At 35.2% G+C, this 72,089-nt stretch overlaps 1 protein-coding gene across 2 annotated transcripts; it reads right to left on the bottom strand.

The window, feature by feature from the left end:
• Positions 1-13,735: 13,735 nt before the first annotated feature.
• On the bottom strand, positions 13,736-45,763 carry LOC101894235 (Chitin binding protein). 2 transcript variants are annotated; one of them, XM_005190973.4, is made up of 4 exons: positions 45,514-45,763; positions 25,637-26,053; positions 25,298-25,470; positions 13,736-14,555 (listed from the first exon to the last, which is right to left on the bottom strand). In XM_005190973.4, the coding sequence occupies exons 2-4, from the start codon at positions 26,014-26,016 to the stop codon at positions 13,978-13,980; spliced, it is 1,131 nt and encodes a 376-aa protein (XP_005191030.1). In that variant the 5' UTR covers positions 26,017-26,053; positions 45,514-45,763; the 3' UTR covers positions 13,736-13,977. The 2 variants fall into 2 exon arrangements, with proteins under 2 accessions (XP_005191030.1, XP_058978826.1); XM_059122843.1 differs by lacking the exon at positions 45,514-45,763 and adding an exon at positions 26,145-26,369.
• Between the last annotated feature and the right edge of the window lie 26,326 nt (positions 45,764-72,089).

The following is a 72,089-nucleotide window of genomic DNA, read 5'->3' as shown; positions in this document are numbered from 1 at the left end:
AAAAAAGATTTTTAGAGAAATATATTAATACAAATATTGCAAATTTAGAAGATAAAATTAAACTAAGAAAATGTCGAAATTATTTTACTAAAGCTGCAAATACATAAAGAGCTTGAAGTCATGGCTAGGCATATTAATGTCAAATTATAATGGAAAACGACGGCAGGATTTTAGTGCGGCTCTGTAATCCCTTTATGAAATGTCACAAAACATGCCTAGCCATGACTCCAAGCTTCTTATGTACTTAGCCCTTAACTGTTCTTTACATTCAGAATTTGGATTTAAATGCGCCATAAATAATGTATTTAAAATATTTGTATTTATAGAACAAAATTGGAATAAGAATTTAAACATAATATATGACGAAATAAAATAATAAAATTTAATGAAACAAAATATAATTTTATTTTTTAAAAATTTTATTAATGGAATAAAATGTTATGAATATAGAGAATATAAAGAAAATGGATGAAAGGGGTTTTTCTGTTGTACTGCCACACACATCTGAACCTAATTCAGGAATTAATAGATCTAAAATGTTTGGCTCAATCGGGATATTTCTTGTGAAAGATCATCTCATTAAGGGACAATTGTATGACAAACGAAAATGCTCTTCAATTGGACAGTCAGACTGTTTCCAACGATAGATGTCAACTTTGCAAAAATAACATCTAGTTATGTCTTCTACTCCAGTATAAAAAAGTCCTGTAGCTGCCATTGTTTTGGGATTTGGATATTGTAATGGCCAACTTTTGAACGTTTTCAAACGTTCTATTTCTCTATTAAGATGAACCCACATCTTTCTTTCTATAGCTTTAATCACAGACTGTGAGATATAAAATAACAATAAGTAGGCAATACATCAGAAAAAAAATTTATTGAATAATATATATATATATATATATATATATATATATATATATATATATATATATATATATATATATACATATATATATATATATATATATATATATATATATATACATGTTCATATCTTTAAGTCCACAATTCTTTCAAAATATATGTTTTTTTATTTATATTTTCTTATTTTAAGTCACAAAAACCATGGATCATCGTCATCTAAATCTCGCAAGGATTGTCCTTCTGTTAAATACGAATAATCCTTTTCATTAGATCCACTTCCTATAGGTGGTTGAGATAAGAGATCCCTCTTCCTTTAGGACATTCATAACATAGTATCTCTCCAGTTCTGATGCCTTCATCATCAGATATCTTTCAATTTCCTGATCATTCCATTCAGCATCCTTTTCAAAAGTGTTTCCAGTATGTCTTTCTGTGTCCATATTGTTTGCTTTCGGCTGTAATTTTTAGTTTGAATGATTTTCCATAACTGGTTCTCTATTTTATACCCCCATAAGACAAAAATATAATTTTTAGTGACTAAAATGTAAAGTTCCCAAAAAAGCAAAAACAAAAGTTGATTTTCTGTTTTAAATACTCATTTATTAATGTTTAATAGGGTGTATAGAAAAATGGTTTATTTTTTCTTAATTCCAATCTGTAGCCTGTATTTTCATCTTCGTCTCGCAATGGAAATCTTACTATGGAATAGATGCCACTCCCCAACTCTTTCACATCTCCTTCTCCCAGCGATAGAAACCTCGATGGCAAGTAAAGTATCACATCATCTAATTTAAGAACAATCCTTTCTCCATATTTAGTTTGCGTCCTGTATGCTCCACAGATTATATACTCCTCGTTCTCATTCATTTCCTTCACCCTTATAATTTTTTTAAAGCTGAAGGAGTTGAATACATTTATTAAATTGGTATTGGACATATTAACGTTAAGTTTATTTTCATACTATTTGTTGAACACATATTTTTTCACTATTTATACGAAATTATGTTCAAGAAAGTAGAGATTTACCCCCCTTATCACCCTTAATTTACACCCCAATATAAAATGAAAACAGGTTTTTGTTTGTTTTTAATTCAATATTGCTTTATTTTATTTTTTTATAACATTTTGCAAAAAAATCTTTTAATTCTTTATTTTCTATGCTATTTTCTAAATTCTTTACCATTTTTACTAACTCTATATAATTATTTTCTATGAATTCCTCAATTGTATTGCATAGGGGCACGAAAACATCTCCTAAATATTCAACAGAAGTTATAACAGGATTCTCGGGAAGATTATTTCGTATCGCCTCCACTTCATCCTCGGTGTCCGATAAAGTCGTTGATTCGGTGTCTTCGCTTGAACAGTCATCAGTATTCAGCTCTTCATCATCATTCTCCTCCCTTCTTGCTGGAATATCGTCATGTAGAATGGAGGAAACGTACTCGCAAAACGTGGCTTCTTCCTCCACATCTTCCATGAGAATGGGATGCACTCCTTCATACTTTGAATTTTTAATATTTTTTCCTTCCATTTTTTTGTTTTTAATTTTTGAAAGTTCTTTAGAAACTGAATGCATTTTTCAAGTTTTTTTTTTCTGCTTTTATATATTTTACATTCAGCCAAATATCATTGATAATGAAAGTGCATTCTTCTATAATCAATGATATTTTCTGAGCCTGCTCTAAAGCTTAATCTTAAAAAAGATTATGTTATTATGGGAAAGTTTGTAAACTTCATGATGACTTTCTCATCCGTCTAGAAATGCAACTAAATTATGACAACACATCAAACTACACTTCTTATGAATCTATACTCCTATTAAAAACATTACATAACCAAAAGAATCAATACCGCCACACACACAACATTTATTAAACATATTGGGCGTCAAATAGTCTATAGAACTAATTATATTTTTTTCTTTCCTAGTTTTCAACACTTCGAATTCAATATATTTTCTCTAATCGTATACTTCAAAGAAAAAACTTATGACTAATTAAACAAGTTTGTCCCCAATTCTATGCCCACTTTTTAATCTGAAAAAATACAAAGCATGCCTTCAACTTCTAGGCTGACAAAACATGTCAATAATCAATAATGCATCTGAAATATGACCAAAACGAAAAACAAAATATAAACAATGTTTCTGTTACAATTCACTTTCGTCACCGCATGTATGTTGTCGGACTTACATCTGGACAGATCGACACACAATTCTAATATAATTTGTACTGATAAGAGCATAATTGTCTAATGAAGAAGAGTGGTCTGTGGAACAGGGAGATTGTTTCAATGCTACGGAAGAGGGGACGGTATAGAGCAATGGGAAGATAGAAAAGTATGTGAAAGAGGGGGGGATAGTGGAGAACGATTCTGAATAGGGAGTTGGAGGACGGAGCAAAGAAAGGGGGGAAGGCGGACAGTGGGAGGCGGCACTGATTAGAAAGAAGGGGAATAGTGTAAGACGGTGCTGAATAGGGGGAAGGGGTGGGGGCAAGAAAAGGGAGACCATTACAGACCAAAACGAAAAAGTTTTTTCTTCACACTTACCAACAAATGACGGCGCGTGTAAGCAATAAAGTCTGGATGGACACACAAACATATGCCTAGACATACAGAAGCGGGTCAATAAACTGGACCAACTCGGCTTAAAAAATATGCCAATCTCGACTAAAAACTAGCCTAATCTCAACTCTAACAAGGCCAACCCTTACATTCTCCAACAATTGGCGACACGTGAAGCTAATAAAATCTAGATGGACACACAAACATATGCTTAGACATACAGAAGCGGGTCAATAAACTGGGACAACCCAGACTTTATCAAGGACAAACCTCTATAAGGTGAGAAAGGTGGCAAAGGTAATTACTTTTATGGACTCTGCTTCATCCTAAATACCCTACTACCGTTATATGTGGGCTATACGGAAACGTAGACCTATAAGACCAGCGGTTCTTGAGTTACGAGCGTTGTAACTAACACAGCTTTCGTCTATGTATGCAAGCATTGTATTACTGGCCGACAATGCATTACTGTACTACCGACACCGATGACCACTGGATATATATATATATATATATATATATATATATATATATATATATATATATATATATACAGTGGTCATCGGTGTCGGTAGTACAGTAATGTCGGTAACACAGTTCGATACAGTACTAACAACGATTTCACAGTACTACCAACGATTTCGGACGTTTCCAGTGGTCGATAACACAGTACCCAACAACTGGTAACTGCAGTTCCCGCGGGAACACAACGGACGCTGTTTAAAAGCAGCGGAAGCGAAAGAAGAAACGTGCTTCGCAAGAGGGCGACTCGCCCTATGAATCGTTGAAACTGGCGGCAAAAATCCACCAGCTCCTCGTTTTCGCTTCTTGTGAAGGATAAAAAACCTTGTCGGCGAAGTTGGCTGTCGTCAAGGCTCGGCAAGAAGAGACGGCTAGACAACTCAACGCTGAGTTCCAGCTCGTCTCTAGCTGCAAGCGTATTATTGCAGCATACGAAAAAAAATTCTCGGTTGAGGCCGGTGAGATCATGGAGAGCTCACCTACACAAAAAGATGATGTCTCAATGGAGGTCGACCTGCTCACGCCGCCAGTGAGGCAGCCTACGTACGCACCGCCAGTGGCGCTATTTCAGGTGTAAGTAAGCCGGGCTCCAAAACAGACAGTCAAGAAGCCCATCCTGCCTGGGAAGAAGAACGTCGACGTCGCTGGAAAACCGACCAAAGCAGCACAACGTAAGGTTAAAGGCCATACCCCGTACTCCGTAGTAATGGATGGCCTATCGGACACGTATGACACTACATTTGTCGAGGCAGGACTTAAGACCCTGAAACTTAACCTTGACATAAAACGTGTCACCAAACTGGGAGGAAATAAGTTCCTGATCCAATTGGTCCAATGATACCTGTAACTGAACCAGTTACAGGTAAGGTTACTATGCGGCCATCTGCACCCAAAGCTACAACTCGGGGCCAACAAGAACCCAAAGCTAATGTAACTTTTGGCCAGCAACAATCCTTAGGGCAAGTTGTTAGTGGGTTCACTCAGAGGACAATTTAACAGGATTTTGGCAGAAGAGCTTCCCAACTGTCAACTTCCTATAGATCGGAATGTTACTCATTCGGAAATCGATGCCACGAGCGAGGTTTTCCGAAACGCCATGGAGTCCAGCATTCCTAGAATTTTTTCTGATTACATCGTACAGGAAACCCTGAAAGGTATTCAACTCTCAGGGCGGAAATTCGCAACGCCTATAGAATTATCCAAGGCGCGATTGCGGAATACGAGTCAGTTCAATAGGTACGATACCCCAGCGAAATCCAGGTGAACGATCGTATGTTAGGGTTAAGGCTGCAGCCTTAGTCGCTATACCAAAATCCCAGACAACGATGGGGATTTCTTCTCCACAGAGAAGACCATCAGCTCTTTTATCATCGAATGTTTGGGACGCTCGCGTTAGAAAACCCCGTCTATTAAGTATTGCAGTAGCCGGTGTATCATCCCCTGTAAATATTGTTAATAGTTGATTAAGTAGGTTAAGTAGAATTAACATTAGATAGTAAGTAGATTTAATAATAGATACAATTACCTTTAAGAAATTAAAAATTAAAAAAAAGGTTAGGGACTCCAGTTTTTTAAACATCATTTTTTAGGAGAACATTATAAATATGAGCGTATTTGTCATTAAAATAATATAGAGAAGGGCTACAGCTTCACTGTAGCCTAATTTAAGTATTATATAATACAAATTGTTGAAGGATTTAAGGAGAATAAATTGAATTGAAATTCCAAAATTTCAGTGAGCAAGGAACTTATTTCATAAGCAGCCGTTCGTTTTATACACTCCTAATCATTTAGACACAACAAAGTATATAAATTCTAATCACGATATCTTCCGAAGGAATTGTGACCGAGTGCTGAAATTTAGTACACATGGTTTTGGGTCGGCATTTCGACGAATTTCTGCAAATTTTTCAATGGAATTGTCTGTATGTCGATATTTGAATATTGTTACGGGTTCATTAATCCATTATATATACATAAATCAAAGTTGGGAATTATTAATTATATTTAACAAATCTAAATTTATTCTAAAATTTTATGCTATTTCCGACATTTTTTGCTTTCATTCCAAAAAATTAAAAAAATTTAAAAACTATGGCGTTTGACTTTGTTGCAGTTTTTATACCCTCCAGTTCGTCATTCCGTTTTAACATATATATATAATCATTTTAGACATAACAATATATATATGACTGCAACAAAGTCAAACGCCATAGTTTTTAAATTTTTTTTTAATTTTTTGGAATGAAAGCAAAAATGTCGGAAATAGGATGAAATTTTAGAATAAATTTAGATTTGTTAAATATAATTAATAATTCCCATCTTTGATTTATGTATATATAATGGATTAATGAATAAACATTTTGACAATGAGATGTTGTCAAAGGTACAGTTTTGAACAACTTTTAAACTTTAAGAAACTTTAAAAGCAAAATATCAGACAATTTCGTTGAAAAGATTGGGAAAAACCGTCAGAATACAGAAAATAAGTTTATACTGGTATATGGGAGATATACCACTATCATTCAAAAAACGGCTTCCGGATAATTCCCTTAAAAAATGTGCCGAAAATCGTCAAAAAAAACCTAAAATGAGGAATACCGTTATATGGGGGCTACACCACAATGATGGTTTATATTAACTGTACTTTGCAAGTAAGTGTGCAAGGCAAGTAAGGGTAAGGAACCCGTAACAATATTCAAATATCGACATACAGACAATTCCATTGAAAAATTTGCAGAAATTCGTCGAAATGCCGACCCAAAACCATGTGTACTAAATTTCAGCACTCGGTCACAATTCCTTCGGAAGATATCGTGATTAGAATTTATATACTTTGTTGTGTCTAAATGATTAGGAGTGTATAAAACGAACGGCTGCTTATGAAATAAGTTCCTTGCTCACTGAAATTTTGGAATTTCAATTCAATTTATTCTCCTTAAATCCTTCAACAATTTGTATTATATAATACTTAAATTAGGCTACAGTGAAGCTGTAGCCCTTGTCTATACTATTTTAATGACAAATACGCTCATAATTATAATGTTCTCCTAAAAAATGATGTTTAAAAAACTGGAGTCCCTAACCTTTTTTTTAATTTTTAATATCTTAAAGGTAATTGTATCTATTATTAAGTCTACTTACTATCTAATGTTAATTCTACTTAACCTACTTAATCAACTATTAACAATATTTACAGAGGATGATACACCGGCTACTACACCGGCCTTAACCGAGAATTTTTTTTCGTATGCTGCAATAATACGCTTGCAGCTAGAGACGAGCTGGAACTCAGCATTGAGTTGTCTAGCCGTCTCTTCTTGCCGAGCCTTGACGACAGCCAACTTCGCCGACAAGGTTTTTTATCCTTCGCAAGAAGCGAAAACGAGGAGCTGGTGGATTTTTGCCGCCAGTTTCAACGATTCATAGGGCGAGTCGCCCTCTTGCGAAGCACGTTTCTTCTTTCGCTTCCGCTGCTTTTAAACAGCGTCCGTTGTGTTCTCTTTACTAGCCGAGACACAAACAATGCGCACGGCTGTGCCCGCGAGAACTGCAGTTACCAGTTGTTGGGTACTGTGTTACCGACCACTGGAAACGTCCGAAATCGTTGGTAGTACTGTGAAATCGTTGGTAGTACTGTATCGAATCGTTGGTAGTATTGTATCGACATTTCGAGTATGCAAGCATTGTATTACTGGCCGACAATGCATTACTGTAGTACCATATATAACGGTAGTAGGGTATTTAGGATGAAGCAGAGTCCATAAAATTAATTACCTTTGCCACCTTTCTGACCTTTTAGAGGTTTGTCCTTGATAAAGTCTGGGTTGTCCCAGTTTATTGACCCGCTTCTGTATGTCTAAGCATATGTTTGTGTGTCCATCTAGATTTTATTGGCTTCACGTGTCGGCAATTGTTGGAGAATGTAAGGGTTGGCCTTGTTAGAGTTGAGATTAGGCTAGTTTTTAGTCGAGATTGGCATATTTTTTAAGCCGAGTTGGTCCAGTTTATTGACCCGCTTCTGTATGTCTAGGCATATGTTTGTGTGTCCATCCAGACTTTATTGCTTACACGCGCCGTCATTTGTTGGTAAGTGTGAAGAAAAAAACTTTTTCGTTTTGGTCTGTAATGGTCTCCCTTTTCTTGCCCCCACCCCTTCTCCCTATTCAGCACCGTCTTCCACTATCCCCCTTTTTTCTAATCAATGCCGCCTCCCACTGTCCGCCTTCCCCCCTTTCTTTGCACCGTCCTCCAACTCCCTATTCAGAATCGTTCTCCACTATCCCCCCCCCCTCCTTCACATACTTTTCTATCTTCCCATTGCTCTATACCGTCCCCTCTTCCGTAGCATTGAAACAATCTCCCTGTTCCACAGACCACTCTTCTTCATTAGACAATTATGCTCTTATCAGTACAAATTATATTAGAATTGTGTGTCGATCTGTCCAGATGTAAGTCCGACAACATACATGCGGTGACGAAAGTGAATTGTAACAGAAACATTGTTTATATTTTGTTTTTCGTTTTGGTCATATTTCAGATGCATTATTGATTATTGACATGTTTTGTCAGCCTAGAAGTTGAAGGCATGCTTTGTATTTTTTCAGATTAAAAAGTGGGCATAGAATTGGGGACAAACTTGTTTAATTAGTCATAAGTTTTTTCTTTGAAGTTTACGATTAGAGAAAATATATTGAATTCATAGTGTTGAAAACTAGGAAAGAAAAAATATATTTAGTTCTATATATTTTGCTTTTAAAGTTTCTTAAAGTTTAAAAATTGTTCAAAACTGTACTGTAATATTCAAATATCGACATACAGACAATTCCATTGAAAAATTTGCAGAAATTCGTCGAAATGCCGACCCAAAACCATGTGTACTAAATTTCAGCACTCGGTCACAATTCCTTCGGAAGATATCGTGATTAGAATTTATATACTTTGTTGTGTCTAAATGATTAGGAGTGTATAAAACGAACGGCTGCTTATGAAATAAGTTCCTTGCTCACTGAAATTTTGGAATTTCAATTCAATTTATTCTCCTTAAATCCTTCAACAATTTGTATTATATAATACTTAAATTAGGCTACAGTGAAGCTGTAGCCCTTGTCTATACTATTTTAATGACAAATACGCTCATAATTATAATGTTCTCCTAAAAAATGATGTTTAAAAAACTGGAGTCCCTAACCTTTTTTTTAATTTTTAATATCTTAAAGGTAATTGTATCTATTATTAAGTCTACTTACTATCTAATGTTAATTCTACTTAACCTACTTAATCAACTATTAACAATATTTACAGAGGATGATACACCGGCTACTACACCGGCCTTAACCGAGAATTTTTTTTCGTATGCTGCAATAATACGCTTGCAGCTAGAGACGAGCTGGAACTCAGCATTGAGTTGTCTAGCCGTCTCTTCTTGCCGAGCCTTGACGACAGCCAACTTCGCCGACAAGGTTTTTTATCCTTCGCAAGAAGCGAAAACGAGGAGCTGGTGGATTTTTGCCGCCAGTTTCAACGATTCATAGGGCGAGTCGCCCTCTTGCGAAGCACGTTTCTTCTTTCGCTTCCGCTGCTTTTAAACAGCGTCCGTTGTGTTCTCTTTACTAGCCGAGACACAAACAATGCGCACGGCTGTGCCCGCGAGAACTGCAGTTACCAGTTGTTGGGTACTGTGTTACCGACCACTGGAAACGTCCGAAATCGTTGGTAGTACTGTGAAATCGTTGGTAGTACTGTATCGAATCGTTGGTAGTATTGTATCGACATTTCGAGTATGCAAGCATTGTATTACTGGCCGACAATGCATTACTGTAGTACCATATATAACGGTAGTAGGGTATTTAGGATGAAGCAGAGTCCATAAAATTAATTACCTTTGCCACCTTTCTGACCTTTTAGAGGTTTGTCCTTGATAAAGTCTGGGTTGTCCCAGTTTATTGACCCGCTTCTGTATGTCTAAGCATATGTTTGTGTGTCCATCTAGATTTTATTGGCTTCACGTGTCGGCAATTGTTGGAGAATGTAAGGGTTGGCCTTGTTAGAGTTGAGATTAGGCTAGTTTTTAGTCGAGATTGGCATATTTTTTAAGCCGAGTTGGTCCAGTTTATTGACCCGCTTCTGTATGTCTAGGCATATGTTTGTGTGTCCATCCAGACTTTATTGCTTACACGCGCCGTCATTTGTTGGTAAGTGTGAAGAAAAAAACTTTTTCGTTTTGGTCTGTAATGGTCTCCCTTTTCTTGCCCCCACCCCTTCTCCCTATTCAGCACCGTCTTCCACTATCCCCCTTTTTTCTAATCAATGCCGCCTCCCACTGTCCGCCTTCCCCCCTTTCTTTGCACCGTCCTCCAACTCCCTATTCAGAATCGTTCTCCACTATCCCCCCCCCCTCCTTCACATACTTTTCTATCTTCCCATTGCTCTATACCGTCCCCTCTTCCGTAGCATTGAAACAATCTCCCTGTTCCACAGACCACTCTTCTTCATTAGACAATTATGCTCTTATCAGTACAAATTATATTAGAATTGTGTGTCGATCTGTCCAGATGTAAGTCCGACAACATACATGCGGTGACGAAAGTGAATTGTAACAGAAACATTGTTTATATTTTGTTTTTCGTTTTGGTCATATTTCAGATGCATTATTGATTATTGACATGTTTTGTCAGCCTAGAAGTTGAAGGCATGCTTTGTATTTTTTCAGATTAAAAAGTGGGCATAGAATTGGGGACAAACTTGTTTAATTAGTCATAAGTTTTTTCTTTGAAGTTTACGATTAGAGAAAATATATTGAATTCATAGTGTTGAAAACTAGGAAAGAAAAAAATATATTTAGTTCTATATATTTTGCTTTTAAAGTTTCTTAAAGTTTAAAAATTGTTCAAAACTGTACCTTTGACAACATCTCATTGTCAAAATGTTTATTCATTAATCCATTATATATACATAAATCAAGGATGGGAATTATTAATTATATTTAACAAATCTAAATTTATTCTAAAATTTCATGCTATTTCCGACATTTTTTGCTTTCATTCCAAAAAATTAAAAAAATGTAAAAACTATGGCGTTTGACTTTGTTGCAGTTTTTATACCCTCCAGTTCGTCATTCCGTTTTAACTCATCGATATAATCATTTTAGACATAACAATATATATATATATATATATATATATATATATATATATATATATATATATATATATATATATATATATATTCTTGATCAGCGAAAAATTCTAAAACGATCTAGCCCTGTCAATCTGTTGTAATCTCGCTACATTCAAAACTAAATAATAGGAAGCTAAAATTTTGCACAAGTCAGTATTTTGTCAGCAAGCAGGTCAAGTTCGAAGATGGGCTATACCAGTCCACGATATCGTATAGCCCCCATATAACGGTATATCCCTATATTCGGTATTTTTATGCTTTTAGCTAAATTTTTCAATGGAATTGTCTAAAAATAAACACTACAAGTTATTTCCAAGCACTTTACTTCCTGGAAGATTTTATGATTTTAGCTATTTTAGCTATATTTTTCAAGTTTCGTATTTTAATATTGTAATGGCTTATGACAAAACTTGCATATGCAGGTCCACGTCTTCGTATAGACTCCCAATATAATGACTATATTCGGTACTTTTAAGATTTTAACAGAATTTTTGGTGAATATTATTTTTTGAAAATTTTCAAATTTCGGTCCGGCCGAACTTACTGCTTTTTTACTTGTTTTTATCTCACACTGTATAAGCAAGTACAAGTAAATAAGATATAAACTGAACCCGGTGTGCTTCGCTACCTCCTTCGATTTTATATGAATTAAACATTTTATATACAAATACTTGTTAGTTAAAAAAAATAAATAAAATAAAACAAATTCAAAAATTTTAAAAATTAAAAAAAAACGCGGTCTACCAAAGCGTGAAAATGCCAGGAACTGCTGACCATGAGAAAAGCAAAAACATGCCAAATTTTGTCCGCATACACGAAGGGTTTGTCCTTCAGATTTATTAATTTCATATCAAAACCAAAACGTACAGGAAACTGCAATCTTGTTTTTGCAAAATGGTCAGGCTTTATCCTTTTATTGTTGTTTTTATAAAAACAACGTTTGTTTATTAGTGGAGAACGATGGTAATCCTCATCAGTTCCATAGTTTGTTGTCTGGGATATTCTCCCCAGAAGTTATTTTAAAAATAACTTCTATTACAAAAAACATTTTTTACCCAAGTGACGAGATCGTAAGCTCAATTGAAGAGGAACCAAAGAATTAAATAAAACTAAAATATATTTGGAAAGCCTTCTAAATCTTACAACCGCACTTATAAACATTTACATCTTTCTGCACTTGTTATGCTTTCGTTCAACCTGAACGACGTAGCATAACAATGTAAGTTGGTTTTGTCTGTTACAACAAAAACCCCTTCGTCGACCGTGCCTTGTCTATTAATAGAACAGTGTTGGCTTGTTTATATATATATATATATATATATATATATATATGTGAAAATATATATGGGAGCTACATCCAAATCTGAGCCGATATATAATATAATTTGGCAAATTTATTCCAAATTTGGAGACTGTATCTGTAATCCATCAATGGCTATGTGTATATAAAATCTAAATTTTTTATCTTCGATTCTGATGCTATATCTCCAGTTCCAAGTGGAATTTCAAAAATATATTAGCCTATGTTACTTCTGTTCTGTCTGTTCAGTTGTTTTCAAGTCCATAAATTACAAACAAACATTTTCCTCTTTTATAGATATAGAAGAAAGATATACTAGCTGAACCGGACCGCTTTGCTAGCCCATAGTATTAGCGTTTAATGCATATTTTTAAGAACCTAATATAATTTGTAAACGTTTAGCTTTTCTCTTTAAAAAAGCCTACATTTTGATAAAAGAAATGTTAACTTGCAACTGTCGTCAATCTACAAATTTGGCGGTGTTTAAGCTTATTAATGTCTTCCTTGTTCTGTGGTTTATTGTTGTATTCTTTTCATATTATTTATCTTGAGTTCCCAATATTTATGGTGAATGAAGGAAATTTTGCATATACGCTTGTATTTATGTTTTCAATTTTTGGAGTTTTCGTCCTCAGAATCGATAGTAATTTCTAAATTGAAGTACTGGAAACATGACTTTAATTTAACTACCATAAATAAAGTGTCATCGGTTTATTAAAGTTAGGGACCCCATAAGGTTTGTAAAATCTAGTCCTTTAATACTGATTCCTCGTATAACCTGCCGATTTGAGGTCCTTTCAAGAACTCTAAAGCATTTTCGAGGTTATAAATCCTTTGTCAATAAAAATACAACAAAATCCACTCTATGATTTGATTTTGCATGTTTTTGTTAGAATTTGCACCAAATGAACTGTAATTTAACATTTAAAGTTTTCAGTATTGTGAAATCAATGCCGACATTAGACATTGTCTCAATTTTAAAATAAAGTTTGATATTTTAAATGTTTTGATGCTTTGAGAAGTATTTGAAAATTTTGGTATGACAACCATAAACTTTATTTTTTTACTTTATAAATATGGATTTAAATAAGTCGGTGTGGCCAGTTTCTCTGACCCCAAATAGCTACCTAGGGTCGAGGGAGAGTCATCAGTACTTTGGAACAGATATCTTCATTACTTTGACAAATATTAAGATTTTAGGTTAATCGAAAAAAATGAAAGTAAAAGTGGTAGTGGTAAACCTAACTCATGGTAGGACTAACCTTACAACTGATTCAATTACCAACGAACAACAATTGGTTTTTATATATAAATAAATACCGTATTTATTGAAATTTTATCACATTCTAATCATTTAAATAGAAAAAATACAACGAATTAAGTGCCAATACAATGAGAATTTAGTCTTAGTTTAGGAGGTAAACATGCAAACGATCTTTGTGCTGGATCGACAATTTCAGTCAACTTTATATGGATATGCGAATTTGAACCTTTCCGTTTCATGATAGATATGTAAGCATGTTTGTTCGTATATGTAAGTATTATGCAGCACTTGACTCGCCAATTGATGTATTCCTTTGTCGCTTTGTTCGGGGCGGTGGAACAGGAGCCGCCGTAAGGCCAGCCGTTAACTGTTCTTTTTGTACCGCCTTGAGAGAATCGCCGAATGTTGAATGCGGCATGATCGATTGTACGGCGGCGTGCTTTGGAGAAATTACAATAGGCGATTTCTTTTTGCACATGCGGCGATCGAAATAGTCCTTGCATTTAAGAATCACTGGATTATTTTGGCGATTCAAGTGCCAGATTGCAAATATGCACGCCGCCAAAAGTATAAGAATAAACACGACCAAAAGAGGAACGTAATTGAATTGTTCGGAGGATTCGTGTGGCGTAGATTCCGTGACTGTAGGTGGCACAGTGGGACGTTGAGTCGTATGTATGCTGGGCCGTATTGGTCGCAATGGGGTTTGAGTTCCGGTACCAATGGCAATATCGGAACAAGATCTAAATTCCTCCTGCTCGCCACAACCAACTGCTCCTGTACCATCGGGACAAATACCCCAGTTATTTCCAGCTACATAGCGCCACTGTAACACACATTGAGTGCAAGTAATATCTGAAAATAAAAAAAAATTTTTTAATTTAATCCTAAGTTCATCATTTTTATTAAATAGATTTATCGATATTTTGTATTATACAACCTTATCTACTTTTGTACCCTTCACCATAACATGGAGGGTATATTAAGTTTGTCATTCCGTTTGTAACACATCGAAATATACATTTAGGGCTCACAAAGTATATATATTCTTGATCAGCATAAAATTCTATGTCGATCTAGCGATGTCCGTCCGTCTGTGGAAATCACTTTACCTTCCGAATGAAATGAAGTAGGTTGATACAATTTTACTCAAATGAAAATCATATCTGCTGGACTTTTGGTATTGAAAATGGGCCATGTAGGTCCACGTTTGGTATAACCCCATATAATGGTACCTCAAATTTGCTATTTGAAATTCGTAATGGATATTACAGCCTAAGACAGAAAATTTCGATAGCCCCCACCTTCCTATATTCGGTATTTTGAAGATTTTTGCTTCATTATTCACTGACTTTTCGTATTCGTATTCGAATATCGTATTTGAATATTATAATAGCTTATAAATTAAATCTTAAAAACAAAGAATGTAGCCGTTATACATTCTTTGTTTTTAAGATTTTAACAGAATTTTTTAATGATTTTATTTATTTATCTATTTATTATTATCTTTTTATTTTTTTTTTGAAAATTGCCACATTCGTCCCAAGTTGTGGAGGGTATTCAAAGTTCGGCCCGGTCGAACTTACAGCTTTTTTACTTGTTTTTATCTAAATTAATCTATCTTTCTGATACCTTCCTTCAAACAATTCAGTTAGAAAATTTGGCTGAAATCTTTAAAATAGCGAATTTCGAGAGGTCCCGTTATATAGGGGCCTTTCAAAAATGAATACCTATGAAGAAAATATTAAGGTAAATCCCGAACTTTAACGTTAATACCGTTAATACTTTAAGCAATTCCGTTAGAAAATGTGGCTTAAAGCACCAAATTGTAAAAATTACCGTTATATGGGGTGTATAGAAAAACGTAGCCCAACATAGGCAATATATATATTAAACAATTCCATTAGAAACCTGACAGATAAAATATAAATATAAAATATAACTTCATTTTCTATGTCTTATTTTCTTTTCTTGATCCAAGATATATTTTTTTAAGGCATATTCATTAATAACAACAACAACAAAATTATCAATATCAGCATTTTAGATATAAAAAAAATACTGTCGATAATTCAAAGAAAGGAAATGAAGGTTATAAGAATAGCTGCCCTTCTGTCATAAGCCATTACAATATTAAAATGCGAAACTTGAAAAAAAAACTTTTGTGAATAATGTCGCTAAATCATCAAAATACCGAATGTCGGGAGGTACCGTTATATGGGAGCTATACCAAAGTGGACGTGGACCATGGCTCATTTTCCATTTCCACTTTTATAATAATATGTTTGCCAGTGCGTGTTACAATTGAAATACGAAACTTGAAAAAAATCCATGAATAATGTAGCTAACATAATCAAAATATCGAATATAGAGAGGTACTGATATATGGGGCTTGTACGAAGGTCTGGACCTGCAAAGACAATGTTCTGTCATAGTTCCCATTACGAACTCTAAATAGGAAATTTGAAACAACTCCGGTGAAGGATGTCGCTAAGATTATCAAAATACCGAATATAGGCTGTATGACCCATTACGAATTCTATGTACGCAATTTCAAACAACTCCGGTGAATAACGTCCCCAAAATCGATAAATATCTAATATCGGGGGGTTACGTTGTATGTGGGCTATACGATATCTTGAATCTATATAGACATTTCTCTTCTAGGGAGTAAAGTGCTTGAAAAGAACTTCTAATATGCATTTTTAGATAATCCCATTGAAAAAGTTTGCTAAAATCATCAAAATACTGAATATTGGGGATAAACGATATCATGGACCTATATAGACAATAATCTTCCAGGGGATGAAGTATTCAAAACGAAATCCTTATGAGGATTTTCAGACAATTTTATTGAAAAATTTGGCTACAATCATCAATATACCGAATATTGGGGGTACCGTTGTAAGGGGTTATACGATATCGTAGACCTATATAAACAATTCTCTTCCAGGGTGTAAAGTACTTAAAAGGAACACCTCGTGTTTATTTTCAGACAATTCCATTGAAAATGTGGCTAAAATCATCAAAATACCGAATATCAAAGGGTACGGTTGTATGGGGGCTATACGATATCGGTGACCTATATAAACAATTCTCTATCAGAGAATGAAGTACTCAGAATGGACTCCTTGTGTGGATTTTCAGACAATTTCATAGAAAAATGTGGCTAAAATTATTAAAATGCAGAATATCGGGGGGTACCGTTGTATGGGGGCTATAAGATATCGTGGACCGATATAGCCCATCATCGAACTTGACCTGCCTGCAGATAAAAGACTGATCTGTACAAAATTTTACCTTCCTATCTTTATTCGTTTTCACTCTAGCGTGATTACAACAGACGGACGGACAGGCAGGGCTAAATCGTCTTAGAATTTTAAGCTGATCAAGAATATATATACTTTGTTATGACTAAAATGATTATTTCGATGAGTTACAAATGGAATGACGAACTTAATATACCCTCCATACTATGTATGGTGGAGGGTATAATAATTCCAAGAAATCAATCAGAGGATACCTTCATATGAGGATTATACCAAAACGTATGTTTCTTCTTTCTAATAACTGAAACGACAATAATTGTTGAAATTAGATTGAAAAATATGGCTAAAATACAAAAATACTCGAAATCGGGGTATACCCTCATTGGGGGTCATACCAACACGTGGATCGGCATAGGCCATATTTTGTACAAATAATCCTAAGTTTAAGAAAAATTCGATTCCATTGATAAAATTTTCTCGGTTTTTTCCTGATTTTAGAAGTATTGCAATGATTTTTTAGCGATTTTAAAATACTAATTTTTAAACCTTTAACTTTGGTGTGACCGCGTTAAATTGTTTCGACATCATCTATTCAGTTTCTCCACCACATAATTCAGTATTACACTTCAATGTAACCCGCCTGCAATTTTCTTTCTCAAAAATCGAGACAATTCAATAAAAACTCGTTCGCACACGATAAACTATTGCATACTTTTTATTCACATCTTACCCTTTTCTGAAATTATATTATTCGTATAGTTCCACCAACCCAATAAATACATAAAGTATAAAAAACTGTTTTGTCCGTTGTCGCTTTATACTACTCAGAAATACTACACATTGTATTAGAATTCAAAAAGAAAAAAAACATTATAAATGTACTTCCACTGTTTCAGCCACAATTTTGAATTTTGGTATTTAAATTGGTTATTGGGTTCAAACACAATCATGGTATAATAAGAGGGCAATCCAGTGCAATCAAATTTTTCACAACTTTTCAAAAAAGACTTAATTCTTGCAAATGTCGCCTTTTCCAATTCCAAACATTCATATTTTTAGGAATTTTCACGATCTATCAGATTTGGTTAAAATTTTATAATTAAAATTAATAATTTCAAAACATTATAATTTTATTTTGGAATGACATTAAATTTTGCTATTCCTCGGTATTTAGCCACATTAGATTTATTTCCATTTTTGAAGACTGCTTGAGTAAATAAGGCAGTGACCAATATAGTGAGAGGCAAAACAAAAGCATCTGAGCAGAATGCAACAGAATGCAACTCCGAATCTTATCTGTTATTGCAGTTACATGTTTTGGCTATAACAGTCTTTTCAAAGGTTCGGCATCGTCGCACTTTAAATTCGGTGGAAAATCACTGGATTCGCGCTTCGAATTGACAAATTTGTAGAAAGTTGTTTTTTTTTAAGTTTAAAGTTGTTTTTGAGTTTGGTGAGAGCGAAAAGCATATTTTTTTCCCTGTAGAAAATGAAACATTAATTTTGATTGTGGGGTGGTGGCAACGGATCAATTCGTTTAATATAACACTCATCCAGTTGATTCACAAATTGAGGTCCAATAACTTATTATAGATGTTACGGATGCAATTTATTTTAAAAATAACAAAATAAAAAAGTGTATCATCATAAGATTTGTATATATTCGCATGCAAAATATTTTTATCTCCAGGTAAAAAATTCCACAAAATGTTTGGTATATTTAAATCGCCCAATATACAAATTACGCATACCAAATGGCTTTTAATGTATGGATATGGGTTTTTTTTAATTGATTGCTGTGATATTTTGCAAATTGATTTATGAGTGTCTCAGGGTACCGGTTAGTTAGATGTTCAAACATGGTAGAAGGTATTCAATTCATTCAATTCTATTAGACAGCTGATTCAATTCGATTGATAGCGGATTATTCTTCAATCTGCAAAAAATGTTGAAATCAGTAAAAACGCATTCTTTTTTCTGCAATCCCCACATAAGCGCACAAGAAGCCCCTTCTTATTTGAAATTGCATCAACAACAAGCCCCGAATTGTCAGTACAATTTAGGTGTCAGTACAATTTTCGTGACACAACCAGAGTGTTATCATTCCTTCATCAGATTTTATTTTACAACTTTTGTTTTAACAAGAAATTTAAGTAAAATTTATACGCTACAAGACTATGTGTTGGGGGTATTATAAGTTTGATTAGGCCAAAATTTATGTAACACCTCGAAATATTGGTTTCCTACATAGGAAAGTATATATGGATCTTCCTATCTAGCTATGTATGTCCGTCCGTTCGTCCGTCTGTTTATGTTAATTTGTAATCACTCTACAGGTCGCAATTATGACCCGATCCTCACGAAGAATAGAAGCCTATTGTTTTTGGAGATGATCGCATAATATTTAGGGGTTGAAATACACCAAAAACTTAAAAATTTCATGATTTTGCAGTTGCTCTACAGGTCGCAATTATAGACTATGGGGCTAGAGCTTAGGGCTGGGCAGAAGCCTTCCAATTTTGATGGTCATCGCGTAATATTTAGTGGGTAAAATAGACCATAGCATTTGCGTTAAATAAAAGTCACATTTTCCATTAAATCGCAAATATTTTTAATCCCGGCGTAATCACAGATAGGTCAATCCTGACCGTTATGTAGATGCCGGTAGTAAATTTATTAGATATATATAGCGAAATATATAAAATGTGTATATACAAAGGAAGGGGATGTTATTTAGAATGTTTATATCTCAAGAATGGCTGGACCGATTTTGACAAATTTTGTTAATTCAGAATTCCCTCTTGGCATAAAAGTATAAAATCCTAAAAAAATCGCATTAAAATATGTCAATAATGATGTAAATATAGTTTTTTAGTATTTTGTGACATTTTTTTATTATACCCTCCACCATAGTATGGAGGATATATTAAGTTTGTCATTCCGTTTGTAACACCTCGAAATATACATTTTAGACCGCACAAAGTATACATATTTTTGATCAGCATAAAATTCTATGTCGATTTAGCAATGTCCGTCCCTCTGTCCGTCTGTGGAAATCACTCTAGCTTCTGAACGAAATGAAGTAGGTTGATAAAATTTTACTCAAATGTGTATTAAGTCAAGGGACTTTTGGTATTGAAAACGGGCTATGTAGGCCCACGTCTTCGTATAGCCCATATATAACGGTACATACCGATATTATTGGTATTTTGAAGTTTTTGGCGATATTATGCATCGGAATTGTTTCAAATTTGGTATTTGAAATTCGTAATAGATACTACAGCATAAAACAGAAAAAGGGGCATTTAGGTCCACGTCTTCGTAAAACACCCATATAACAGTCCCTCCGATATTCGGTATTTTGATGATTTTAGCGACATTATTTATCGGAATTTAGCCCCCATATAAGCTACATTATAAACGGATTTTTTTTTCCAAATTTCGCATTTGAATATTGTAATAGCTTGTGACAAAAGTAGCCTATGCAGGTCCACGTAGTCGTATAGACCCTAATATACGGCTACATTTGGAATTTTTAAGATTTTAAGAGAATTTTTAACGCATTTTATTGTTTTGAAAATTGACAAATTTGTACCAAATGGTGGAGGGTATTTAAAGTTCGGCCGGGCTTTTTCACTTATTTTTCCATATTTTTTATCGCATGCGATTTTTTCAATTTGACTTATAATATTGAAGTGCATATTTTGGAGTATTTTTTCACCTTACAACACAGGTTGGGGTTATTATATAGAGATTGCAATTATCGTCCGATCCTCAGGAAAATTTTCACAAGGGTATGGTTTGGCTCTGAAGGGCTAGGCCTATATTTTTCAAAGATGTCCGCAATATATTTGGGGGTTAAAATGGATCAACAACTAAACATGTTCCTGAATTTGCAGCCGTTGTAAACGTCACAAAAAGAAACCATAGGTCACGAAATCTCACATGAAGTTGGAATTGTCCTAAATTCCAGCTTCAAAAGCGAAATTTTCCAAAATGGATTTGGACATAAGGTGGCTTTTAACATATTGTAGGGTTGTAGGGTATCACATGGCTGACCCCGCACGACTATAGCCTTTGCTTAGTTATTTTTATTTATAATATAATGTAAATACAAGTAAAACACATTTAATAAAACACCCCCCACCATTAGCTAAAGAAAACATTTTTATATTAAAGTATCTGGATTCAAACGTATTCCTCTTCAAACTACAAATAGTAGTAGGTCGGTTGGAAAAGCCGTTATATGGTAACCATACCAAAACGATAGACACATAGACATTTTTATACTACAAATATTTTATCTATGCGAGTCTTAAATACCACATATGAAATAATTCCGTTGCAAAATGTGACTAGGATTATAAGACTAACATTATATGAAAACAGCGGACCAATAAGGGCAATATTTTGACACCTGTTGTAGAACCCATTATGAACTACACACACCAAATTTCTATTGTTGTATCTTAATTAAACAAAAAATCTATCTCATTCTCTTCTCAAAGCAACTTATATTCCGAATGTTTATTGGAGACATCTATTACGGTACTCTTTTCGAAAAATTTTGACATTTTGTTGTCAATTTCGTAGCTTTATTTATTTCCATTTCTTAACAACGTGGACCCGATGTAATTCTGAGAAATCAACTGAATTTGTACATCTTTTTATACCCTCCAATATAATATGGAGAGTATATTAAATTTTTCATTTTGTTTGCAACTCCTAGAAATTCTTATGTCAAACCCAACAAAGTATATGTATCCTTGATCAGCATAAAATTCTATGTCGATTTAACGATGACCTTCCGTCTGTATGAATTGAAGTAGGTTTGATAACATGCTCAAATGTGTGTTTGGTCTGCAGGACTTTTGGTGTAGAAAATGGGCTATATAGGTCCACGTTTAGGTATAGCCCCCATATAACTGTACCTCCCTATATTCGGTATTTTGCTCATTTCAGCGACATTATTCACTCGAATTGTTTAAAATTTCGTATTTTAAGTTCCTAGTGTGTACTACAGCCTATGACAGAGATTTGTTTATGCAGGTTCAGGTCTTCGTATAGCCCCTGAATTTCGGTACCTCTCTATATTCGGTATTTTGATGACTTTAGCTGCATTAATCAACGGAATTGTTTCATATTTCGTATTTGAACTTTGTAACGGGTACTATAGTATGTGACAGAAAATTGCCTTTGCATGTCCACGCCTTCGTATAGAACCCAAAATAACAGAAACTCAAGTATTTTTATGATTTTAACAACATTTTTAACGGGTTATATGTTATACTAGCTGAACCCGGCATAACCCAATCTGAAACGATTTCAATAAAATTTGACACAATATACTTTTACACCAAATTCCGGATGACCATATTTCATTGGAATTGGAGATGCATACAAACCGTGTTTGGTGCATCCAATATGTGAAATCCGCCGATGATATATATGGTAGCTACATCCAAATCTTAACAGATTTCTAATTAATTTGAAAAATTTATTGTTGTAATATATATAAAATTCTATGTCGATTTATATATATATATATATATATATGGGAACTATATCCAACTCTGAGCCGATTTCAATATAATCAGACAAAATTTATTTTCTGATCAAATCCCGTCACATATCTCAAATTTAATTCGAATCGAACATACGTATCGTGTTTGGGGCATCAAATAAACGAAATCGGTCGAAAATATATATGGGATTTCAAAATAATTTTGCAAACAAATTTTTTAGACAAATTCCATCACACATGGTTTTGGTGCATCAAATAAACAAAATTGGTCGAAAATATATGTGGGAGCAATATCCAAATCTGAACCGATTTCAATATAATTAGGAAAATTTATTTTCTTTATAAATCTCGTCGCTCATTCCAAATTGCATTAAAATAGAACATGCATATTATGTTTGGCGCATCAAATAAACGAAATCGGTCGAAAATAGATTTGGGAGCTATATTTAAATCTGAACCGATTTCAATATAACTAAGAAAACAAATTTGTTAGACAAATTCCATTACACGTTCCAAATTTCATTGAAATTGGGGATACATAGGGAGTTTGGTGCATCAAATACTTGAAATCGGACGAAAATATATATGGGAGCTATATCGAAATCTGAATAGATTTCAATATAATTTAGCAAATTCTTTTTCGTTCCAAATTCCGTTCCACATACAAAATTTGGAGACTGCATCTGTAATCGATCAATAGATATGTGCACAGAAAATTAATTTTTTGGAAGGTACCTCCGATTCTGATGCTATATCTCCAGTTCTAAGTAGAATTTCATAAATTTATAGACTATGTTACTTTCAGGCGATGTTGTAGTATACTTGGAATTTTTCAGGAAAATCTGTTTAGCGGTTTTCGAGTCTATAAATTACAAACAATCATACAAACATTTTTTATTTATTAATTAATTGATTTTTTCTTTTTTTGAAAATAAAACAATTCGTTCCAAATGGTGTTGGAGGGAGGGTTCGGCCCGGCCGAACTTACTGCTTTTTAACTTGTTCATACTTATTTCGACAAATTCTGGTAAATTGTGATATCAGGAAGAAAAAACAATCCTTTCAAAAAATTATGAATATAGGGTCACGTTTTCGTTTACCCTCATATTCCCTGATTCCAGCTAAGGGGTAGAAAATCTCTGGTAGAACATTTTCAATGTAGGTAAAGTTTTGGAGTAGCGGTTACATATAGGTACATTCTGCCTTTACATATTTCGTGGGTATTGACCACATTTTCCAGTCGATTTGGCTAAAAAATTGTATTTAGGCTACTTTGGGGTAGAGAAACACGTTACCCCAATGTAACGCAATCTTTAATGTTTTTAACTGATTGGCGGGCAAACAGACAGACATTGGTTAATCGTCATTGAGTTTAACTATGATCCAAAACATATGTGTAAAAGAGTAATGAGCTTTGACTATTCTGAAATCATTTTGCTCTACAACTGATATATACTTTTTATCCAACTCTCAAATTAAAGTCTACGACTGAAACATAGGATCAGTTTTTTTTTTTTTAAACGCTGTAAATCAACCAGTACCTGAACATGTATTGACGTTTTCGCCCTAGGTTTTTATTTATATTTAGTCGAGTTATGATTTCTAATATAAATTGTTTCACTTATATGAGCTAGATCTGTGAATTATTATGCTTTAAAATTATGCACTAAAGACTAAAACTATTATAAAAACATTTTTTTATATATCTAAATAACTTTTAAACAAAAAATGCACCCTTTTGATTTTTTGTTAGAGCGTTATAATTCTAAAATTCGATTTTTTGTACGTCCGTGTTATTTATATCTATCAAATACAAACGTTCTAAAAATTGATATTTTTTAAATTCACCCAATTACAACAATTAAATTTGTGGTACCATTCATTTTTATTTTTAACACAAAAAAAGGAATGGTTCAAATGTCAATCATGGCACAATTACAATCATACGATTACAATTTCTTCTTAAATATCAGTGTACGGCTAGAAAGAAATTTAGATTTCATTCCAACCAAATATTTTGTCATTTACACGCCATTTAGAGTGTACAAAAGGAAGAAAATAATCTAAAACAGAAGACTAACATATTAGACTCATAAATCATGTAATGTTTGATTATGAATGGTTGAATTTTTTATTTTTTGTTTTTCTATAATTCTCGTAGGAGATTGCCTCCCCGAATTTTCGAATTGGCCTTTATTTCGTTACAGGAAATTATCAGCGTTAGAAATCTATGAACGCGAACCGATTAAAAATAGCAAGTTTAATTTTTTGAAAATATGATAAAGAAATCTTTGTTGTAAAGCAAAAATAAATGTTCATTTTCTTAAATGAAATGAAATATATAACCAACATACTACGACAATATTACCCATATTCTATTTCAATCGAATCCAGAAATAAAATGTGAAACACATGTTTAGGTAAGCCCCCATTCAATATCCAACTTTTAACATATAACGATTCCTCCCGACTTTAAGTAGCTTAAATGTATCACACGAATCTCCCAAACACACTAGTTATAATTTTCCATTTCAGGTCCTCAATGTGTATAAAGTTTTCTGGCAGAGAAAGACTAATATAGATTCCCTATACCGATTCCATCCCATTTGATGTGTTTTAAAGGTCCTAGTGGCATTCTCCTGATAAGACGGATGTAATTGGATAGTTTTAAATCTTAATAGATAGATCACATTCTCTCAATACTGATGCATTATTAAAGGTCCTAGCCACATTTTCTATCTATATAAGTCATCGGATTTGAAATATAACTCAGATTACCCTTATTCAGTCTTATTTGAATTTACCTGGAAGTTGTGCCTTTATTTCATATATCCTACTGCCATTCCTAGGATAGAATCTGGTTTCCAAATCTCCAGGTGCGGGTTGTGCTGGAGATCCTGCCAATATTGTTAGAAGGTTACGATCTAAACAGTCTTGTTTCGCTTTGGGCTCTGGACAAAGTCTAAACTCAAAATATCTATAGCAGTAAAAAAAAAGAAAAAATATTCAGAATTAAATGTACGTTCACAAACAAATCTTTTTCCGGGTCAACCCTGATAAATAAGAATATAGAAAACATACTTTAAACAAGGTCAACCCGGGTAAACGCTCTATTGTACACACATAATTTCTTTTGTACAAACCCCATATGACTCGCCGTCAGTTCAACACGAATAGTCATTTCAGCTCCGGGTGAATATCGACGAACTATTACACCCTGCCCCCATTGACCTCCGTGCTCATGGGGCCGTGGCAATGGCATATCCCATGCATCGCCACATTCGCCACACTTCCCACCGTTACGTTTCCATTGACGCGTAAAGCCTCCACAGTACAGTTCGTGATCGTTATAGTCGGGCGGTGTGTTGAAACCGTAACGCCATGCAGATGCTCGACTTGGCGGTTCAATCAAACGACCATGGCCATTGCAGCCAGTGGTATTTATAACAACGATTGCGAAGAGAATAATAAAACGCCACATTACTTTGAATCGGTCATTATGAGTTCCAGCAAATGTCATCATTCCTTGAAGCGTGGCCGTCCTTCAAGCATCTGTGAGACTAAAAAAAAAACACTTATTTAATTTCATCAATCTGCAACATGATTTCTGTAGAAATAGTTTTATATAATATTTGAATGGCCTTTTCTCACAAATCAGGTGCCATGTTTGGCAGTTGCAATGACATTTTTGTACAGATTGAGATTGGCCTTAGCGATGCTTCTCCACTTGCTTCCCTTTATGTTTTCTTTTCTTGACGTTTACAATCGGTATTGTGGGTGGGAGTTTCCCAGAATTGTTTTCGACATTTTCACTTTTTCTAAAATTCGAAGAGAATATCGCTTTTCGGTACTTTCAACAAATTTCCCAACTCCTTAATTTGAAAAGACAACTGACAGTTAACAAATATAAAAGATAACGTCAGCTTGATTAAAACAGGAAAAGCGAAAGGAATAACGACTTCAGAACCTGTTAATGCACTTGATTTTCTTCTTGATTAAATATTTAAAAATAACCGAATTGCTTGAGATTGCATATTAAAATCCAATGCGAGAGTTTCTTAATAATAATATAATAATTTTAATGTGATTCAGCCTTTTGCCGATTTAGCTCATCCGTCAGGTGGGCATTTTTTTTAAGTTAAAATTTTCAATTATTTAATTCAGGCTTTTACCGATTTTTCTTCCTAATCTCAAAGTGTGAGGGGAAATTAATAAGCATTATTGTTTGCACACATTTCTTCAAAATTCAAAAATAATTAAATGCAAATTCATGTTTTCAACACAAAAACAATCGCAATCAACTTTCAATACATTAAACAACCCTAAAGCCTGTCGTCAAATAATTATGCAATTGCCTTGCCATAAAAATATTATAATTCTCTGAGGCTCAATAAGCGACAAGTCCATACGTAAATATTTACGTTTGTTTGTTGTTCACAAATTATGAAATGCGTATTCCACAGCCAATTGGATATCAAAAACACACAAAGTTCTTCACTTGTGGACTTTCAATGCATTGCCTAACCGTCACGTCATTGTCATTTTAATGAACAAATTTGCGTGGTGCACATTAAGTATGTTACACTGTAGGTATATCTCTTATAACGCTGTCGTGTGTAAATTATTGTTCGACTGCATTTCGTATTTAACGTTCTACTTTGAATGTTTCATTTAATCTCACTCCCCAAACAGTTTGTAAACCAAATTGAACAGTTGTTACTGGATGTTGTTCTATAAATCAAAAGTTCAGCACATTAGAGAGAATAAAGATAGTAATTTTGACAATCAATCACTGAAAGTTTGCACAATCTTACTGGAAAATTAGTTTAACGGACCTTTTTGACGTTTGAATGACTGATTTTGGTCAGCTGTCTTGTATTCGATTCTACAATTTGTTTATATCAAGGACTAGCTGGCCCAGTCCGCTTTTCAGGCCCGGGCTTATGGTTTTTAATGCTTATTTTTTAAACATAATAATTCACAGATCTGGAAAGTGTCATAATTTTTATTATAAATAATGACTTGACTAAATAGAACTAAATACCCATGGTATAAATTTTAATAAAAGTTCACGTTCGTGTCGATTTAATGTGTTTAAAAAAAAAAACTGATCCTGACACCTGAGCCACAGGCTTTAATTTGAGAGTTAGAAACCTAAATATTCTTTTCAAATGAGCTGTAATTTGGAGTTTTCATTGTTTAGAAAGTCGTGATGAGTGCCATTTAGTTTTGTCCACCTTATAATTAAGAGCAGAATGAATAGTCAGAGTTAATTATTTTTTTTTTCTCCAATGCCATAACACATCACATTGAGCGTTAAAGTCCACAAAACGTCTAGGTTTTTGTATGTCCGTTTGTCCGCCAATCGGTAAACATCACTATCGGTAGATCTGGGAGGTACTGTTATATCTGTAAGATGGTACTCTACTCCCAAATACACGATTTTAGCCAATAGGTAAAATCAAGAGGTACCTTTATATGGGCGCCACTTCGAAATTTTAGGAAAAATTTTCTCTCATACTCCTTCACAAGCCAAATAAGTGTCAAGTCAATTGAAGAATGTGACCAAGACCCCGGAAATAACGAAATCGTGGGATACCTTCATATGAAGGTTATACCAAAACGTGGGGGTACATTAGCTTTGTCATTCCGTTTGTAACTCCTCGAAATATTCATAATAGAACCCACAAAGTAATATACTCCGGATCAGCGTCAAATTCTAAGACGATCTGGCGATGTCTGTCCGTCTGTCTGTTGTAATCACGCGGTCTTTCGAACAAATTGAGATAGAAGGCTAAAACTTTGCATACATGCAAAAATATACATCAGCATAAAATTCTATGACAATTTAGCGATGTCCGTCCGTCTGTCCGTCTGTGGAAATCATTCTAGCTTCCGAACGAATTGAAGTAGATTGTTAAAATTTTGCTCAAATATATGTTATGTAGGACATTTGGTATTGAAAATGAGCCATGTATGTTCTCGTTTTGGTATAGACCCCATATAACGGTACCTCCGGATATTCGGTATTTTGATGATTTTAGCGACATTATTCACCGAAATTGTTTCAAATTGGTATTTGAAATTCGTAATGGGTACTATAGCTTAAAATAGAAAATTGTCTGTGCAGGTCCACGTCTTCGTATAGCCCCTGAATATCGGTACCTCCCGATATTCGGTATTTCGATGATTTTAGCGGCATTATTCACCGGAATTCTTTTAAATTTGGTATTTGATGTTCGTAATGGATGCTACAGCCTATGACAGGAGGTTGTCTCTGCAGGTCCACGTCTTCGTATATCCCCCATATAACGGTACCTCCCTATATACGGTATTTCGATGATTTTAGCTACATTACCGGCGAAGCGCTTGCTTGAGGTTATCGACACTTTGGTATTTTTTAGTGCCAACCTGGCTTTCCAAAATACTCCAATAGTCCAACGGATTGCTATCCCGAGATTTTGGTGGCCATTGTGCGCTGGAAATGAAGCAAGGAACCTTATTTGTAACCATGAGTCCTGTTGGAATGTCCAAGGTCTGCGGCCAAAAAGTTTGCGTGCAGTCTGAAGTTAGTTGCAGTTTTTTTTATCACACCCTGTATACGTATAAAAGTATTTAATGTGGAAAGCGTGCATTCGCTTTCAGTTAAATCAGGTCGTTTTGTACTATAATGCATATCTCAAAACAGCAGGTCTCATACACGATATGAAAACTCTGGTCCAATAATATTCACGTCACAACCTGTGGTCACAACAGTTTGGCTTATTGGCTAACTTAAACAAAATAATGAAAACAAAACAAACAAGGAAGTTCAAGAATATGCGATATGCGTTGTCCCCCATTGTTAATGCGGAAAGTCACGAGTCTTGAATAATAAATTGTGCCGAACCCACTAGACATACAACAACTGTACAATATAAATTGTGTCGGAATGTAAACATTGGGACTTAATAAGAATCTAAAACGGAAAACATGACTCCTGACCCCTAAAAGTTTTGTAGTGTATAACATGTATATGTCGTGTACAAAGTGTATAACATATCTTCTGATAGTAACTCTGACATTACAACCCATATAGGTATGCTTCTTTACTTGCAACTACCTCTATCTTATACTACCTTGTCTTTTTTATACCCTCCACCATACATAGTATGGAGGGTATATTAAGTTCGTCATTCCGTTTGTAACTCATCGAAATAATAATTTTAGACCCAACACAGTATATATATTCTTGATCAGCGTAAAATTCTAAGACGATTTAGACCTTTCCGTCCGTCTGTCCGTCTGTTTTAATTACGCTACAGGCTAAATGAATTAAGATAGAAAGCTAACATTTTGCCCAGATCTCTTTTTTTTGTCTGCAGGCAGGTCAAGTTCGAAGATGGGCTATATCGGTCCACGATATCGTATAGCCCCCATATAACGTTACCCCCGACATCCGGTATTTTGATGATTTTAGCCACATTTTTCAATGAAATTGTATGAAAATTCACACAAGCAGTTCTCTAAGAGCACTTTATCTCTTGGCAGAGAACTATCTATATAGGTCCACGATATCGTATATCCCCCATGTATCGGTACCCCCCGATATTCGGTATTTTGATGATTTTAGCTACATTTTCTAATAGAATAGTCTGAAAATCCACACGAGGAGTTCTTTGTGGGCACTTTACCCATTGAAAGAGAATTCTTTATATAGGTCCACAATATAGTATATCCCCCATGTATCGGTACCCCCCGATATTCGGTATTTTGATGATTTTAGCTACATTTTCTAATAGAATAGTCTGAAAATCCACACGAGGAGTTCTTTGTTGGCACTTTACCCATTGAAAGAGAATTCTTTATATAGGTCCACAATATAGTATATCCCCCATGTATCGGTACCCCCCGATATTCGGTATTTTGATGATTTTAGCTACATTTTCTAATAGAATAGTCTGAAAATCCACACGAGGAGTTCTTTGTGGACACTTTACCCCCTGAAAGAGAATTCTCTATATAGGTCCACGATATCGTATATCCCCCATATAACGGAACCCCCCGATATTCGGTATTTTGATGATTTTATCCGCATTTTTCGACGGAATTGTCTAAAATTCTACACAAGGGGTTCCTTGTGAGCACTTTACTCCCTGAAAGGGAATTGTCTAAATAGGTCCAAAATATCGTATAAGCCCCATATAACGGTATTCCCCGATATTCGGGATTTTGATGATTTTAGCCACATTTTCCAATGGAATGTTCTGAAAATCGGCACTAGGAGTTCCTTGTGAGTACTTTATTCATTGAAAGAGAATTATCTATATAGGTCTACGATATCATATATTCCACATATAACAGATGATTTAAGCCACATTTTTCAACGGAATTGTCTGAAATTCTACACAAGGGGTAGATTTTAACAGAATGTTTAATTGATTTAATTTTTATTTTTTGAAAATGTCCTAATTCGTTCCAAATGGTCGGGCCGGGCCGGGCCGGGCCGGGCCGAACTTTGAATACCCTCCACCATTTGGAACGAATTAGGACATTTTCAAAAAATAAAAATTATATATATATCTATATATATAAAAGAAAGTTGTGTTAGTTACTACGCTTATAACTTGAGAACCGCTGGACTAATTTTAACGATTCATACAAATTCGGAATTGTCTCCTCTCCGAAAAGGATAATATCCAAAAAAATCGCGTAAAAATGTGTTATATTAACATTTTCATTTTGACTTTTGAAATGTACAATAGTAATGTTTTATTTTGCATAATTTTTTTCCATTTTGACTTACTTTTTTCTAATGTACATTTGTAGTGTTTTTTTATTTTTTTTTTTTTTGAATTCAAATATTAATACCAATTTATTTAATTGACTTGATTTCTTGAGAAATGAAATTGATGGCGAGTTACATGGAAGTGTAGTACCGAATTATGTGGTGGCGAAACGGAATAGATGATGTCGAAATAATTTAATGGAATCGAATTTTAAAATAGAAGTACATTCTATTGACAAACTATATAAGGATCTTTAAACAGTTTCTGTAAAAAATCAGCGAACAAGTTGAAGATTTTTTCAATGTGTTATTCTCCTTTTGTCACTTTTTTTTTTAAATTTGTATTATCTAATTGAATTCAGTAAATTTTTTGTGAACAAAATAAAGAATAATTTTTCACTATATACAATTTTTCACCAAAAAATTAAATAAGTGGGAAATACGATGTTAACTGACATCTACCTTTCAACTCCAGGGCCGACATCGTGGTTCAGCTGGAAGATGCGAACACATTTGAACAAACGAAAATTACCGAAAAACCCTAATGGGGCTCATTTCAAAGCGTGGAACTACTTCTTTCCTGTCACAATAATCCGTCCAATGTACAATCAGAAAAATACCAAATATAAAGGGTGGAAAATAGTAGAGCGAATGGGACTCTTAGTAAGAAAAGAATTTCTATCCTTGCAGAAATTCTTCCCAAACATTCGAGATACCTTTAATCGCTTTTGCAGGTCATGATATCGATCATAACTCACGGATAAGGGTACAACCCGATTCCATATTTATATAACCATCGTATGATTTAAGTTTTTTTTGGCGTCTTGGTCACTTTTTTAATATTTTGGACATTATTTGGCATATTTGTTTCTAAGGAGGTAGAAAACCTCTTCGCATAAAGTTTGAAATTTTCAGAGTGGGGCCCATTTTGGTCTTGACCATATTCATTAATTGATTTGGCTAAAAATTGTATTTATGCTACCCTGGGGTAGGGAACCATCATACAGATAATTGCCACACAGGAATTTATTTAAATAAAGTCCCCACAATGGAGTATCTCCAAGTCCACTTTCACATCTAATGTGTGGTCAGAAAAGAAAATTTTGTTTTCTATTGAATTTGTAACCCCCAAGAGAATATTGGTTGGGCCACATTTTGATATAACCCTTATATAAATGTATCCTTGATTTCAGCTGTGACCGTGGTCTTGGCCACGTTTTTCAACTAATTTGGCCATTATTTGCTGTATTTAGGCTACTTTGTGAGTAGAGAACCATCTTACAGAAAAATTTCAACATACGTAAATATTTTGGTACAGTCCCCAAGCCCGCCGATCTATAGTGATGTTTACCGATTGGCGGACAACAACGCGGGTATTGTTTAATCGTCATTGAATTTTACTATGAACAAGAACATAGACTTTTTGAGGACTCTAATGCGCAATTTGAGGTGATATGGTAATGGGTGTAAAAGCCTAAATAACTTTGACTATTCAGAAATTATTTTGCCCTCCTTCCATACTTATTTATTTCTATTTAGTCGAATCAATATTTATATTAAAATTTGTTCACTTTTATGAGGTAGATTTGTGAAATATTATGCTATGTAAAATTTGCATTAAAGACTAAAACTACGGGCCGGCAACGCGGACCGGGCCAGCTAGTATATATATATATATATATATATATATATATATATATATATATATATATATATTCACCATTCCTCACCATTTGGAAGGAATTTTAATAATTTTAATAATTTCGCTTAAATGAGAACCGTTAAATAAGGGGGCTACACGAAGACGAAGACCTGCATAGTCAATAGCTGTCATAGGTTGTAGTACCCAATACGAACTTCAAATACGATAATTGAAACAATTTCTGTGGACTGACATGGACCATTTACGAACTTAACCTTGCAACAGACAGACGGATCGTCCAGAATATTTATACATCGTTGGGTCTATCCAAAAGATGAGCTCTGAGGGAAAGAATTTTTATACAGAACAGATTTTCCTGAAAATTCCATGTATACTACAACATCGCCTGAAAGTAACATAGGCTATATAAATTTTCGAAATTCTACTTGGAACTGGAGATATAGCATCAGAATCAGAGGTACCTCACAAATATTTATATTTCATATGCACAAATCTATTGATCAATTACAGATACAGTCTTCAAATTGGAACAAAAATAAATTTGCTAAATTATATTGAAATCGGTTCAGATTTCGATAGAGCTCCCATATATTTAATATAAAATAATAAAATTTTAAATGTGTGACGGGATTTTATCAGAAAGAGAATGTGCCAAATTATATTGCAATCGGTTCAGATTTGTATATAGTTTCCATATATATTTTCGGCCGATTTTACATATTTCATACACCAAACACGATACGTATGTCCAATTCCAATGAAATTAGGCATGAGTGACTAAATTTGGTACAAAATTAAATTTGTCGTATTATATTCAAATCTGTTCAGATTTAGATATAATTCCCATAGATATTTTCGACCGATTTCGTTTATTTTATGCACCAAGCACGATATGTATGTTCGATTCCAATGAAATTCAGAATGAATGGCGGAATTTGGTTACAATAATAAATTTGTCAAATTAATTAGAACTCTGTTAAGATTTGGATATAGCTCCCATATATATTCTCGGCCGATCTAACATATTTGATGCACTGTATGATTTACCTCCACTTTCAATGAAATATGGAAGGTCTGGCGGAATTTTGTGTAAAAGTAAATTTTGACAAATTATATTGAAATCTTTTCAGATTGGGATATAATTTTATTAAGAAGCATTGACCCACAATGTCCTTGCAATAACATTAGTCTAACAGTAAAAAACTTCACAACAATTTAATACGATTAGTAGGGGGAAGTACGCTGCTACATCGAATTCACTAATTGCAACAGAAATACCACTCGACTTCAATTTAGCAAATTTATTTTTGTTCCAAATTCCAAGAGGAATAACAAAAATTTATATAGCCTATGTTACTTTCAGGCGATGTTGTAGTATACTTGGAAATTTGCAGGAAAATCTGTTCAGCGGTTTTCGAGTCCATAAATTACAAACACACAAACACAACAACTCTACAATATAAAGAAGAAATGGAAAACATGACTCCTAACCCCTAATATATATATATATATATATATATATATATCTGATTGTACCTCCACTTTCATATATATGTCCTGGAATTCTAAGTCAATTTAACGATGTCCGTCTGCTTAAATCAATCCACATTATTTGTCGCAGAGCTTTGAAATTTGACAAATTTGTAGCAGTTTGTGTTTGATCTGTTCCCTGGTACAATAAGGAGGTAGAACAGCTTAGTAAATCTGCAGAAATACAGCCCTGATGCTGTCAGAATTATTGAAAAATAATAGTCCACAAGTTGTTTTCATTTATTTCATATTTTTTGTTCATTTTTAAAATGAGTAAAATAGAGTGAAGTATGAAATGCCTAAGTGTTCTCTCGAAAATATGATCCTAAGTTTTCAACCTTTCAATTCCATGGCAGATCTGATTAATATTATTAATGCGCGCCCCGCAATTTTAGTTCTTTCAATCATTGATTTCGAAAAAAATGTATTTTTATTTTTCAAAACAACAAATACATGCACAAAATTGGCGGAAGCCGGGCACACTTAAAAAATGTAATCAGCTGCTAGCTCTACCTTACCTTTTTATTGTACCATGGTCTATTCCTAAACCGCAGGAATGTAAAAAAGTTTACTACGATAACCTTTTTCCTTTAAGGTTTTACATCCTGTGGCATATCATAGTCTATATAGGTCCACGTTCTCCTGTAGTCTCCATGATATTAAGTATTTTTACGATTTAGCCCACATTTTCTATCGGTTTTATATCATATTCGTTGTTTGTAGTTCATAATGGGCTCTACAACCGATGTAGCAGGGGTTCCACCCACTGTATTGTATTTTAAAATTTTAACTGCATACTTCAATCAATCTCACTGGCATTTGCAGATTGAATGTAAACATGTTGTAGATTCAAGTTATTTTATAAAGTTACTGAAGATTCCCATTGGACTACGATTTAGAAAATGTTCATGACGGATCCGAAATTCTGTCCAATTTTAAAAGTGAGCTGCTACCATCATCAATAACTATATTATATTATGTAAGTTAAACGGAACTAGTTCTGTGTCATTAGAAACAATAGTGTGTAAGTTGAAATTAATGTGTCCCATTTCCGTGTATAAGAAACCACGATCTCACATGAACAAAGATACATCTACACAGCTTTACTTTAATATTACAACCGCAGTGGATGACTTTAAAAGCATTGCAGGGACATGCAAGGAAGTGGGGCTGAGAAATTTTTGGTACATTTCTTATGGGAAAGTTAATTTTTTCCTAGTTTTCAAAATTCACACCAAAAAACAACATCAACACCACAAAACACCACCCCCCCCCCCCCCCCCCCTACACCACACAAACCTGAATTTGAAAATTGAAAATTACTCACTTCACGCATGAGTGTATGTATGTGAATATATACATTGATGACTCATAAAATGATTCCCAATTAATAAAAGCTTTAACTAAAATCAGGTTAAATCAATTGTTGTTCTTGTCAACAAATAAGCAAGCCGAGTTTGTCTGAATCGTTAAAATCAGATCAGTGGTTGTTGAGTTATAAGCGTATTAACTAACACAACTTTCTTTTATATATTATTGCAGATAAGTTAATCTAAACACATTACGTGTTTTTTTTTGAAATTAAAAAAAAAAAAAAAAAAAAAACATTACGAAGCAAATAGGAATTTTATACCCTACACCACAAGGGGGTCAGGGTATTATGTCTTTGTGCATTTGTTTGTAACAGGCAAAAGGAAACGAGATAGACCCATAGTTCCTTTTGATGATCTGCATAGAATCACATTTTGAGTCGATTTATGCATGTCCGTCCGTCTGTCCATGTATTTTTGCAAACAAAGTTCGCATTTATTGCCCTATCCAGATGAAATTTTGCACAAATCATTTATTTGGCCCAAGGACAATTTTTAGATATATCGGTCAAAATTTAGATATAGCTCCCATATATCTTCGTCCGATTTGCCTTTTATTGTGCACCAAACGTGTAACATCAGTACAAATAGTATGGAATTTTCCACGTACGATCAGGACCTGAAAATAATTATGCCATATTTGATCGAAATCGGTTCAGATATAGCTATAGCTCCCATATATATTGTTCATCCGATTTGCTATTTTTGTCCTCCACAGCCGTAATATGCACTTTGTAACGACAATATTTGAGGAAATATATCAAATACAGTTCAGAAATACATTTGTTCAGATTTGGATATAGATCCCATATATAAATGAAATTTGGCACTTACGGCCGAATTGAGTCTAGAAGCTAGTATGTCAAATTTGGTGAAGATCGGTTCAGATATAGCTATAGCTCCCATATATACTGTTCATCCAATTTTGTCATGTTTGTTAACCACAGCCGTAATATGCACTCCGTTACAACGATATTGAGGGAAATATATCAAATACAGCTCAGAAATATCTTTGCCAAATTTTATCGAGATCGGTTCCGATTTGGATATAGTTCCCATATATATTTTTATTCGATTTCAAATTAATTGTGCACCAAATGGGCAATACAAGTACGAATTTAAAAGATACAAATGCTTTGGCATATTTAGTCCTTTGAACTTTAAATTATAATTATAATCATAGCGTGTATGATTGTATTCTCCTATAAAATCTTTTAATTGTTATGCGCAGCTCTACTAAATTAGCAAAGTGGTTTAGGGTATCATAAAGTCGGCCCCGCCCGACTTTAAGGCTTTCTTTATTGTTTTTTTTTTTTTTTTTTTGCTTTTTTTACTAGACAATACACTTCCTACTTAAAAGCCACCATTACAAAACCGTCACAATCAATTTCAAAACTTATTTTTCATTTCATAACACTACGAATTGTTACGAATTAAGAGTAAGCACTTTCAGCTACATTTCTCAACACGCACACCTGTATATGTGAGTATAAACAAAATATAGCACTTTTACTAAAGTGCTTGCGCAATCAGTTGTATGTCAACCTTTTCTAACATGTCAAAAGAAATTATTATTGTAACGCAAAGTTTTAAAAGAGATAATTATGCAACTTTATACCTTTCAATATTTTTCCTATTTCCTATTTTCCTTCACGGCAACACATTGAAAGTTTTATATCAGTGTAAGATTGTGGCGACTACGATTTTCTAGGTAAATACGTATATTTTACATACGTCACTCTTGATGTATATTAAATTCATATTTTCTTCCAAATGTATTACGAAATCGGAATCAAGAGGCCTTTGCAAGGACTGAATATAAAAATTTGGTTCATAGCAAGTAAGCCACCCATGAAACAAATATAAGAATATGATTACCAAATTAATATTTGAGGAGTATAATAAAACACATATTGTACACGCGTACATACATCAATCCAAATGAGGACTGCCATAAAACAGAAACTTTAACTTATATGTTATTTTTCCAAAATAAACCAAAGTGAGATGTGATTATTATTCACAAAAGTTTATTGACACGATAGTGGGTAGGCAAAAAACTCATAAAAAGCGATATTTATTAGATCTGAACTAAAAAAGACGAAATATATGTGAATATGTTTTGGGTTTAAGTTTTTTAGGTAAAATATAAAAATCATGCATCATACAAACAAATTTGTATATTGTAATTAAGATATGTTTTCGATTATGGAAAGATTGTGAAAAATGAGCATATATGTGTGGTTGGTATCCACAAGTAAAATGTCAGGTTCATGTTGATAAAAGTGGCTCTAGCGTTTGGAGGGGCCCCCATATAACCAAACAAACTGATTTATCATAGTGATGGTTTCTGTTACAATTTCATTGTCAGAAAATAGAATTTTAAAAAGCTAAATAATTTAAAAAGAATCAAAACATAAACATGTTATGTTGAATGTAAGTGTTTAGATATTCCTTATAAAATTGGAATTGTGGTTCAGCGAAATTAATTTTGTATGTAAATTACTCACTAAACATTTTTATTGATAATACTCAGAACAGTCTGTGGTTAGAAGTTGGTGTCATATTAAAGCTTAAACTGGAATAAGAAAAAGATATATTTGCTTTCGGTAGTTATCAAATTGACGAAACCCTCCACCATGAGTAATATGATTGCTTCATATAAAATGCAAGTTTTATTTAATTAAAGTTTAAATGTATTTCATCTAATATTTCATAACCATTTAACCATTTTTCTCCAATACCGTAAAATCTGACCAAACGTTATCACCTGTTTGAACTTTCTTTCCGATTTCTCTGGTATATTTCGCTCAATTTATTTTGCATTGACTGGATGTTTGTGATCCATCAAAGTTTTTATCATTCTCCCCATTAACATTTCGGACGGAGTCATATTGCTGCTACTATTTGGTGTTGTGCAAAGTCGTAGAAGTATACTGGCTAACTCTTTCTTCAAATTCGGTGTCTTCACTATCTTCAAAAGACAGTTCTCTCCGCTTTTTCATTCGATGAAGGGTGGAAGTGTGCTTTGCGAAAATGGTAAATACCATTCTGTTTCATATATTCTTCAAATTCATCTGAAACAAAATTTCTACCTTTATCCGTCACTACGGTATTGGAATTCGTTATCTTGGCTTCCATACACTTTGAATGCGAATCTACTGCAATCAAAAAAATGTTTCTCAAAAATGGACCTACGTAATCTAGATGTAATCTAAAGCAAGACCGACTCTTTGGTTCTGCTTTTGCTCTGTTAACAACATTTCACACATCCTTTTGCTAATTTTCCAATATCTTTATCTAATACTGGCCACCAGTATTGCTGTTATGCCTTATTATTTCATGAAGTCCTTGTGGAATAATTACTCGCTCTCCCCACAACAAGCATTGACCATCAACTGAAAGTTCATTTACTCTTGTAGCGTAAGGTTTTAATTCTTCTGTATCTGTCAATAAACCATTGTACTTCCTTTGAATCTGCCACATCGTTTCTTGCTGCATGTGCTCTCCTCACCCTCTGTGCAATATAAAATGTTAAAATCCGGTGGAACAGTTGCATTATTCACCAAAGGTAATCTGCTAAGAGCATCTGCGTTTCGATTTTTCGCTATATCTCTGTAATTAATTTCGTATTGGTATGCTCCCATCATTAACGACCATCGCAACAATCTGGGTGAAATGTGTATGGAATTGGTTTAGCGAGGTTTAAAAGTCCAAGCAGCGGCTATTGATCTGTATAAATTGTAAAATTTCGGCCACACAAATACTGATGAAATTTATTTATTCCAAAAAAATTATGAGTGCCTCTTTGTCAAGCTGTGAATAATTTTTCCATGCAGGCTGCAACGTTCTTGAACCAAATTCTATTGGTACCTCTCTACCATCTGGCATTGCATATGCGAAAACTGCTCCAACTTCATATGGCGATGCGTCTCCGTCAATTGTCAATTCTGGCGAGTAATGAACTAATGCCTGTTCAGAGTTTAGAATCTGTTTTGCTTTATTAAAACTGGACCTCTGCTCACTACCCCATCTATAATTAGCATCTTACATCAGACCCGCGTCTTGTATGCGTTGAAGTGTGTCTTTTGTTCTTCACCACATTTCTTCAAATGGCGATCCACCAATCAAAATACCATCCAAAAAAACATAACTTGCCTGGAACATCACCTAATATACTTTCCACCAGCCTTTGAAAAATGCTTGGATTCCAAAAGGTCTCCTGGTTACTTCAAATAAACTCTTGTGTGTATTTAAAGTGAGAATTTTCGCCAATTCCTCATCAAATTTTACTTGCGTATACGCTCTATTAAGATATAGCCTTGAAACCCAATTACAGTTGGATACGGTTGCCAAAATTTCTTTATTTGTGGGAAGTGGGTATGTTTCATTACATAAAAATTGATTGACATTTATAGTCCCCACATATTCGTATAATCCCATCCGATTTCACCACTGGAACGATAGACGTCACCCACTCGCTGTACTTTATGGCTCGAATAATTTTGTCGTCATCATTTTTTAAAGCAGCTCCTAATCTTGCATTCAATGCAAATGGTACTGGGCGGGATTTATACAATATTGGCATACCTCCTCCCATTACGTTGAGCTTAACCTTTACTCCTGTATAGTCCCCAAGACTCTCATCAAGTACACTCTCGAATTTTGCAATTTGTTCTGGAACACTGGCATCGATGTTATTATAACTATTTATGATTGGTATACCCAAATCAATAAACCAATTTCTTCCAATCAAAGATGGACCTGATTCCACCAACAGGCATAAATCACCATTAAACTTAGTCGTGCTAACTGGGTCCAATACTCTTCCTACAATTGACAGTTTTTTTTTTATCATTTCCCCACGTCGTAAATTCACATCACTCTTTTCCAATGGCATCTCTCCAAAATATTCAGTAAATTTTTTCTGGCTCATAATGGAGTGACTTGCACCTGAATCGGTTTCCATTTTTACCAGTTGATTGTAAATGTTTACTTCTTGTTTAAACTTTTTTTATCTGGCATAAAACTGATAGAACATACTCCTTATTCTCGCCTTTTTGATTTGAAACTCGATTCACGTTAGAACGATGATGTTTTAGGTAATGTTCATGGTAAAGAATACAGGTAGTCGCATCAATACAGCTACTGGGACAAAGAACTGCCAAACCGATTTTGAAATTGAAAATATTGAATGAAGATTTATTGAAATTTTGTAAAAATTGTTGAGAGATGCTTCTTATAACAACCTCCGATTTGCGTCGTATAAGAAAACATATAAAAATCTACGTATTATTGATAAAACATTTTGAAAATCAATGTTCCCAAGCGTTGATGCATCTACTTGTATTCTTCTTCCATGGTAATGTTATGGTTTTTTCGCCTTTGTTTTGGTTATGCATGCTCTCTCTCTATGTGCCCCTGTTCTTACAGAAAAAAACACTGTTTGTTCTTAAAACGGCAAGTATCAGCTGTGTGATTACCATTATATCGAAAACACTTCTTAGTTTGTAATTCCTCGAAATACTCATGTCAGACCCACCAAAATATATATATTGTTGATCAGCGTATAATTCTAAGTCGATTTAGCGACGTCCGTCTGTCTGTTTGTTGTAATCACGCTATCTTTCGAACGAATTGAGATTGAAGGTTTAAATTTTGCACACATGTTTATTTTGCCAGTAGGCAGATTATATTAGGAAAATGGGTCATGTTGGTTCACGTCTTTATATAGCCTCCATATAACGGTACCTACCGACATTCGGTACTTTGATGATTTTGGCGACATTATCCGCCGGAATTGTTTCAAATTTGGCATTTAAAGTTCAAAATGGATAGTACCACCTAAGACAGAAAATTGTCTGTCCTAGTCTTCGTATAGCCTCCTATAACGGTACCTCCCTATATTCGGTATTATGACGATTTTAGCGTCATTAGTCACCGGAGTAGTTTAAAATTACGTATTTAGAGTTCGTAATGAGATACACTCTGTGACAGAAAATTGTCTACACAGGTCCAGGTCTTCGTATAGGCCCAATATATCAGTACCTCCCAATATTCGGTATTTTGACAATTTTAGTGTCATTACTCACAAATTACAAATTTACAGTTCGTAATGGATGCTACAGCCTGTGGCAGAAAATTGTCTATGCAGGTCCAGGTCTTCGTATAGCTCCGATATAACGGTACCTCCCAATATATGGTATTTTTATGATATTAGTTACATTATTCACCGTTCATTTCAAGTTTCGAATATGAATATTGTAATTTTCGTTTGCTACCAATCACAAACCAATCTGTCTCTCAGCATTTCATTTAAATCTTTAAAATCAGAATTCTGGTATATTTTACGAAGAACCGCTAAATATTCAGGAATTGATTCTTTTCCTTGCTGGTCTCGACTATAAAATGGAAATAGTTGTATTATGATATTTTCGTGTTGACAAAAATACTTTTGTAATAGTGTTATTGCTTTTTCAAAGGTAAACGCTTGATCTGTTATGTTTCCTGGTGTCGCAATTGACTTGACTTGAACATTGGCTATAAATAAGGGGAGGAACTACACTTACTATCACTTGCAAAGACGTGTTCTAACAAGACAATTGCCAAATTGGATGCTATTCGACCTTTGATTACGGTTCAAGTCTTCGAAATAGAAAATATCGGTCAGTATGGGGTCATATTTCTTGGCTTGATAAAAGATAGACAAACACAAGCTCCTTTACTTGATTGATTGATTTCGAACAATAACAAATATGTACATAATATAATAAAATTTAATTGTGATAATTTTAGATATATAAATAATTTCCTGTCCACTCTTGCATATTATTAATCAAATGTTTATTATCTCCATTATATCTCTTTTTTGCTGTCATTCGTCTATTGGATTTTCACGTCGGCGTCAAAAATGTTTCTTGTCTTCTTAAATAATTCGCCTTTAAGTTCCATTCTTTAACAACGAATAACATAATTAATTATACGTATGTTTTTAAGCATCGTAGGTTATTTTTCTATCGCCATTTAATTTCGGACGAGTTACCCAACTTGTCCTTCATTGTTTGACAGAGATACTTGAAACAATAGATTCGTTGAAATGTAATTCGGCACAATAGTTTTATGGTATTTAGGATCGTTTACTTAAAGCCCCCATATAACGGTATCTCCCGATTTTGCAGACACATTTCCTCGGATTTGTCTAAAAATTGGTATTTGAAATTCGTATTGGTTCCAGCTGCGATGGCGGAAGAGGGTACCTCCAGATATTCGGTGTTTATACGATTTATGCCACATTTTTCGGATTTTGTTTAAAATTCCAAATTTGTAGCTCATAATGGAGTTGTTGTTTCCACATAAGGTATTCGATGTTTAGAAGATCCTCGGAATCGTTTCGAATTTGGTGTTTGAGACCTGATAATTTTATTTAAAAACATTTTTTTTATCAAATGGTAGAAGGTTTTGAATGCTTGCTATTTGTTAAATATTAACTCTTAATCTGTAAAGCTCACATTGTTAATCTGTAGAGCTCACAACCATCCTATACAGGAGATACTGCACTCATGTCTTTATGTGAGATGAGATAGTAGTATCATAGGCATATTTTACGTTATTGAAAAAACTGTCATTGACTATCTTCTTGGGACCAGATTTATTTTGAATCCGGTGCGGAAAGCGTCACTGAGTTTTTACATTAGCACTGTGGTAAACTCCAAAGTCGCAAGTGTTTCAAAGTTGCAAAACTTTAAATTGTATTTGCTCTTGATAATATATTGGAAGATGTATTATTTTCCTTAAAGAAGGTCGCCGCAGGGAATAAACTCTTACCGCAGTCTTTCTTCATTTTAAACGATTTAATGGCAATTTCATTGTATAGTTAGTTAGACTCGCGGTCCATTGCATCGTCATTCGAAGTAATTTTTCATATAGTGTTTTTCTTAAAAACGACCCTCTATTCCTGTTATTGAAAACCTTTGATATCTTATACTATTTATTTCCATCTGCTTCTTTAATTTTATTATTTAATTCATGGACAAACCGAACTGAAGATGTTTGAAAGTGAAACAAAACACAAAACATGCATACGCTGTTGCCAAAAGACAGTAGCTAAAAATCAACCTCTTCATATTAGGAACCTAAATTCCCACCTACATTTGAAGGAAGTGGTTCCACTCGACGTAATGTTTTCACTTGTTTATTTGCATGAGTTCAAAAGAAGTCGTGTTGTGGAACATCCGATTTATTTCTTAATGTTGAAACCAATTATTCGAAAACAAATCTGTATAATTGTAATTAAAATTTCAAGTCCATAATTCCCACATTCTTACCAAAAATTAAGAGCCATCGATAGAACAAATTGCAAATGAAAAACGTAATCGTTTGTGAACCATGAATGATCTATCCAATAGCACGGCGTAGCGACGAAGTACAAAACGGTTGACGAAATCTCAAAATATATTTACGATTTGTTTACTTTTTGTTTTACCTTCGTACTGTAATTTCACTCACATTAATTGTTTTGACAAGTCGTCTTGGTAAAAAAACTTGTTGAAAACGAAACTTGTTCCCTATCCTTGACAAACAGAGTACCTATTGATGGTACCATGCATATAAGCATTACTAAGTTCAGCATTTGTCAATTCACACATGTAGTTTGGCGGTATAAAGGATTACTTTTTGGGAGAGGGGTCGAACTAAAAAAGTGACATTTAGTTCCTTTTTCTTATAAGACTTGTTTTTCCGAAAATTTTCTCCGTCTGTCTACGTACATAGGCAGTGTGTTCGTTTCCAATAATAAACAGAATATAAATTATTAAAAATAATACAAAACCGACCTCGTATCATGATTGTGTCATGTTTATACAGCATATTTGGAATCAAGCATCTTGGTGCAGGAGGTTTATTCCCTGAATAAAAAACATCATTTACTATTAATTTGAAAAACCTTTTAATACATCTACAGTCTGTTGGCTGGCCCAACACCTAAATATTTATTTGTCTGAGGCTGCTAAGTAAATTAATTAATGTCTCTCTTGTAAACATAACTAACTCATTACTTAAAGCATTGAGTTTAGTTTTGTTTTTATTTTGTAGTTAGTGTCGAATAGGCTACAGACTTTCGTGTTACGGGGTTTTTAAACCGCGAATTCAATAAAAACGAGCGTGATAAAACATACCATCGAAAGCGATGTGAGAAAATGCTTTACCGATTCGGGTACACATCCATAGAAAATCAGATGTACACAATACTTTTTGGTGGATGGTCTCTTTCGTTTTGCTTTTCAAGTTCATGTCGAAGCAAATCGTTCGTTTCTCACTTTCCCCTATGATGGAGGCAAATTGTTAATGGTATGTTGATGTGTTTACAGCTCGAAAGAAAACGAAACTGGTTCCGTATGCTTAATCGATTAGTATTCTGCAGTCGATGAAGACAGTACAAGCACTCCAAGCACTGTTAGTTGCAACATTTGAGCAACAAACTTTTGTAGGAATAGAGCGCAAATAGGTACCTTCCCACATTCACATATGCGTGTGTCTGTATACAAACATACGCTGACTGTTTTCATTTTTCGCTGTGAAATTTAAGCCTTTCAAATTACTTATCGGTTGCTTTGCTTTGGACATTTTATTTTAAATGTAACACTCTAATCTACATATAATGACTTTATGGTTTCAGTCACCACATTCACTTACAACACAATAGCCACTCAGCCCTTGTTATATTTTGGATACGCCGTTGTTCTTTTTTCTTTGTTAAAATATAAACGACACAGTATAGATATATTTTATTTATAATTTTTTCTTTTTTAAATAATGCCTTATTTTTTGTTTGCACAATTTATTTCACCAAAAATAAGTTTTGACAGTTTCACGACGGTTTCTCTACCAACGTTTTAAAGGTACGTGTGATCGCTTTAAGCCACAGATGTATACTGTTTAAGCTTTACGGCTAGTAACTGGTTTTTTCATGCTTCTTGTGTTTCGGCCAACGAAGTCAGTGGCCAAAGCAACCCATAAACTTGATGTGCGTGTATGTAACAGTGATGAGGCTTGGTAGTATGAGTACGGAACGCTAAAAATGTTGTACCGGCTGAATTTAATTAAATAAATTATGTACGACGTAGGTTGCTTGGTTGGTGTTAAGCCAATTTCGCACCTGATATTTGTAACGCCTGGATATAGTAATGGTATACCGTGATGTGAAATGCATTTAATTGCAAAGATTGATTTGCTTAAAAATATTTGAATAAACGTAATTTTGGATATGTGTGTTATCGGGTGTTTTAGTCATATTATTTATTTCAGCGCTTTAGTCATAATTTTGAACCAAATTTACAGTAAAATGGCAGTTTAATTTTCCATTGTGTAGGAAACTTCCTTGTGAAGAACTGTAAATATAAGTTCATGTTTTGGTATAGTCCCCGTTATATGGGGTACCACCAAATATTCAGTATTATACAATGGAATAATTTTAAAGTTGTTTTTTGGTGTTCCCAACAGTTATCATCTTCTCTTCACAAGAACATCATGTCTTCACGCAGCCCCCATAGAACTGACCTACCGATATTCGGTAGTTTGAGTTAGTAATGGGTATCACCTGTTATAAAGGTTCAAGGTTCATTTTGACAAATTTAGCCGCAATTTTCAACCACATTTTTTTTATTCTGACATAACTGCCTTTTACTATTTCCTTACTTATTATTATACCCTCCACCATACATAGTATGGAGGGTATATTAAGTTCGCCATTCCGTTTGTAACTCATCGAAATAATAATTTTAGACCCAAAAAGTATATATATTCTCGATCAGCGTAAAATTCTAAGACGATTTAGCCCTGTCATTCCGTCCTTCTGATAGGAATCAAACATTTTGCGCAGATCTGTATTTTGTTTGAAGGCAGGTCAAGTTCGAAGATGGGATATATCGGTCCACGATATCGTATAGCTCCCATATAAGGGTACCCCCCGATATTCGATATTTTGATGATTTTAGCCACATTTTTAATGGAATTGTCTGAAATTCCATAGAAGGGGTTCCTCGTGAGTACTTTACCCCCTAAAGGAGAATGTTTATATAGGTCCATGATATCGTATAGCCCACATACAACAGTACCCCCCGATATTCGGTATTTTTTTATTTTAGCCACATTTTTCAATGGAATTGTCTGAAATTCCACACAAGGAGTTCCTTGTGAGTAATTTAGCCCCTAAAAGAGAATTATTTATATAGGTCTACGATATCGTATAGCCCCCATATAACGGTACCTCCCGACATTCGGTATTTTGATGATTTTGGCGACATTATTCACCGGAATTGTTTCAGATTTGGTATTTAAAGTTCGTAAAGGATACTACAGCCAGAAAATCGTCTGTACAGGTGCACGTCTTCGTATAGCCCCCATATAACGGTACCTCCCTTTTTCGGTATTTTGATGATTTTGGCGATATTATTCACCGGAATTGTTTCATATTTGGCATTTGAAGTTCGTAATGGATACTACAGCCTATGACAGAAAATTGTCTATTTAGAGTTCGTACAGTCTGTGACACAACATATTTTATGCAGGTCTAGGTCTTCGTATAACCCCCATAAATCAGTACCACCTTATATTCGGTATTTTGACGATTTTAGGTACAATACTCAGCGAAATTGTTTGAGATGTCGTATTTGAAGTTCGTAATGAATGCTACAGCCTGTGAAAGAAAATTGTCTATGCAGGTCCAGGTCTTCGTGTAGCTCCGTAATATCGGTACCTTTGAAGATGCTACATTATACCCGTTTATAATATGGTAATGACTCATACCAAACAATGTCTAAATACCGGCTATATACGGTATTTTTCCAAGGATTTTCCAAATTCCTTCCAAATAGTGGAGGGTATTCAAAGTACGGCCCTGCCGAATTTACTGCTTTTTAACTTGTTAATTATTGAAAACTTTTTACACAATGTTGAAATCAGTTGCCTGGTGGAACTAAGTTATATAACACAATCAGTTATAACAAAAATGTTTCTTAGAACTTTAAAATTTTTTTCGATTTTTCTAATTGTGATAATTTTCGAATCTAAAATTGATAATTCTTACAGAAAATTTTCTGAAAAGAAGCGAAAATGTGTATGATTCCGCAGGATTTGTTCTTGGTAGATGTAATTTGGAAAATTCGTTTTGAAACTTGGCCAATTTCGGATAATTATGATATCAATTTAAAGTATAGTAAAGAAAGCGACGTTAATTACCACGCTAAAAAAACATAACAATATGCCAATCAAAATGTGAATAAAAATTATTGTTCTGATATACTTTCTGTTTTTCATCCTTTTAATGCTCCCGAGGTTTTTTCAATTTGACCCACAGTATTAAAATTTGTATTGTATTGGTGTTTTTTTTTTTTGAAAGTGTGTAAAAATAAATTAGTGCACAAGTGTGTCTTCGATCCTAAATGATGACCTTTCCCAAATTGTTGCCCTTTCAGTTGGAAAACGTGACTAGAATTGGTATCTCACATTACAACACTAAGACCTATATTGGGCATTTTTATTTCAAAATATGAAATTGTAGTCACTTCCAATGAAAGATGCTAATAAACCATTCAAAGCTACAAAAATTGCTGCATATTTTGAATCTATATCTATACAGAAGGAAAATGTTTGTATGTTTGTAATTTATGGACTCGAAACCGCTGAACAGATTTTCCTGAAAATTTGCATGTATATATATATAGGAGCTATTCGAAGACATGGACCTGCATAGACAATTTTTCCTATTACGAACTCTAAATATGAAATTTGTAACAACTCCGGTGAATAATGTCAAAATATTGAATATCGGGGAGTGCCATTGAATGTGAGTTATGCGATATCGTGGACCTATATAGAAATTCCTCTTTCAGGGGGTAAATAGCTTAGAAAGAAATTCTAGTATGGATTTTTAGATAAATCCAATGAAAAGTGTAGCTAAAATCGTCAAAATACCGAATATAGGGTGGTACCGTTATATGGGGGACATACGATATCGTGGACCTATGTAAACAAAACTCTTCCAGAGGGAAAGGCACTCAGAAGGAACTCTTTTTCGGATTTTAAGGCAATTTCAATAGCTTCCTATCTTTATTCGTTTCGACTCTAGCTTGATTACAACAGACGGAAGGGCGAACGGACGTCTTAGAATTTTACGCTGATCAAGAATATATATACTTTGTTGTGTCTAAAATTATTATTTCGAGGAGTTACAAACGGACTGACGAACTTAATATACCCTCCATACTATGTATGGTGGAGGGTATAAATTGAGAATTGCCAAACAAATTTATGAGTAGCACGTTCTGTAAACCAAAAGATTGCGTTAAAAATTGTGCTCCATTGACGTTTTTAATTAATTGAAAATTACATTTGGTGTTAAATGGCGTTAAATCGTAGTAAAAACTTTTACTTTTATGTCTTTGAAAATTACTCTGTTCCTACAACGACAATCTCACAATACAGCTTGCTGTAAACAATGCAGCTATCCAAAGGGTGGTACTATATAATAATAATTAAAACGACAAAACAAAGGCAAATGACCGTCTGGTCAAAAAAATATATACATCCGTTCTCGTTATTCCCGGTGAAATGTCCGTTTATCCGCTTTCGTCAGCTACCCTTTCCTTTAATTGTCTTACTAATACCCATTTACACCTAACCACACACCTAAAACCAATTAGAGTGTCTACTCCATCATCCATTGTTACATATGATTCTTAAATGACTAAATATATTCTGATAATCTGACAGCGTTACCTAAAAGTCGACGTAGCGTACACAAATTTTCAACTTCCCACTATGGAACAATGTTTTGCACGTCCATATAACCCAAATACGCCAGGCCTATAATTTTTTTATAAATATATTCTGATATTCTTACAGCGTTACCTAAAAGTCGACGTAGCGTACACAAATTTTCAACTTCCCACTATAGAATGTTTTGCACGTCCATATAACCCAAATACGCCAGGCCTATATTTTAGAATCTACCGAACAAAAACGTTGTAAAAATTGATGCTGTTTTAAATTCACTCAATTGTAATAGTTTCCCTTAATAAGCATTCACATGTCTTGTATTACCTATCTTCTATATATAAAAGAAAATTGTATTAGTTACTACGCTTATAACAAATTCGGAATTGTCTCCTGGCAGAAAAGGATAAAATCCAAAAAACGATTGAAAATGTAAAATTTGAAAATTTTCATTTTGACGTTTGTAATGTACAATATTAATGTTTTATATTCGTGTATGGGTAGTATAAAATGACAACGGAAAAAACTTTTGTTTATAGATCTTATGCATTTATTGGGTAAGTGGAACTATATGAATAATATCATTTCAGAAGAGGATAAGATATGAACAAAAAATCAATATTTTATAGGGTACGAACGTTTTTTCTTAATCCGATGAGAATGGTCTCTTGGCAGAAAATACAAAAAAAAATATTAAGTTCGGCCGGACCGAACTTTTAATACCCTCCACCTTAGGGCAAATGAATCATTAGAACCCATTATAACCCACAAATACCAATTTTTACATGTGCCAAAAATCATCAAAATGCCGCTATACAATGTTTCGCCAAAGGAGCTAGAACCCATTAGGGTCCACAAATACAAATTTTTAGACAAATCCGTGAAAAAATGTGGCAAAAATCATCAAAATACCGAATATCGGGAGGTACCGCTATATGGGGACTATACCAAAACATGGACCATTATATATCATATTCAATACCAATCATCCTAGATACAATACAAATTGTTCTGCTAAATTTTGACGCTCTGCGTCAAAAAATGGGGCTAATGAAACCTTCAAGTTACTTAAAATGCAGGTACCATTCTACGGGAAACACGACGCAATAGCGAGTAATAAAATGTGCTACAGCCAATCGGGGGATTGGATAATTCTGAGTGGAGTTGATAGTATTCAGTTAGTAAATCAAAATTCCAAAAGAGGTTTTGAGTTGCCAGGCCAAATTTTTTAGAGACCTTTACATAGCCTTAACAGGGTTAGGTTAGGTTGAAAAAGAGGGGCGAACCAATTTCGCCGCAAGCCCTGTTGGGCATACACTTAAGCCAGTATAGGCCTGTTGTGCGCTCTAGTCAGAGGGGTTTTACCGAGGAAGACGTGCAGTTAATTCTTTAACTGTTTTATATCATTTACCATGATCCGACTAAGGTCTGGTATAGTGTCGCTCCCTAAGAATTGGGCTCTGATATTAGCAAACGCTGGACATATACAGAGAAAATGTTCCAATGTTTCGTCTTCTTCCCTGCATGCCCTGCATATGCAGTTATCTGTGAAACCTATCTTGTATAGATGAGCTTGTAGGCCTTCTTGCCTAGCAATAAAAGATTCTTCGTTTTTATCTCATTTGGGTCACCCCACAGATTTTTGGTGGTTTTCCCTACGCCCTTTTCGTTCCATAAGGATATATGGGCGTTTTTGCCCATGTCTTTAACATTAGACGTGACGCATTTAGCGGCAGTGGATTGTCTAAGTTTACTGCTGCTAATTCCCTGCCTGTTTTAGCGAGAGAGTTTGCTATCTCGTTACCTCTAACTCCGTTATGACCTGGTACCCATATAATGCGAACTAAGCCGTGTTGAGAGTAGTTGTTGATTGAGTTTATACATTCCAATACAGTTCTTGAAGTTACTGTTTTGGATGTTATAGCGTTAATGGCTATCTTGCTGCCCGTTAGGACGTTTACGATAGCCGGTCTCGTGTTAGCATTTAACCAGTTCAGACACTCTGTAATCGCCCAGACCTCCGCTTGTAGGATCGTATTGTGATCGTGCAGGCGGAAAGAGATTTTGGTATTCGTTTCTTCGATAAAAAGACCCAGTCCTACTCTCTCCCCCAACACTGAACCATCTGTGTAACAACAGTTACCAGTCGGCATCTGTGATGGGAATCCATCGATCTACGAGTCTTTGTTTGAGATTAATGTTTCACAAGAGGCAGCTACAATAGATTCAGATATCCGGTCCGATACAAAGTTTTCTATTGATTCTCCCGTTGTTATCTGTAAGATTCTTTGATGGTAAGTAGCGTGGCCTTTGCTTATCCACTCGTCCGTCGCCCTAAGCCTTAAGGCCGCGACGGTTCCTTCATACCGAATCTGAATGTTTGTCGGGTTAGCAGACTGGGTCAAAACCTTCGTTGGTTAAAGTCGTTAGGAGACTGTTTATGGTAGTAAACCATAGGAGGGGTGATAATATCCCTCCCTGTGGAGTTCCTTGACCAACTTTGTCCCTTATGATGACGTCATATAGCCCACAACTTATCCATCTATTCCTTAGCATATGGTTTATCCATTCCCTTAGGGTCCAGTTGACCTGAAAGCTATCTAAGGATTGGATTAGTGTATCAGTGCTGACGTTGTTGAAAGCGCCTTCGATGTCAATGCATACTGCTAATGTGTACATCTTTTTATCGAAGGTGCTCTCGATGTGGTGTACAACCTCATGTAGAGCGGTTTCCACTGAACCCCCTTTAACGTAAGCGTGTTGTTTATATTTAAGCATATCGTTTGCAGTCCTGCTCTTGATCATGGTATCGATTATGGTTTCCATGGTTTTGAGTAAGAACGATGTTAGACTTATCGGTCGATAAGAATTGGGTATTGCGTAGCTTGCCTTCCTGCAGGGCTTTTGGAGTGTACGCAAACTTTAGGCACGCGGCAAACTTTTCCAGGAATTTCGTTTAGCTGTTCTGACTACTTTGTTGTATTCTTTAAGTTTATTATGGTAGCTGTCCCAGACTACTGCCAATTTTTTACGTCGAGCTCTGTTATAAAGCCTACGGACCTCCTTTCCTTTGTTACGAATATCCCCAGTCATCCAGGGTTTTTCGTAGGCGGATTTCCTCTATGGAAGTGGACAGCATTCCTCGAAAGACTACTAGGGTCTCAGTTAAGCTATTAACATCTCTGTCTATGTCATCTATGCTTAGGCATTCATTGTTACTCTGCCCTAGTCTTTGTCTAACTAGTCTCCCATACTTCATCCAGTCAGTCTTGGATTTGTTCCGGAAACGTATTGGGTTCGGCGGCGGCCGTGTTAGTTCAAATCTTATATACCTGTGATCCGAGAAAGAGTGCTCTTCCGAGACTCTCCAATTCTTGATCTCGTTTATAAGATTCTCTGAACAAAAAGTGATGTCTAAAACCTCCTCCCTAATTTTGTTTACAAAGGTCGCTTTATTCCCAATGTTAAGAATTGTTAGGTCATTAGTATTTAGACAATTTAGTAGGGACTGGCCCCTTTTGTTAGTGTTAGTACTACCCCACGCAATGTGATATGAGTTAGCATCGCTACCTACTAGTACTTCGTTACCTGTTTGTTTTGTTTTGCTCACCAGCCACTGCAGTTCCGACGTGGGTGGTAATGTCGGCGCGTCGAACGGTAGGTATACCGACGCCAGGTATATGTTGCCATTCCCCTGCCTCAGTGCCGTTGCGTCCGATGATGACAACTCTGGGGAGAAAAGAAAGCATAAATTTTTGTGACATATTATACAAGTTCTCGGTCGAGACCCTGTGTTAGCATAAAACAGTTGATAGTTAATATGGTTTAGTCCAGAGACATTGTTCTGAACTGTCCAGGGTTCCTGAATTAAACCAATGTGTATCTTACTTGTATTTATTAATTTCATCTGAGCTATTGTTGCCGTCTCGCTCCGATGAAGATTGATCTGGATGACCTCAAACATTGGTCCTCCAGTAGGCGGGCTTCCTCAGAGTCGGTGATTTTATCGTCGGCTCCCTGTGTTGTGTTGCTAGGGGGGTTTTCTTTCTCCTCCTCGCTGTCTCCCTTAGGTCCTTCGTCTCCGATGCTGACCTTGTTATTTTTGAATCGGACCGCGTTCGAGACGAAGAAAGCTATGCCCTTGGTCTTTGTCAGACTAGCCATGGAGAGATCGTCAATCCCTATCACAAGGAGAGTGCCATCCTCCTTCTCCTCCCTGTGAAAGACTTCCCATCTCTTCACGTTCAAAGTCTTATTTTGGTTACCAAAGATCTCGAGCATGCGTTCCGTCCCGAGTCTGCTGCCGTATCCCCTGACGTACACCGTCGTTTTAGTTAGGCGAGGGATCTCGCTTCAACTCACCAACTTAAGGCTGCCGTTTTCCCAAGGGGGTTTTATCTTCTCGATAATCCCCTCTAAGGCGGCGGTGTTAGAAGGAGCAGCGATATTAAATAACATTTTATTGTTCTTAATCCCACTGCTCATGATAGGGATTGGATCTCCACCTTCCAAGATGTGATCCAGGATTTTGCTGTAGACCATTTCCTCCATCTCTTCTATATGGTCTTTGATAGGTTGCCTGAGCCTTTGTTGGTGTCGATTAATGCTTATTGCATTTCGTCCCTGTTGTGTTTCCTGGCGACTTTTGTATACGAAGGCGGCTTCCTATCCGTTTCCCCAGCCCGTTTTCTCTTCTGATGAGCGAGGGATTTCTCTTCAGAAACCCCAGGCTTGGCAGCCGATTTCACGGTCGGGCTCACCTTTACAGTGCTGGGGCTGGCCTTGTCACCCTCGGACAAAGGATTCCTGTTACAGTCTCCCTTGTGGGTTCCTGGCCTTGATTTACCCGACGCATCCGAAGAAGCTCTTTTTCTTCTTCGACGGCTTCGCAGTATTCTGTTCCTCAGGGGACCTGATCATCTTCCCTGTTTCCAACGGAGTGGGGGAGTATTTTTGGTTCCCTTCGGAGCGTTCTGCGACTTTGCGTTTTTGCTGTTCCGTTGCCTCTTGAGCTTTCGCCGCTGGGCCCCAGCCAGCCTTTTAGCCTTAGTTGTGAGCTTCGCTAGGCTGTCGCTCACTTTTTCTATCGTTCCGTGCGCCTCCTCCTCATTAGGGATTCGCAGAACGGTAGTATTGTTGCTGCTGTTGTCGGACTCAGAGTATGAGGCGCTACCTGTCGTTGAAGGTTGGGTCGAGCGTACGCTTTCCCTGAGTTCCTCAGCCTCTCCGTCTATCTTGTTGCCCGAGGGCTGTGTGCTTGTAGTAGTACTTTCGACCGCAGATGCCAAGGCACCCACATCTACGGGAGAGTTTTGCTCACGATCGTTGGATGACGACAGGGTGTGACTCGTGGCTGGATCGCCGGTACTGGGTTATTTAGGTCCTGCACCGTAACTTTTTCTTCTTTTAAACCTTCCTCCATATTTGTTTTAGGGGAACATCCCCGTAGCCAGTTTTTTGTCCGCGGGAAAAATTCCTGGGACGGGTGATCGCACTGCTCCGCTCCATACCATTCCGCCACTAGGCGCCCTGGTATGAGCAAAACAGTGCGATCATCCACCCCCCTATCCGCCAGTGGGGACGCGCCTGGTAGGTAAACTGACAAACACCCTCAGGACAACAATACACAATTATTTTGCTTCCCAGAATCTACAATAGAGTTCTAAATTTTGGAGTGCATTTAAAACCATTGTACCAAATATGGATCATGGGTTTACTTTTATATTTTAGTCATATTTTTCAAACTAATTTCAGCAAATTTTTGATTTGGCCCTTATTTTTCATCTTGAATTCCAAGGGGGTAGAAGAAAGTTTTCAATATAGGCCGTTGTTTCGGAGTAGTGTCCATATAAATGTACCTCCTGATTTTACCATTTCGAAGATCTTCACCCCATTTTTCAAAGAATTAGGCTAAAATGTGTATTTAGATTACTTTGGGAAGTAGAAAATCTTACATAAAAATTTCAATATAGGTACATATTTTTGTATTGTCACCATATAACAGTACCCCCAAGTCCACCAATCAATAACCCATTGGGAAACAACAGACGGACATTGCCAGGGGGACTTATGGAGACTCTCTCTCAATTATGAGGTATGCAAAAACAGCAAATTCCTAATTGCAGCTCATTTGACTGGAAAATTTAAATTTAAGTTAAGATCTTTACAATACTAAAAATTAAACTGAGCCCTTATACGGGCCTATTATAAAGAGTTAATATATTCTTTTTAATGGATTTGTATAATACATCCAAATATATGGTCACATTTAAACCCATGACTGGCTTTTTTAAAACACTTTAAATCGACCAATACGTGAACACTTATATCAGCCATATCTGTTAATAATTAAAACGGGCCGGGCCGGCTAGTACATTTATATATTCAACCCACAACAAAATAAATTGTTCAATTATCAATGTTGGAATTGTTCAACTTTGACATTTTGTACTCCCGACGCGTTTGGGTAATCTATATTAATAAAAGAGTAAAGTAATTGACTGACTGACTTAACGATTCGTCAACGCCCAGATGAAAGGGTTGGAGGTGGAATCTTGAAATTTTGGGTGGGGGTTATTCTTGGGCCGAAGGGGTCAGATAAGTCTGGGTTTTTGGATATTCGTACTAGAACAGTACGAAAAGTAAAAAAAGGTACTAATAGGTAGTATGAAAAGGTATTAAATATTGTGTCCTGTGTATCTGAGCTAGAGCTAGAAATCTTAAATTTAGTCGAGGGTCCCCAAAGGATTTTTAGAAATTCGCACTATAAGTTTCGTACACTTATAGTACTACTAAAATGTACTATATTTTCGTGTAAATGTACATTTCGTAAGAGTAGAGTCGATGTAAGAAGGTAGTTTTGGAAGTGTGTACTCATGTATACGAAAAGAACGAAACGGTACTAAATTTAGTACAATTTGAATTTTGTTGAACGGATGGAGCTGGATTCCTGACTGGCGAAGTGTAGGATTGGAATATGGAGGAAGTTTTCGAGATTTTGTTCTTATGTATACGAAAAGTACTAATGGTACTAAATTTGACACAATTGAGATTTGGTGAACCGATAGAACTGGAATTCTGAAATAAAATTACTATGGTATCCCGAACAAACAAGCCAACACTGTTCTAAAATTACTATCGCTTTATAGGACTGAGGAATGTAGGTAGTCTTGGAAATTCGTACTTATGTGTGCTAAATGGTACTGTATTTGGTACAAAATTTTAAGAGAACCAATAGAGTTGGAATACTGAAATTTGAAAAAAATGGTTACTATTTGGAAAAATTGGAAATAAGATTACTGTCGGAGTATTGGAGGATTGGGATATGTAATTAGTTTTAGAAATTTGTACTTTTATGAATCAAACTGTATTAATTAAAGTACAATTTTTATTTGGGCGAAACAACAGGGATGGAATCCTAAAATTTGGAATTGGGATTACTGTGGGAGTGTAGAATTCTGGTATGTAAGAAGTTTTGGAAATTCGTACTTACTTGTACTAAATGGTACTAAATTTGTTAAAAATTCAAATTATGATAAATCGAAGTAGTTGGCATTTTGAAATTTGGAATGAGTGTCACTGTTGGTAGTATATCCGTTATAAAGAGGCGGTTTGAGATATGGGAGTAGTTTTGTGTACTATAATAAATGGTACTAAATGGTACTAATTATAATACATGTATATGTGAATTTTACTAAATGTTACTAAATTTGTAACTGGAATGGTGCTGACATTTGCAATTGAGGTCAGTGTTAATTTCTTGACGTTGAAATAGTTTTGACAGAAAAAAATGAATAATGGTACATTGTGCAAAAATCCAAAAATCAATCTGTCTGTCTCTGTAACTCTGTCAGATTTGGAAGATTTAATGAAGGAAACTATCTTCGTTATAATCAGCGAGTTTTCAATTATTTCAACTAAACATTTATCAACCAACTTAGGATGTTTAAGTTGGGGGCATTTCAATATTTTAGAGGCTTATGACATTTTATACAGGTATGTGACGTTTGCAACTTTCCGGCAGTCGGTGCCACATCAATGGATCTGCTGAGTATAGGTAGGGTTATTAGGTTTTGGAGAAACCCATTGGTACATGCAACATATGGAGGGTCCATTTAGCCATATCCGCCCGTTCGTCCGTCTATTGCAATCACGCTATAGTCCAAACGACATGTGATGGGACGCTAGCATTTTGCATGGAGTTTTATTTTGTCTGCAGCCATGTCAAGTTCAAAGATGAACCATATCGGTCCACGTTCTGCTATAGCATCCATATAAAGGCACTACCCGATATTCGATTTGAAGATTTCGGCCACACTTTCTAATGGAAGAGTTTAAAATTCGGTATTCAGAGTTCATAAATGTTCGACCTCCTGTGAAAGAACATTATCTATACAGGTCCACGTTTTTCTATTGCCCCATATAAAAGTACATCCCAACAATCGGTATTGGGTCGATTTTAGCCATATTTTCTCTCTTTAGCCCCTATCCTTCCGATATTCGGTATTTTGATGACTGTAGCCAACTTTTTTACCGATTTTTTTGTAATCTCGATTGGTTGTTTCTATAAACAGAAGTGATGCAAGCCTTAGAATATTGTAATTGAAAGACTACTGGAAGTAGGAGAAGTCGTAACTACACTAAGTAAGGATACTTCGAAATTATACATTAGTTCTGCAGGCTTATCTTTCGGAAGGGAATTTGTTGGAATATTTAAACCTATTTAAAGCTATAATGAACTACAATTTGAACAGCTGTGTTGTAGGTAATTATATATTCCAGTAGTGGATATTAAATTTCGAATTGAAGGTTTACCAAATACCGAAATGAAAATTATACTAATTGAGTCGTTGAAGACAAGAAACAACTAAAAATATAGCAAAGTTCGACCGGCTGAGCCTTCAGAAGGAACTTATCTTAAAAATTATGAATATCTGGAGGTACAGTTATGAGGGTCAATATGAGAACGTGAACATCTTTAGCCAATTATCGACCAGAGAAGACGGCGCCTACTACCAACATAAAATACCCAACATTGGGAGGTACCTCTATGTGGGGGACATACGAAGATGTAAACCCGTATGAGCAATTTTCTGTCAAAAGTGGTAGTAGCCATTATGAACTCCAAAAACCAAAATTGAAACAATTCAGGAGAAAAGTGTTGCACAAATCATCAGAATACCGAATATTTAGAGGTGCAGCTATAAGGGGACTATACGAAAATTCAATGGTGCATCGGATAATTCCACAAACAAATCAGGAATTTTATTGCTCCAAATTCTCTTAAGAATAACCAAATGACTCAAAATGACTCAGTATGTGCCACTGATTACCATTACCATCTTTGTTCTCAAACACTCAGTTTGATTCATTCGTAAATGAGGGTGATCTACGAGCTACTATTAAACATTGCTGAATTGAAGCAATCACCAAATGAATAGAGAGTATAAGAATAATACTGAGTATAAAGAACGGGAGAGCGGAATAAAAGCAAATGCAAAACAAATCAGTATGCATCCTCAAACTGAACCATTCTTATCGCATTTAATCTCATCACAACTGTCGTTTGAATCAATGTAGGTTAATTTTGCGTTGTGTCTGTTTTCCTCGCTCATTTATTTATACGCATTAAGGACAGTGTGTTTATACTATAAATTATTTTACCAATGTACTAAGACAATATTTCAACTATTGACAACATTAAAAAACTATTGAACTGAATCTTTAAATATAGAGAAAAATAGAGTTATTGTTTTCACTTAAATTACCCATTTTTTGACAGCGATGCTCGTATACACGACTGATTTATACACAGTTCGGCCGGGCCGAACTTTGAATACTCTCCACCATTTGGGAAAAAAAAAACATAAAATCCATTAAAAATTCTGTTAAAATCTTTAAAATACCGAATATCGTAAGGTGCCGATATATTGGGGGGATATACCTATACAGACAAATCTATATCTGGGGGTAAAGTACTCAGAATGAACTTCTGTGTGGTATTTCAGACGATTCCATTGAGAAATGTGGTTAAAATCATCAAAATACCAAATATCGGAGGTACCTTTATAGGGGCTATACGATATCGTGGACCTATGTACACGATTTTCTTGCAGGGAGTAAAATACCCACAAGGAACTCCTTGTGTGGAATTTTGGACAATTCCGTTGAAAAATGTGGCTAAAATCATCAAAATACCGAATATCGGGGTTATCGTTATATGGGGGCTATACGATATCGTTGACCTATATAGACATCTCTCATTCAGGGGGTAAAGTGCTCACAAGGAACTTCTTGTGTAGAATTGTAAACAATTCCCTTAAAAAATGTGGCTAAATTCATCAAAATACCAAATATCGGGGGGTACCGTTATATGGGAGCTATACGATATCGTGGACCTATATAGACAATTCTCTTTCAGGTGTAGAATTGCAGATAATTGTCTTAAAAAATGTGGCTAAAACCATCAAAATACTGAATATCGGGGGGTACCGTTGTTGGGGGCTATACGATATCGTGGACCTATGCTAACAATTCTCTTGCAGAGGGTAGAGTACTTAGATTTTCAGACAATTCCATTGGAAAATGTGGTTAAAATCATCAAAATACCGAATATTGGGTGGTACCGTTTTATGGGGGCTATACAATATCGTAGACCGATATAGCCCATCTTCGAACTTGACCTGCCTGCAGACAAAAGACAGATCTGTGCAAAATTTTAGCTTCCTACCTTAATTCGTTTTGACTGTAGCGTGATTACAACAGACGGTCGGACGGACAGGGCTAAATCGTCTTAGAATTTTACCCTGATCAAGAATATATATACTTGGTTGAGTCTAAAATGATTATTTCGATGAGTTACAAACGGAATGACGAACTCAATATACCCTCCATATTATGTATGGTGGAGGGTATAAAAATGTTTTTATGGCCTAACACTCAGTCGTATGGAAGGCACTGTTTGTGATGTACACACAATTGAATGCTGATTACATTCCACCGCAAAAAAATGTGTTGCCGCAAATCACAAAATAGCCACCGCAAGCCGACCACTGCCGCATAGTCAGTAATATGCAAAGATGTTACTTACATGCTGGGGCACAAGTTGCAAATTTACAGAAAATTTGGGATAAAATTTTGACTAAAACGACAAAGACCCCTTAAATCTGGCGGTACAGCTACAGTGGGCTATATCAAAACGTGGACCTACTTGGCCCATTTTCAATGGCAAAAATCCAGCAGACATAAAATACGTCTGAATAAAGTTTGATCAACCTATGTCTTTTCGTTCGGAAGCTAGAGTGATTTCCACAGACGGACCTATAGTGCTTAATCGACATTGTGGGGTCAAAAATTTATATTTCGAGGTGTTACAACACATGTGTTCTTTCAACATTGATAATTTTGATTGAGATTCTACGAATATTTACCCTTATAGCGCATTTATACTATTGGAGATTAACCCACTGTGTGGAATAGGTCCAGTGGGTTAACCGTGTATGTTTAGATACACCATTAAACTGTACGCCAAAAATATGCCGAAAGTGACATAGAAGTCACATCAAAGCGATAGAAATCATCCCGATTGATATCGCTTTCTCACCGCGGAAATTGCAACCTTCTGAAAGAAATGAACCACGCCCGTAACTAAATAGCGTATATGTAAAACGTTACTTCTAAGAATCAGCGAAGTCACTTCCTCAATAGTTATTATTGCTATTGGCACTTTTTCCAATGTACGCTTGCATAGAACTTATTCCAATTAGCTGAAATACTCACACATTAAATTCGTTATTATAAAAATGTCTGGCTTGGAAATCGAACCCAGGTGTTCAGAGAGCAAAGCGAGCATGCTTACCACTGCACAACAATGCCATATAACTTTCAGTTAGAATAAAGTCTTATTTTTGTTCAATTCGTAACTAGTGCAACCTATCGCTGTTTTACCCGATGGAAGTCACAAAAATGTGCACACAATACATATTCCTTTATCGTCCTTCGAGCAACTAAGTAGTAACTCCCTGACGGCAGAAAGTAAACAAAACTACTGTTGTCTATTTCCACAGACGGACAGACAGACAGACAAACGGGCAGATTACATACCCATAAATTAATCAAAAATTAGTAAAACCTATAACCCTTTTGATCAAATGTGATTCGGAATTAATCAATACAAAATATATAAACTTCTTAATGCACCTCCAACTCCTTCTTCCCACGCATAGTCAGGTATTTAATTAACATTTTTGATAATTTAAACATTGGTTTTTGAAAATAACTTATTCTTCATTTCTTCAGATAAAAATACGACATGACAAAAACAGACAACTTATGAGTTTTTCTATTCAAATTGTTTTATGATACAAAAAAGTTCACCATGAACTAGCAAATGTCCCCAACCATCTATAGAAAAACATTGAGTTTTATAGAAACTGTCCTGCTACAGGAGTAGAGCCCTCCATGGAATCCAAATACCGAATTCACGAAATCTATACCAAAATACCAATTATCAGGAAATATCGTTATTTGGGTTCTATACCAGAACGTAGATCTACATGCACAATTTTCTGTTACAGTGGATGGTATGCTTTGCACTTCCGTTTGAAAATGTGGCTCAAATTTAATACAGAATTAAATATCTCTTGGCCTCTATAGACAATGTTCTGCCACAAGAGATAGAATCCATCATAAACTGTAATTACCGAGGGTCCATTAATATTGGGGCGTTGACCTATATAATCCATCTTCGTACCGGCAAAACAAAGACAACTCTATGCAAAACTTCCTTTCTATCACATCTCTACTCTACCGTGATTACAACCCTGTTGGTCCTGTTGTTTCGATGAGTTACCAACGGAATGATAAACTTGATATAAAAATGTAATATTTTCTTCCATTTAGTTTTTTTGTATACATATGATACTCAGTTTTATTTATTAGTTTTTTATATTTAATATATTTACTATTTTATATCAATTCTTGACATTATATCTATATATATAAAAGAGAGAAATGTTTGTATGTTTGTAATTTATGGACTCGAAAACCGCTGAAAATTTACAAGTATACTACAACATCGACTGAAAGTAACATAGGCTATATAAATTTTTGAAATTCTAATTCGAACTGGAGATATAGCATCAGGATCGGAGGTACCTCCCGAAAATTTAGATTCTTTATGCACATATCTATTGATCGATTACAGATACACTCTCCAAATTTGGAATGCGTATCGGAAATTGAAAAAAAAAACATAAATTTGCCAAATTATATTGAAATCGGTTCAGATTTGGATCTAGTTCAAATATACATTTTCGGCCGATTTCATATATTTGTTGCATTAAACAAGCTATGTATGTTCTATTTTAATGAAATTTGGAATGAGTGACGTGATTTGGTAAAAAAATAAATTTGTAAAATTATATTGAAATCGGTTCAGATTTGGATATTACTCCCATAAATATTTTCGACCGATATCGTTTATGCACCAAACGCCATATGTATGATCGATTCCATTGAAATTTTGAATGTGTGACGGGATTTTGATGAGAAAATAAATTAGTCAAATTATATTAAATTGGTTCAGATTTGGATATAGTTCCCATATATTTTCGGCCGATGACAAAACACGATACGTGAATATATACACGCAGAAAAATAGACGTTCGAAATATGTTTGGATCCAAGTATGTATATATTTGGGACTGCTTGCAAACAAATATATACTTGGATGAAAATATATTATGCTTGGGTCGAAGTATATATGTGTTTGCAACATTTTGAAACATATTTTAATTTTAATTGTTTGGGTTCAAACATATTTTTTAACGGGTGAGAGCGTAACAATAGCGCTCTCACACATTTTATAACAAAAAGCTGTTTGTATAGTGCAGCAGAAGACGCAAAAACGACGACAAGGGGGATGAAAACTTTGTTTTTGCTGCGCGGCTAAACACTTGTGTTTAGTTATTTGTTGATGCTGTTGCGTGGAGAATGATGAAAATGTTTATAAGTGCGGGGACTATCCCAGACAAAAACAAGGGAACTGATGAGGATTGGTGGCTCTTTCCGAAACCTAGGTATTCCCTGCGTTACCCCCTGGGTTTTCCACTAATAAACAAACGTAGTTTTTATAAAAACAACAATAAATGGATTAATCCTGACCATTTTCCAACAACAAAATAATATGGTATCCCGAATAAACAAGCCAACAGTGTTGCATATATATTAAATATATACTTCGATACAGACATATGTATATATACTTATTTCCAAGCATATATTTAATTGTTTCCAAGCTTATTTTTACTTACATCTAAGCATATACATGCTTGGATCAAGAATATATGTGTTTGAATTGAAGTATATATATGCTTACATCCAAACATAAATTGTATCCCCGCATAACTTTACCTATGAATATACATATACTTGCATCAAAGCATATATTTACTTATAGTACCCAAATATTTTATATGTTTCAGACTGTAGCAAACATATACGTTTGCTGCAAAATATGTTTGGAGACATATGTTAGAAAGGATATTTTTCCCTCCGTGTATATATAAACTATATTGAAATCGGTTTAGATTGGGATATGATTTTATTAAGAAGCGTTGACCCACAACGCCTTTGCAATGGTATTAGGCAAAGGCACAGTAAAAACCTACACATTTAACACACAATTTAACTGAGGATACGATTATTACGGGGAAGTATGTTGCTACCTCGAATTCACTCGCCTTTGCAATGGTATTAGGCAAAGGCACAGTAAAAACCTACACATTTAACACACAATTTAACTGAGGATACGATTATTACGGGGAGGTATGTAGATACCTCGAATTCACTAATTACAACAAAAGTTTGCAGTTTCCTGCACGTTTGGCATTTTCTATGAAATTAATAAACCCGAAGGACTTAACCGATTTTTGAATGCATATAAAATCAAAAGGGTTAGCGAAGCACACCGGGTTCAGCTAGTATACATATAAAAAAAAAATATAACAAAAATGTCCGCTTTTCTAAAACTTTTAATATAATAATTGTAAATCTATATATACATATATCTAAATCAATTGTGGTTCGTTGGTAATAGAATTTTTGAAAACGGCTCGTTACACGGAGGGAATATATATCCTCTCTAACATATGTCGCCAAACATATTTTACAGCAAACATATATATGTTTGCTAAAGTCTGAAACATATAATATGTTTGCGTACTACAAGTAAATATATGCTTAGATGCAAGTATATGTATATACATAGGCAAGTTTTGATGTAAGCATATATAAATTAAACAATTATTTAATAAATTTTATTTTTTAAAAAGACCGGAGCGGTTGTTACACCGCTTGTTTATTATGAAATCAAATTTATAACTGATTAACTTAACTAACTTAACTCTAAATGTCACCTACGGAATTATTATTATTTATGCTGACTTTGTATTTCCCACGATCACGCCACTGATATTTGATGATTGTGGAAAAGTGTTATTATTTCGGGTTGCGCGTGTTATGTTCATTTGCTCGTGTTGTAACTGGATCTGCTGTTATGACATTGGGTTGACTTGCTCGTGTTGTAAGTGAATATGTTGTGAGAACAATAATTAAACATTTATGTTCTTAACTACTCCCCCTCTAAATCCACACGTCCTCGTGTGGGACTGTACTTAGCGTGTTTGTTGTATTAGAAAAAACGGTAAGCTGTGAATACTTTTGCGTTTGGCTTTACCATCATAATTTTTGTAGCTTTCCATGCTAATTGAATCATCTTTGCAGGCTGGTGATTCATTAGGATCTAGATGGGGCTGGATAGGTTTGTTGGGAGTAGTTGAATGAGTTCTTCTCAAGTGATTAACGACCAAAAGTGTTATTAATATTATGAATATAAACAGGAGAATGGTGCCAAGTATCAGACTTATGTTGTTCATTTCTCCATAATCGATGAGAATTATTAAGGTTCAGCTGATTTATAAATTCCAGTGATAAAGTCTTCTGTTGCTTGGTGGTTTTTGTAGGTTGCACTAGGGCTGGTAGTGGCTTTAAGCTTGATATCTGGGATGAAGTGTACGTTTTATTGTCAATTTGAACAGTTGAAGTATAGTGGTGAATAACATACGAGCCCTTGAGCCATAAAGTTGAGTCATCTATTAGTATTTCTCCGACATATTGATTAAGCATTATAACATCTTAATCTATTTCCTCTATTGTTGGGACGTGATCGTTGTTGGTTGTGGTGCAGGTTGAATGTTGGCTTTTCATCAAATTTGGAATACAACTAGTGTTTGTAATATCAATATTTATTGGATTCGCAAATATTTAATGAATTATAAAATTTACATTTGTCGTTAAGGCCAAAAAATTGTTTGTTACATTCAAGGATAAATTCAAATTCAATTTTCAATATTTCATCTCTATTTTTATAGGTTTAATCATTTTTTCTTACAATTTTCCTCTTTAGTTGTAGGGACACTTATGATATAAATTATATTAGATCCTTCTGATGCTATTTTTACTCTCGAGAAATGTAGTAATTCATCAATACTATTAAACGGAATGTTTTCTTTCTCAAAAATTTTATTAAGTGTTTCAATTTCGATAGCTGACAATATGAATGAATTTACAAGGTTTACCTTAGCTAAATGAATCGCTAGTTCTATATTAGCAAATTTCTTCTTTCAAAATTTCTAATTTAATTTGCTTTGCAAATCGCGCATAGTTTCACAATCCTTTTTGTCTTGCCTAGCATTCCGGGGAAGTAATATTAACATCTGTATTTTATTTTACTCGGCATTACGATGTGCCCTTTTATGGGTGTCTATTATAATATTTCCTTGGTCAGTTTTAGATGTAACATCGTCTACAACATTCTTTTCATCTTAGGGTTGTTGGTGATCGTAAAAATTACTAATTTAGCTGTTCCATATACGTAATTTCCTAAAGTATCTAAAGCCCATATTATTGCCAACATTTCCCTTTCATTGATAGCATAGCTTTCTTCAGTTTCTGAAAGTACTCTGGATATAAATGCTATTGGTCTACCTTCTTGGCTAAAAACTGCACCTAATGCACTGTTTGAAGCGTCTGTATTCAAATGAAACTCTTTCTTATAGTCGGGGTAATATAGCATTACATCTCTAGATACCAAGGCATTTTTAAGATTGTCTATCGCTTTTTTTTCTCATTCTCTCCCAGAGCAATTTTTATTTTGCTTAATTCCGCCCTAGGTATGTAACCATAAGGTCCTCTTAACATAGATGTGAAAGGTTTTGCGATATCTTCAAATCCATGTACGAATCGTCGATAGTAATTGCATAGTCCTAAAAATAATCTTAATTGCCTAAGTGTGATAGGATAAGGAATGTTGACAAGTGCATCAATCTTCTTCCTTATAGTTTTTATCCCTTCCCCAGAAATTACAAATCCTAAAAATTCTACTGTATCTTCATGATCGCGTTGTCAAATGTCCAAAAGATTTATTCCAAATTTTTTAAATGCGACTGTTCGTCTTCGCTAAAAATAGTCACGTCGTCGATTTAGACATAGCTGATCTTACCAATATAATCTCTCAATATATCGTCGAGTGCCCGTTGGAATATGGAGGGCGCATTCTTTAATCCGAATGGCAACCTTGTAAATTCATATTTGCCGTTATTGACAGGGAACGCGATTTTCTCGATATCTTAAAGGGATTTTATGAAATCCACTTTTTAGGTCAATAACCGAAAAGAACTTATTTCCCCCAAGCTTTGACAAAACTTCAGTAATCTCCGGAATTGGATACCTATCTGCAATTGTTATTGAGTTAAACTTCCTATAGTCTACCACCACACAATATTTTTTTTGTCCTGATGCATCTTCCTTTTTGGAACTGCCCAAATAGGCGAATTATATGGTGAACGAGAAGGTCTTATTATTCCATCCTTGAGTAGCTTACTAATTTCTTCGTTTACTATCCCTTTCGTTAGTTGTAGTCCGAATTTTGCCCTTTACCCGAGTGGTATAAATCAAACGCTCGTCTGGGTCAACAAAAAGGTTCCTAAAAGTATCAACCATCCGTGAAAGTTGTACCTTTTGATTTGGAGTCATATGTCCCATTCTAATTTCTATGTTATTAATGTTTTGAATCAAATATTGGTATATGGGTATTTTTACTTGATTGTGAAGTGTAAAGTAATTTTTAGATGAGTAAATCACAGCAGATAATTCCACAAGTGTGTCATTTCCCAAAATAGCGACAAATGTACGTAAGCCTAGCAATATGTAAAATTTTATTGCTCCAATTTCATTACCGAATACTTTAACTAGGGTATGGTGAGTGACTAAAACATTGCCCGATATTGTATTGGCTGAAAAAATTTCCCGATTCGGTTTTGGATCTTCTACGTGCTCTGATTTAATATAGTTCTTATTACTACCAGAGTCTATTAAAATGTTGAGTTCTTTTCCGTCCCTCGTTTTTATATTAAAATAAGGCAACGAGGAACTATTTAACTAAAACAATTCATAACGTCAGTGAGTTCTTGTAAGGAATAACTGTCCGATTTATCATGTTCCTCTATCCTATAATCGCATGGATTAAGATAATCTTCTACATCGTTTTGGTTGACAATTTCTTCGTGATCTTCATTATAGTCAGCAGCGTCCGATGTTGCTCTGGATGAGCTACATTCTGGTAAATCCTTAAAATCTGTATTTACTGAATTTGGTGTATCCGCTGTCTTTAAATGAAAGTTGCGTTGAACTTTATTGACTGGTGTTTGAAAGCTTGCGGTTGCTGGCCTTTTGAATGGAAAATTGTTAAATTGAGGTCTAATTGCATAGTTAACGTGTCTCGTTTGCATGGATTGATCTACTTCCATGGGTTGAAGCTTATTATATGTTGTATCATATTGGTAATGTTGAACCGGATTTATTTGAGAACGATTATTATTAAAATGTTGTCTAAAAGCATGATTACTATTGGAGGCTTGTGGTGCCTTAAACCATGACGGTTTTTGAGTCCGAGGCGGAAACGGAGGTCTCGCTTGGAATTTGTTCTGTCACCCAAAATTATCAAGTTCTGGACAGATTCCTTGTTTAGGTGTTGCATAGCCTCCGAAATTAGTAGCCGTTCTCGTCTGACCAAAGACATGGTTAGTTCTTATGTTCATATTATATAATAATAATTGGAGGCAGATATGCAATGCTTGAGGCAGTGAATTGGGAGCGGAAATTGCTAATAATTTTGGTAACTCACCCCTAAGCCCTCTAATAAATGTGTCTAAAGCTTTATTTCTGTATGCCTTCGTCATATTCGCAAGACTTTTGTCATGCTATTTTGTCTAGGATTAAAGAAAGGTGCTGGTACACAGCACGATAAAACTCTGTAACCGTAATACTGTTTTGTCTCAAGGAACTCATTTGGAATTCTAGTGTACTTATGTCTCGCCTATCGAAATAGTGCATCATGAGACACTTTGATTTTTCCCAGTCTAAAGGAGTTCTGTAAGATCCCAGTGCGGTATCAGCGTCACCAATAACTTTCGATCTAATGTTATGTAGGATGGCAAAATACCTACTAGTACCTTTTATAGAATCAAAAAGTTTTAGTATTCTATCGACTGACTTACGCCATGAATTAAACTCTCCTGGTCTACCACTGAATTCTCTTAAACTTTTTGCTATATCTGGAATCGAGTCCAATTCCTTAATATTGACTTGTGTAATAGGTTGATCGCCAATTTCCTCTGTGCTGTCTAGTGGAAAGAAACTTCTCATAATTTTAATCACATCATCTTTTTGTGTTTGAGTTAATCCTAAATAAGTTGAAGACGTTCCTAGGTTAGGTTAGGTTAGGTTGAAAGAAGAGGGGCGAAACAATTTCGCCGCAAGCCCTGTTGGGCATGCACTTAAGCCAGTATAGGCCTGTTGTGCGCTCTAGTCAGAGGGGTTTTACCGAGGAAGACGTGCAGTTAACAGTCTGTTATAATTTAAATTCTGTTGCCTTTATGAAATTCTTTAACTGTTTTATATCATTTACCATGATCCGACTAAGGTCTGGTATAGTGTCGCTCCCTAAAAATTGGGCTCTGATATTAGCAAACGCTGGGCATATACAGAGAAAATGTTCCAAAGTTTCGTCATCTTCCCTGCACTCCCTGCATATGCTGTTATCTGTGCAACCTATCTTGTATAGATGAGCTTGTAGGCCCAGGTGCCCCGTAAGGATGCCTGTCACCTCACTGATCTCCTTCTTGACTAGCAATAAAATATTCTACGTTTTTATCTCATTTGGGTCACCCCACAGGATTTTGGTGGTTTTCCCTACGCCCTCTTCTTTCCATAAGGATATATGGGCGTTTTTTGTCCATGTCTTTAACATTAGACGTGACGCTTTTAGCGGCAGTGGATTGTTTATGAAGTTTACTGCTGCTAATTCCCTGCCTGTTCTAGCGAGAGAGTTTGCTATCTCGTTACCTCTAACTCCGTTATGACCTGGTACCCACATAATGCGAACTAAGCCGTGTTGAGAGTAGTTGTTGATTGAGTTTATACATTCCAATACAGTTCTTGAAGTTACTGTTTTGGATGTTATAGCGTTATAGCTATCTTACTGTCCGTTAGGACGTTTAGCCGGTTTAATATTACACTTTCTATCCATGGCTGTCCACCAGACTATTGACGCGTAAATTAGAACAGGTCTAATCACGCTTTTGTATAGCCAGTGTATCATGTTTGGATTGAAACCCCATTTAGAGCCTATAGCTCTTTTACACGTTGCCCAACATCTATGAGCTTTGTTTGCTCTTTCCTGGATGTGGTCCCTCCAATTAAGTTTCCTATCTAGAATCACACACAGATATTTAACCTTATTGGAAATATTGATTGTCCTGTTCAGGAAAACCGGTTCCTCGAAAAGCCCCAGTTTCCTATTCCTGGTAAATAGACATATTTCAGTTTTTTTCCGGGTTGACGTTGAAACCTCTCGGTCTAGCCCAGTTGTATGCAAGTTTCAGAGGCGACTCGGCCCTCCTGCACAGTAAGTTATGGTTCTTTCCCCTCAGAAGTATTATAACATCGTCTGCATAGCAGACTGGGTCAAAACCTTCGTTGGTTAAAGTCGTTAGGAGACTGTTTATGGTAGTAACCCATAGGAGGGGTGATAATATCCCTCCCTGTGGAGTTTCTTGACCAACTTTGTCCCTTATGATGACGTCATATAGCCCACAACTTATCCATCTATTCCTTAGCATATGGTTTATCCATTCCCTTAGGGTCCAGTTGACCTGAAAGCTATCTAAGGATTGGATTAGTGTATCCGTGCTGACGTTGTTGAAAGCGCCTTCGATGTCAATGCATACTGCTAATGTGTACATCTTTTTATCGAAGGTGCTCTCGATAAAAAGATGTACACATTAGCAGTATGCATTGATTGGTGGTGTACAACCTCATGTAGAGCGGTTTCCACTGAACCCCCTTTAACGTAAGCGTGTTGTTTATATTTAAGCATATCGTTTGCAGTCCTGCTCTTGATCATGGTATCGATTATGCGTTCCATGGTTTTGAGTAAGAACGATGTTAGACTTATCGGTCGATAAGAATTGGGTATTGCGTAGCTTGCCTTCCTGCAGGGCTTTTGGAGTGTACGCAAACTTTAGGCACGCGGCAAACTTTTCCAAGAATTTCGTTTAGCTGTTCTGACTACTTTGTTGTATTCTTTAAGTTTATTATGGTAGCTGTCCCAGAATACTGCCAATTTTTTACGTCGAGCTCTGTTATAAAGCCTACGGACCTCCTTTCCTTTGTTACGAATATCCCCAGTCATCCAGGGTTTTTCGTAGGCGGATTTCCTCTCTGGAAGTGGACAGCATTCCTCGAAATACTACTAGGGCTATTAAGCTATTAACATCTCTGTCTATGTCATCTATGCTTAGGCATTCATTGTTACTCTGCCCTGGCCTTTGTCTAACTAGTCTCCCATACTTCATCCAGTCAGTCTTGGATTTGTTCCGGAAACGTATTGGGTTCGGCGGCGGCCGTGTTAGTTCAAATCTTATATACCTGTGATCCGAGAAAGAGTGCTCTTCCGAGACTCTCCAATTCTTGATCTCGTTTATAAGATTCTCTGAACAAAAAGTGATGTCTAAAACCTCCCCCCTAATTTTGTTTACAAAGGTCGCTTTATTCCCAATGTTAAGAATTGTTAGGTCATTTTGTTAGTGTTAGTACTACCCCACGCAATGTGATGTGAGTTAGCATCGCTACCTACTAGTACTTCGTTACCTGTTTGTTTTGTTTTGCTCACCAGCCACTGCAGTTCCGACGTGGGTGGTAATGTCGGCGCGTCGGACGGTAGGTATACCGATGCCAGGTATATGTATTCCCCTGCCTCAGTACCGTTGCGTCCGATGATGACAACTCTGGGGAGAAAAGAAAGCATAAATTTTTGTGACATATTATACAAGTTCTCGGTCGAGACCCTGTGTTAGCATAAAACAGTTGATAGTTAA

The sequence above is a fragment of the Musca domestica genome, unplaced genomic scaffold, assembly GCF_030504385.1.
Source record: "Musca domestica strain aabys unplaced genomic scaffold, Musca_domestica.polishedcontigs.V.1.1 21, whole genome shotgun sequence".
NCBI classification, from domain to species: domain Eukaryota; kingdom Metazoa; phylum Arthropoda; class Insecta; order Diptera; family Muscidae; genus Musca; species Musca domestica.
This window is presented reverse-complemented; position numbering and strand designations above follow the sequence as displayed.

Excerpts from the sequence above, each read along its gene's own strand:
- LOC101894235 (XM_005190973.4), bottom strand. The coding sequence starts at position 26,016 with ATGATGACATTTGCTGGAACTCATAATGACCGATTCAAAGTAATGTGG. Across the intron at positions 25,471-25,636 it reads CTGACGGCGAGTCATATGGG|ATATTTTGAGTTTAGACTTT; the intron begins GTTTGTACAAAA and ends TTACTGCTATAG. Across the intron at positions 14,556-25,297 it reads AATAAAGGCACAACTTCCAG|ATATTACTTGCACTCAATGT; the intron begins GTAAATTCAAAT and ends TTTTATTTTCAG.